Genomic DNA, 72,089 nt, shown 5'->3' on the forward strand with positions numbered 1-72,089 from the left:
GCCAGAGCCACAGCCCGCCAACGGAAATGGCCTGAGGGAGCCCGCGGAGGGACCGCACGCGGCTGAGCCCGCCAGAAACGTTTCGTTTCCCAGGCTACAGGCTCGCGGGTGCTTTAAGCACCGCGCAGCCCAGGCCCGCAAGCCATCTAGGGTAACAAACACGTCCGCCTACAGCCCATGGGCATGTCGCCGGCCGCCGTCCAGCGAAACAAACACACCTGCAGTGCCCATGCCTGCGGGTACAAAGGTGGACCAATGACTTTTTCGGCAGTAAGAAAAAGGAAAAGAAAAAAGGAAGTCGACAACGGGATTGGGAATCTGGTCAGGTGGTCGATCAGCTTTGGGCCATTTTAAGCTGCTGGCCTGTATGTGCCTCGCCGCAGCTGCAGTGCCTTGTGCCTGCCTCGACGCATACTGTATCTTCATCGGACATCGGATGAGCGCCACCGGCCGATATGATACTGCCAACTCACTCTGTATCTAAATAAATGTCGTTTTTTTATCGCAACTTTAATTAGATTTATAGAAAATACGTGTAATATTTATATCTTTAAATAAATTTATTATAAAAATAGATTTAACAATCTATCTAATAATATTAATTATATATCATAAATATTAATATTTTTAATATAAAATTAGTCAAAGTTATTTTTAAGAAACGAGAACGACAGTTATTTAGATACGAAGAGAGCAAGTCATAAGGCAGCTAGATAGCCAAAGGAGCATACGACGGTAACACGCTACTATATATATGAGCCTTTATATATATATAGGCCGTAGATAGCCCTTTATTTCTTCTGCAGTTTAATTTGTGGCTTGAAGATACATGGATCACTGAGGAGAGCTAGCTGGAGAAGGAAGCGGCCGGGTCCCAACATATCGATCGGTTTGGGTGACAGATTCCGGTCTTCCGACGAGACCGCCGATCTCAACAGTGGAGGTCTTCTTCGAGCGAAACCCGGCTCGATCCTCCGTCCGGGTCCGAAGCATTGCTGTGTCAAGCAAAACAGGCCGAGTACAAGTGTCGACACGTCTACATACATACAAGTGTCAAGTGGCTTGTAAGTACGCACGAAGTACAGGGGCCCCCTCAAAAAAAAAGGCAGCCGGAGGTCTACAGCCAGCCGGACCAGAATGAAGCGTGAGAGGCACAACAGCTGGAGCCTGGACAAGGCGCCGCACCACAGGTAGGCCGCAGCCCCTCCGGCTCCGCTGATCCCCACCGAAATGGAAACGAATGCCCCCATCCATCAGTCCCGTGGTGTATTCCGTCGATCGATCAGCACCGCACCATAGGACTGCAGGGAGGGATGATCAGAGGAAGGCTACGGGTGTCCCCGCTTTGGGGCATGTCATTCATGTCTCTGTAATCTGGTGGCCTGTATCTTCATTCTTAAGGATGAGCCGCCACCGGCTGATATATACTGCGCAAGCCATAGGGTAGCTTAAAGGATTATACGGCGGTAGCAACACGCTACTGTCGCCATGTTTGTTTTGGTTGGTTTGGCTTATAAGTCATGGCTAAAAGTACTGTTGACTGGTTTAGCGTGAGAGAAAAATACTGTTCGTTGGCTGATTGGCTTATAAACCAAATACGACCCAACGAACATATTGTATAGCTTTAGCTAGCTACGTGTGTGTATATATATATATATATATATATATATATATATATATATATATATATATATATATATATATATATATATATATATATATATATAGGCCGTAGGTAGGCCTTTTTCTTGAGTAGTTTAATTTGCACTTAGCTAGAGAAGGAAGCGGCCGGATCCCGGTTTGAGTGACAGATTCCGATCCCGGTTTGAGCGGCACTGACAGAGCCAAGGGGACCATGGCCCCACTAACCATACAAACTTTTTTATATATATAATATATATAATGAATAATCTATGATTATATTAAAAGAGTATAATAAAGAAAATCTTCTTATATTGTTTATTGATATCTCTTTGACAACAAAATCACAAAAAATATAATTAGAATAAAATAATTTGATTTGTCTAAATTTGTTTCCCTGCCATATTAGGATATATCTATTAAACTTTTTGGTTTCCTAAAATACTTATGTTTCATTATACTTCAGATTTTTTTGAACGCGTATTTAACTAGCAATAACAATTCGGTGACAATCCCTTTTTATCGTGAATCGCAGTAAATGTAGACACTCACGTACATGCACAACTGCACATATGCACACTCCTATGATCAAACACACATATTACTCCACTATGAGCACTTTCGAAATACTAAGCTAGTAGATTTCAAGATTTATATGAGTAATCACATGTGCCACGTTGTCGATAGACACGGTTACCTACCATGGATATGAGCACTTTCAAAATGCTAAGATGGTAGATTTCAATATTCATGAGTCATCACATGTGCCCCACTGTCGATAGACACGGTCGTCTAATACGTGAAGAATAGCGAGCATATGGTTAAATCGTCGAATACTAGAATAAATCTAGAAAATAGGAGCTAAACCTCGAGACAAAAAACTAAATAAATAAGCTACATCTAATTCTCATATTTTGAAATTCTTCGACCGCCCCCTTGTGCATAATTCCTGGCTCCGCCACTCGGTGGCGGCTCCCCCTCCACGCCTCCGCCGGCAAAGCGCCCCCACGCAGGGGCGAAGCCACGTTAATCTTGCCTGGTGCCCATGAACCAGGGTAAAAAAAAAGTTACCACTAACTACATAAATTTTCACAATGTATTACTACCAAATTAATGTACATCTCCTTAGTGCACCACCATGAATTTAGAGTTGGCTTCGCCCCTGCCCCCACGCACTAGAGGACATCCACGGTGGCGAAGCACACCAGAGCGAACAGGGCGGCGGCTGCTATGGCCGCCGCTGCCAGCTGCGCGGCCTCGAGGAATACCGTATGTTGATCTTGCATTCTGAGATGAGAGGCAGATCTATGGCTTGGGAGTTCGCTGATTTTATACAGGTTCATTCCTCTCAGTGCAGAAGTTTTTCCTGATACCTTACTAGGAATGATTCTGCTACACTAAGCATAGCTGATTCTACAAAAGAACCTTCTTTGTTTCTAATGGTCAACATTTAAGCTGTGTTCACACTTCGACAAGTGTATAGTGTATGTACTGTACAAGGCTGCTAGGGGAGGGTTTTGTTGATTCCCAATTGATATTTTGTCTTTCACTATGTTCAATAGTCAATGTAAGTATCAAAGATCAGTGTAGAATATATACAATATGCATCAAATGATGGTATTGAAAAATATAATTGTCGTCAGTTGTCACTAATGTGGGACATCCAAGACTTGAGAACCAAAGTTACTCAAGAAAGCACCACCAATTATGTTCGCCATGTTGTTCTTTGGCGTTGTGCCTTCATGAGAATGTTCCCTGAAGGTATAAATTGAATGGCGATGCTAACAGTCCATGTACATATAAATTAGTTCCTTACCATGCATTCAGTCAATATTGCATTAGATGGCACTGTACTGGTTCTAAATTGATGAATGGTTTTTTTATTTGCCAATGACGCATTAGATGCCACTGTATGACAAGGCTAATTGGTGTTCATCGGAGAACAATGCTGTGTTCTGTGACCTATGCGTCGAAGAGATAAAAGCAGGGAACAGGAGCAATGGTTTGATGACCCGTAGAGCATATACAAACATAGCTCAGAACTTCTATTTACAAACTGGGTTAAAACATTCAAAAACTCAGCTTAAAAACAGATGGGATCGACTAAAAGGTCTGTTTACCTTTTGGATATGGCTCAACAAACAAACCGGACTTGGCCGAAAAAATGGAACAGTGGTGGCCAGTGACAAGTTCTGGAAAGAGGACACCCAGGTACCTGTGCCTAAATAAGACCAAACTTCTTGTCCACCATAAAGTTTGCATATGCATTTGTTGATTGACATACACTCTCTTTTTTCCTAGAAACATTCTGAATGGAAGAAGCTCAAAAGTGGCCCCCAAGAGTGCCTAGATCAGCTAGAGATAATGTTTGAGAATGTTGTAGTGAATGGTTCCTCCTCATGCATTCCTGGACAATACACTGACGACGCAGATAATGAAGGTTTTGAACCTGATGCCGATGGACATGATGAGAGTCCTATGAGTGTTGATATCAGGAAGAGATCTGGTAGTACTGGTACTTGTGCAACTAGTCCGGTGAAGAAAACAAAGAGCCCAATGGTCAAGATTATGAAGAATATATGGGCAAGCAACCTTCCTAAAATTCATTTTCTTGTTATCTCATAAATTTACAACCAGGCTAGTATAATAATCCTTAAATTATCATACTTAAATTACAGCCTGGTTATCTCAGATATTTTCTCCCCTTGATTCTTGTAGATTGCAATTTGTTTCATTCAGAAATCAAACTGCGTGCTCAGATGTTTTATGGTTGCATTGTTGTATTGGATGGGTGCCTAATTTACGTCGTTGCCTGTTAACAATGGTGATAAATGCTTCTAGCAAAATGAATATGTTATCTTTCATTTTTCAGTGATATGCATGTTTACCAAATCGATATGGACACTGGTACTGCTAGATAAATGTGTAACTGTTTCAGGAATCCATCCTTGTCAGATCACTATCATCCATATGAGACGAGACTCATGAACTTCTTAGGATCATATTAGTGCCTGATTTACCATGCCTGCTCTGGTCACTGTCCATTACTGACTGAGCAGTGAGCACAGGTTATGTTGTCTATCTGACGGTGAAACTCTCTTTGGTGTTCAGGTTGTCAGGATTCAATTGCAAAGTCTTTTTTTGTTCTTACTAATAAAGCTACTACCACTGCTTCCATATCCTAATGCACACACCTCATTAGGCTTAGGCTCCTCTAAACTTTCCTTGCTATTGTCAGCCATAATGGGTGCCAACTGCCAAGGTTAGGTGTTGACGTGCCATTGATTGTCATGTGGCCATGTGGGGCAGCCGGGGGTTGCATGGTAACCAGAAGGCGCCAGCAGCAATCAAGGAGCAGATGGCGCCAGCAGCAATCAAGGAGCAGCATGCAGATTTATGAACTGAGGCACATGGTCGTAGCAGAATTCTAGCTTTTTTTAACTTAGAATTCTAGCTTATATTAGTTATGTATAGATTACATGTATTATGTATCCCTCTAGCTCTCTATTTTGTTTCTTCGGAATGTAGGGGCATGTCTTTAGGCTGTACATGTACGTCAATACTTTGTTGGTACTAGTCACAAAAAAATATACTTTGTTGGTACCTTGTTCAATAATTTTTTATATTCACTAGCTCCTAGATATGCTTGAGATCTTGCTGTTCAATAGTGCTCATATACGCTATTATACAATTGTGATCCTGATGCATTTTGCCATCTTTTGTCTCTATGAAAGCTTTCATTGTCCACTGCTAAGATTAGGTAATATAGCTGCAAAGTCTTGGAAGATGGTGTCTCGGATTTAGTTTGTTCTCACATTCTTTATCATTTTTTTTACTTATATATAGAGGTTATTCACCTCATTTAGTATTTACTCCCCCGTTCCAAAATAAATGACGCTATGGGAAGCATTCTAGTCAAACTTTCTCAAACTAGGTTTATAAAAAATATTAGCAACATTTACATCTCCAAATAAGTTTATTATAAAAATATACTCAATGATCTTTATCTAATGATACTAATTATAAATCATAAATATTAATATTTTCTTTTAAATGTTCAGTCAAAGTTAAAAACATTTGACTTCTCAAGGAGTGAGAATGACATTTATTTTGGGACCGATGGAGTATTTGTTTTGCTCTGTTAAATTGTATTAGTAGTATTGTATTAGTCTCAATCTACTATTTCTAGGTATAGCATCATTTTTTTGACCTTTTGTATTACTTTGTTTGGACTATTGTATGTACTATTTGGAAGGGCTTCTAGGGGCTCCAACTCCTCAACTCGTGTATTGTTCATGTATTGTTCATGGTACTATTTATCAAAGCCGTTTTTCTCTCTTCTCCGACTGGGAGCCGGAAGAAGCCACTTTTTTTTTACAAAATGAACGTAGAACCAGGGGAAGCCATGCTTTGTTCATTTATTCTCTGTTCTTGGCCTTTGGGGCCCTTGTGCTGCTTCCTTCACTATCCATTTCTTATTTATATAATAATTCTACCACAGTAGGAGTTTCCCTTACTATTTTCGCTCAAAAAAGGGATCATACATGTTCCAAAACTCGGATAAAGATAAATTAGATATGGATCGCCAACAGAAGTCTGCGCAGACAGTAATATCGGCGAGGCTGGTAGCAGAAACCAACACCAACCACGCAATCAAGGACTAGCTGCTAGCGGCCTAGCCACTGTTGCCGCATGAGCTTCTCATGTCAGCTCTCCTACAGGGCACAGGTTACACAGCCACACCCTCCAGGCCAGCAGGCCTCAAGGAAACGGGACAAATGGTCGTGCCAAATCTCACTATCCAATTCTATATAAAGACATGATAATGAAAAAGAACGACCATTCAAAACTATAACTCGGATTGGCATTGATGTTTTTCTTACAAGTTACATCGGTACATCACGCCCACATATGAAACAACATATACCTGACCAATGGCTACATTTAAGCTTTTTCTCCTGCCAAGCACCCCAAGAGATGAACGAACGAGGAACTTCATGATTCTTGGCTGGGAGGCAATCCTGATTTGTTGCTCAACCGGAGGTCCAGCTTTATGTTCATGGCAGCCAGCTCAGCAGCCAGGTACCTGAACACATACGGCATCGCCACGGTCTCCATCCCCTTGCTTGTTTTGCAGGCCTGGCATGCAAAGTTCTTTGGCGGTCTCACAGTGGAGAGCCCAAGCATCTCGTGCTTGGCTTTCTTCTGGGTATCGGATCTGATCATTGTCGCAGTCAGCAGGCTCCCACAGAAGGAGCACACATCTGCGATGTGGTAGTCCGAGCAGGAGTGGAGCCTGTCATGCAAGAGGTAGGAAGACCCATGGGCAAGGAGGGCATCACGCTCCATCTCGCCGAATCGGATCCCTCCACCATGCTTCCTTCCTCCTATGGGTTGTCTTGTTATCTGGTCTATACGACCAGTAGTGCGGACCTGAATACATAAAGTAGCGTTAGTATTCAGTGAGAATCCCAAATTCCAAAGAGTAATGCTGGTATAAAGAGAGCGAAATTACACTTTCCAATTCACTTGTCAGGTACAGTTATTGGGCTTAATTTTTCCATGGTCAGTCTAATAAATAGATGGGGGCAAACCATTAAGGATTAACTATCCACAGTTCTACAATCCAGCATCCAGTACCGAAGAAAAGAGAGAAAAACTAGCTAAAGTACTTTGGAGAAAACTCATAGCCTCGTTCTTTTTTAAAAGAATTAAAAAGGGTTAACTGGATGGATATAGGGTGCACGAAAATATTGATGTAGGACCTGTTTCATATAGAACAAAAAACAATCACCTGGAATTTATCTGAGACCATATGACGAAGACGCTGGTAATAAACAGGTCCGATGAAAATCTCACAGTCCATCTCAGTGCCAAAAACTCCACTATAAAGGACCTCTTTTCCATGATAATTAAACCCATAAGATGCAAGCATGGGACCCAATTCGTCCACAATTGAATTAGGCTTGCGGGGATCCTTGTCCTGTTTGAGTGAGTTTGCAAAAGGTGTTGCATCAATGAACTTTCCATGTAGACTTCCAGCCTGTGAGGACAAAAACCAAGATATCTTTAGACAGAACGGCAGTGCTATAGGAGACAAAAAACAATTTATTCATAAGCATAGAACTTTTAGGACAACTTGTCTAGAAAGCATGTCAATGTCCTCCAAAGGTGAAAAGGGACAGTTTTCAAAGCGAATAAAGTGCAACCATCGACCACTAGAAAATAAATAGTACTGTCCTAAATTTGTGCTATTTAGATTTTCAGGAGCGCATAAGTGATAAGCCTGAAAGAAATATTTTTTTCAAGAAACTATAAGATCAAAGAAAAAGCTACATTCCAGCTAGAATAGAATAATGTTCAAATCAGCCAGTCTTAAGATGCCAACAGCTCCAGAAATGTCAACATGCCAACAAATTTGCATTAATGAAAAGGGAAAAAGAATGATTACAGTGTTAAATTTCATTAGTGTCAAATTAACTTCATTCCGGCTGTTCTCTGAAACAGATTACAGTGTTAAACAATGATTATGGCTTAGAACCTGTGAGAGAAGATATTTGTACCTTGGCTGCCATAGACTCTAAAAGCATTGCTATAGTCATTCTTGAAGGAAATGCATGAGGATTAATGATTAGATCTGGTCTCATGCCAGTATTTGCAGAGAATGGCATGTCAATGTCAGGCCACAACTGAGAGCAAACACCCTTCTGCCCATGTCGGCTGCTGAACTTGTCACCGATTATAGGGTTTCTCACACGACGTAAACGAATGTTCGCCTGCAAAAAGATCAAGTAGTGAAACACATGATAAGATCACGAAAACAAATTCGTAACGGTTGGAATCAGAAATACTAGCATTTCTAAAACTCACTGCACAAAATGCTATTTGAGTTCAAGACAAAATGCAAAGGGTGTTATGTGATTTTAAGAAATATATAGAGGATCCACAACACCTGTGTGATTGCTCTAATAATTTTCAGCCAATTGAAATTCTACTGAAGGTTACTTGAATGTAGGCTTACCTTCTGCAGGCCACGTTTTGAGCCTGCCCCATTGACAGCAACATAGTCAATAAATGCTGGTTCTGTGCCTTTTAGTCTGACAGGCCTTATCACGCCTGTAAGGCTATTATGGACACTATAGTACTGCTCGTTTGGATGTACAGCCTGTCCATGAAAATACATGTTATAGGAATTCAATAGCTGTTCTTGCACGAGAAAATAGCTTCTAATATAAAACGAACACATAGCTACCTGTCCAAGTCGAGGAAGACCATCTGAATCAATTGCAGTCCTTGTGTCCCTGGATAATACACTCTTTGCAAAGGTTTCTGGAACATTATCTCTGCTTTTTGTTGATAGGTCAATGCATTCAGTCTGCAGAAAGTATTCACAAGAAAAGGATTATTTTAAATGCTTTGAAAACTGAAGGGCTGAGAAATATTTGTTCCAAATTACACATTTATCCAAGCTTCCTATTGGAACATCTTTCTAATGCACATCTTGAAGGAACTCTATACCAAATAATCCAATTCCAATACAGTATATAGAGTAATTAAATAGAGTACACTGACATTTTCTTGCAAATATTTTTTTAAGAAAAAGAATAAAAATAGGGTGCCACGTGCTCTTGTTTTGATGTGAACAGATATCTTTTGATGTTCAAACTACAATATAATACAACAGACCCGATGCCCTCAAATTCGAAAAACACAGGTATTGTATTGTTGCATATGAAGGGCGGGCCTGGTGCAAGCGGTAGAGTCTTACCGCCTGTGACCGGAAGGTCCCGGGTTCGAGTCGCGGTCTCCTCGCATTGCACAGGCGAGGGTAAGGCTTGCCACTAACACCCAGACCCCGCACAGAGCGGGAGCTCTCTGCACTGGGTACGCCCTTTTTTATTGTATTGTTGCATACCATCTTATGCTCATAGAAAATACTCCCTCCTACCACAAGCAATGTATGCATGGGCACCATGAGTATCTATCTATTCCACAATGAGGATTGCCCTCTCGTCTTCAAAAGAATGTGAAGTTAAAGAGTAGCTTTTGATGGGCAAAAAAAATGCACATAGAGCAATTAAGGTAGGTTTGCATGTTTCAAGGGGTGGACACCAAATTGTGTGTCGATGTAATGTTTTTCTTCATTGAGTTTGGTTTCCTTGGTCTGTGCACAATGGTGGGCATGGACATGTTGTGAAACCAAAGGAGTACTGAGACTTACATTTACGATTTTGAACTCATTTATACAAATCATGACAAAGAGCAATATTATTCAAGACTGTAATTTTTTCAGCTAATCACACCAAACAACAATTCAGCCAACATCACTGATATCATGAAAGAAAATTTGGAAAGAAGAAAATAAAATAGCAGCGTGCAAATTCTAAGGCAGTAAGGCACTATGCCTTGGATTGCACCCATGACACCACTGGATTTGAATGAAATAGTTCTAAACCTATGTGCACGTAGCTTACATATCAGACCACAAGTAGTTATAATATATTAAAGAAACATAACTTGCCTGGTAAATATGTCCACGGAACATTCCACGATCAACAGCTGATTTATTCAAAATCATGGCATCCTCCATGTCATAACTATGTCACAGGTGTGATTTTCATCATATCAAGCAATTTTTTTTTAAAAAAAAAGTTCATATAAAATAAGTTCATATAAATCGAAAGGCTTACCCTGTGTATGCTAGCACTGCAACAATAGCATTCGTTCCAGATGGAAATTCATCCATATAATATTTGTTATATGTACCTGTCCGAACAATTGGTGTCTGAGGGGTCTACAGAGAGCATCAAAGACAGTAGAGAAGGTTAGCAGTACTTTCCAGCAATCAGTGTTATGACTTTTTTGGAGATTAAACCATATTTTGTTATTTTCAGAAAATACAAAACCACCTTTCAAACTAGCTAGATGGCCAAATTTGTCCTGTTTACATAATACAATGGTCAATGATATCAAGTTTTCAAGTTGGATTGCCAAAATCAGACTCCAGTGATAGTTCCATCGTCAAAAAATAGGCTTTACTCCCAAAAAGATACAGGTCAGATCTTGTTTCCGAATTCAGACGAGCTTGATGTGGTACACCCAAATTATGGTTTAACCTGAAGTGCTAGTCATAAATAAATCCTACCAACTTGGAAAAGGTTTGACGTCACATTTCCTTAAAACTATTGCATAATATCATGATTAACTGTAGATTATGCAAAAAAAACACAGATTTATAGATTCTGGCAGATTAATTAGGTATAGCTGGCCCCAACACATTGCAAAGTATTCTCCCTACACTGGAATTCTAATCAGGCAGAGATTACCAACTAGTGATAACTTAGAACTATCTGTTAACCCTAGCTACAATACCACTACCAAAAATATAAGTGTTTGTTCAAGTGTTTCAAATTGTTACTTCCTCGAGAAACATGCAGGTCTATATGCTATCAGGAAAACAATCTACATGTCCCAATAAAACAATTTTAAACAACCAAACAGTATAGCTCTTCTGTTCTACAAAAAACAAACCTGCAGATGGAATGCCTTTACATCAGTACGGAATTTTAGAGCTTGTCCGCAAAAACCCATGGTTTGCTTTGCCATCTGCGTACAAGGAGGATGACTAGGTTAGTCCAAAAAGGAAAGCATGATCAACCAGTCAACTATAAGGACAAGATCTGAGTACCAACCTGGCATTGGTACATGTTCCTAGGACTTTGGTTGTGATCAGACCAAGGTGTCAAATTGGCAACTACACTGAGAATAGCTGTAGGGTGGATCTCTTCATGAGTTGCAGGAAATTTTTCTTGTCTCCCACCATCCCCACCATCAGGACACCGTATCTCCATAAATGCCTAATTTGGAGTTCAAAATAAATTATTGTGCTATTGGTAAGAAGTTATAAGGAATAAGGAGTTGATCAAAAGCAACCTGTTCAAATGGTCCAATGAGCTCAATACTTTGCTTTCCATCAGATAGAATGAAAAGATTTCTGACAGGTCGAACAAATCTAGCTGGATTTGTAAAAAGGTACAGGCCAGGAAAAGCTCCACTAAAACTAAGTGGGACATAACCAACTTCCAGGTCTTCAGGAATCTAATAAAAAATTAAGCATGTTCCTGAGTTAGAACTCATAGCACAAATTTTCAAAAAATAAAGTCAAATGAACAAAAACATGATAACATAAGAGAACAGACCCCTGAGTGTGCCAGAAGTTTCAATGTACGAAGATAATTAACATGCTTTGTCAATCGTAGCAGAAGCAATAGTACCAAGAATGCACCCATCCAAATGGACATGGAGTACTTCTGGGGGACCAGTTCGCTCAATCTTTGGTAACACTGGGTTCATTCCAACATGAACCAACTCAGCAGAAAGCAACTTCTTCATTTCCCCAAAATTTTAACCACCCCTTCTGAGCTGTAGAACGATGAAATACCTGACACACCGAATATGACTGGAGCTAAGGAAATGATAGCTCACTATAAACTTTAGCTTGTACTGTACCCAAAAAAGACAAGCACACAAATATAAAAACATTTAGACAGAAGAATGCAGATGCAATACGCTGCCAAAGATGAAAGAGAAGCAAGAAATCAAGTATATAAAGGAGGCTGTGTTGTGTGTTCAGGGGGTGCTGTGCAGATTCAAATTCAAGAGAAATGACAAGATGAGAATATCTTACGGCATGTAAGAAGTCATATGATTCAGTAAACCACAAGGCTCTCCATCAGGTGTATGAACTGGACACAGGAAACCCCATGATCTACAAGGACATTTTCAGTACATGGTACAATGGATGCAAGCAAACAACAGCAGAATGGCCATTAAGAGGATAAACATACTCTGGGAGTAACTTTCTAACAGATGTTGTACGCATTTTAGCAAAAGCAGAGCCCCTATGAACAGAACGGAAGTGTGAGATATAACGATGAAAGTTGAGCCGTTCAGCTTGAATGGTCATCCCATCTCTCTGCAAATTTAACAGCAAAGCCATTATTAGTTCCAAATATTCTGCAGAAATAGTGTAAGCACCAGAAAGATCAGATGCGTATTGGAAACCATTACTGTAAACATTCAGCTTTACAAAAACAGGTAGCATTACTTGTAACACATGTCATGCTTCTCTAATCCCAAGAAAAAGAAGCAAATTCATCAATAAAGTTCAAGGGAAATGATGCATTAAAACTAAGCAGTACTTCTATGAATAAAGCAGGCATTGTAAGAGAGAAACCTGTGGAAGATCCAATCCTGATTGTGAATTCACTTTCCCAACCTTTATCATACTCTCGATAGCTCTACCGACAGATGTTGTATATTTAGTTAGAAATTTCCTTATCTCCAGTGCTACACAAATAACAGTATATTATTACTGATTGAATGTAAAACATGTGATATACCACAAAAAAAAGTTAACACTGATAGAGTGCAATGCACATCTCATCCAGAAGAACAGTGCAAAAGACTACAAACAGATAAAGAGTAAATAATTATGTGAGTGGATAAACTGATTATGTGAGCAAACAAATTGGAGACATGAACAATCTAATTGAACCACAGTATACCAAATTTAATTGGTCCATAAGACTTTGACCAGCTCAAAAGCAGGCATGTTACCTCATTATTCAGTGTTCAATTAGCTCAGTTTATGGCAATATTCAACAGCCAGAATATAACAAAAATATATAGAAAACTCAACGCCACACCCTTTTTCAGTCCCCGGGTTCAAATACAGCATGTATCGCCACTCAATACAAATGCTAGAAAATAAGTTTTATGCAAGAGGCATCAGGTGACAACTGTTACGGTATAATATTCAAGGGTATTAGCGTAATCTCCTAGTCTAGGGTTTCCCTCTGATGTCTCTCATGTACTCTATATATAGTACCCATTGGCCAGAATACAATTATCCAATTCAGTCATCATTACTCGTAACATAGTATCACAGCTCTAGAATTGTGATCCAATTCAGTTGCATCAGCGTCAATCCAAGTCCATCCATCTAAAGTTGGTCAAAACCATGTGTGTCCACAAATTCATTGTCTGACAGCCAATTTCATCATTTTGCTTATGGTTATCTGAGTCGCGTTGATTTAGCTAATCATCGTCGTCGTTGATGCGACTATGCCCTCTTGGTCCTTTTCGTAGCCGTTTTGCAACATATCGTGGTCAATGGCAGTTTATTTGTCGTCATCACCGTACTGTCCTGCTGCTTGCAGTCATGCAGCAGTGATCTGTATATTCTTTCTTTGGCTTGATTTGACACATCTCTCTATTCTGGTCGTGTTCAAAGTATCCAAAGCAACTATTGTTTGTGAAGATTTGAGGTATTTGCTGAAGTACAGGTTGTGAAAGCAGTACCCTCTCGTGGATAAGGTCATTTTGTACATGGACACTATTCAAGAGTTGCACGCTCCAACGACGTCTTCGATTTTGGATTTTGGATGTACTAGTTTTACTTTTTTTCAAGTCTAGTGCATAGTATCAACCATGAACTCTCCAAATGCAGCGATATTGCATTCGCGTTGCATTTGAGATAGGGTATTAAGGTCTCTAAGGTATAATAATCAAGGGTATTAGTGTAATCTCCTAGTCTACGGTTTCCCTCTCGTGTTCCTATATACTCATTGGGCCTCAATACAATCATCCAATTCAGTCCTCATTTCGTAAGAAAAAGGATAAAGAATGAGATAGGCTTTAAATTCTCATATTACCAAGTGGTCATGTAAAGTTGTAAACAGGGTCATTTTTGCATCCTCGCATAATATTGCATTGAACTCTCCTTTTTCCGAGGACCCAAAGCCAAATATAGGGCTTACTAGTTATTTATATTATTCATCCTCACGTCACCACATCCACAGCAGATCTTACAACAAATATTATGCAGCTGAATCTAGAACCACAAAACTAATGGAGATACTGTAACAACCCAAAAATCCATACACTAAAAATACCAACCACAAAATTTTTCTCAAAAACTCTCATGTGATGATGAGTGTCATGCAAAGAAACCCAACCTAAGAGATGCATTAGGTCTAACCCCAACACATGAGCATGGCATGTCATTTGTTATCATGTTTATTTAAATGCTGACAAAAGAAACATAACATACAATGTTAACTAAAATGGTGATTTGGATTTTCATCTGTTTTATGAAATGCCTAACAACTCCTTTAAAGAAATACACCATAAAGTAATTAATACTCAAACCAGAGAATAAAGGTTTAAGGAGAAAACTAATTCTAATTTTTGTATAACAAAACTACACCTATTTTGTTATACAAAAATAGATAAATAAATTCCTAATATATATATATATATATAAATGATATGGGCATCAAATCTAAAAGGTACACCAATTTGGAATTCAAATTTCAAACCAAATTTGAATTCAAACAAAGGAGAAGAAAAAAGAAAAACAAAAGGAAGAAAAAAGAGTGGAACCAGCCTCGCAGCCCAAGTGACCGGTCAGCCCAGCCTGCTTCTTTTCCCCAGCCAGCCCAACTCGCTCACCCGGCTTTGCTGGCCCACGCAGCCGCAAGCAGGCCTGGCCTGACCGCGCCAGCCCAACGCGCCAGCACGCCAACTCGCGCGGCCAGCCTAGCTTGCGGCCCAGCGCGACGCCCACACCCGTGCGCCTCCCCGCCTTCGCTTGCAGCCTGTCGGGTACCTTAGAACGGGGTACCCCGAGCGAACATCAAAAGGGTCGCTAAAAGTCCCATCAAAAAATAAAGCTAGAAGGTAAGCCGTGGACCCCTCACCCGCCACGTCCGAGCTCACCAGGCCCTCCGCCTCGCCTCGAGCCTCACGCAGGAGGTCCCGGCGTCCTGACGCAATCTCCGCCTCGCGCGAGGCCCTCCACGGGAGGCCTCGGCAGGGAACACGATTTCCGCCTCGCGCGAGGCTCTCCACGAAAGGCCTCGGCAAGGAGTCCGATCTCCGTCTCGCGCGAGGCCTCATTCTCCATGTGGCTCGAGGCCAGTTCGTCCGCAGCCCGTCGCCCCCCGCCTCGACCAACCCTCCCGACAGCGCGTCATGTCTCATTAATACTTCAACCACTCCCGCAATCTCAGTCGGACGATGGCTCGACGCCACAGAATGGTCGACGGGACCCGAGGTCGCATCAGCGCCATACCGGCTGGGACAGGGCACGGCGGGGATTACCGGCCACTGTATTCTGACGCTGTGCCCACGATCAGCGCCCACACTACACTGTGTCCCGCGATCCCCGCCTCAAAGACAGCATCGCACGGACAACGTGGCCCGGGTCATCACCGCCTCCAAGCCGGCGCACCAGATCAGCCGCCCACTCGGGGCCTCGGCACTGTGCACCAAGGTCTCGGCTATCTTGGGGTTCGTGCCCGCCGAGACCCCCCACTGCGGTGCAGCCTCGGCACCGACTAAGCCTCGGCCTCGCGCACAGTCCGTCCACAGTGGCTTGCACGTCCACCGCCACACCCACTCCGAGGCAGTCCCGGGGCTCCCACGACGCACAGGATCGGATGGGACTAGCACGCCGCCCCAGTGCTCCAAGGACGGACCACTCCGACGACTACGCCGCCACAGGAACAGGCCACAGGGCTCGGACATACCGCCCCTGTTGGCACGACGCCGCATAGTTAACACATGTACTGTCCTTGTCCTCCCTTCAACTATAAAAGGAGAGGACTTGGGCCGCTTAGGGGGGGACGGGGGGAGAAGAACACCTTGTAACACACACACACGCACACATCCCAGCTGCCTGAGAGCAACGTCTCAAGCGGCCCACACGATACCTTGCCGAGACCTGGGACTAGCTCCCTCTCTCCCTAGCTTGTAACCCCCTACTACAAGCACTTCGGTGCAAGGAATACAAGATCGATCTCTCAGACTGGACGTAGGGCATCGATTGCCTGAACCAGTATAAACCTTATGTCTCTTTGCATCACCATCCGGGATTAGGGGCACGCAGTTCAAATTCACTGGTTGGTTGAGGACCCCCCGGTCCGAAACACCGACAGTTGGCGCGTCAGGTAGGGGCCTCTGCGTGTCAGTTTCGTCACCCCAGCAGGTTCCGGATGGCAGATCCCGTACGACCATTGCGTCTCGGCACGGTGGTTTGGTTCGGGAGCCTAGAGTTCATGTCTCTAGGGCATGAGTACGACATGGTACTCCTCACTCCTCGAGCCCCACCAACCGACGATGAAGTCACGCACCGGCAGCCCAGGCGCAGGCGGCGCCCGGGCGGCCGCTCTCCGCCGCGCTCGCCAGGCACGACGCGAGCAAGACCACCCCGACGCTACGCGAATCCAGGACGGCACGCTGCTCGCCGCCGATATCCTACGACCAGCTGTTGGCACAGGGTCCCTAGCTGGGGACCTGTCTAGCCTCAGCTTGGACAAAGGAAAATCGCCAATGGCACACGGCGATGCCCAGTCATCAAGCTCCGCTCCACCACTCCCTGAGGAGCCGATCCCGGCGGAGCAGAGTCTGGCGACGGCACCATCCCCATACCCTTTTGGGTTGAGAAATGCCGCCACCTCTTACGCCTACGTTTACACTGCCGCTCACGAGGATCCCTCAGAACGTCGCCAGCGCTTCGCTCTCGACCTGAGCACCCACGCCGACTCCTCGGAGGAGGATGAGGCATGGCCCGGAGTGGATTTCTCCGGACTCCACGACCCTGGGGCTATGCGCCAGTTCTTGGCCGCAAGCGACTACTGCTTCGGCCACTCCGACTCCGACGACGAGGGTACCTACGACCCCACTCGCGAATGTTTTCACGTCGGGCTCGGGATGCCGAGGGCGGGTGAAGAGGACGAGGGGGCAGGTAGCCGTTCCCCGCTTCGCCCAGGTACAGGCGCCGCCACACCTCCACGCATTGTCCTGCCGGCCGCACGAAACGAGATCCCCGCCCTTGAGCGACCTCAACGCCCAGACCTGGAACAACTCCGTGAGCTCCAGGCCAAGGTCGAACAAGACCAACTTCTTCTGCAGCAGCTTCGAGACTCTCTCGAATAGGAACAGCGAGGTCGCGGCGAAGGCGGAGGAGCCCGACGGAGGGCCCGCGATGTGCATCACCGCATCCATGACGACGAAGGGAGTGAGCAACCCCCAGTCTTCAATCGCGCTAGCCAGAACGTCGCGGCTGCGGCAATGCTGGTCCGCGCAATGCCCGAGCCTTCTACCACGGAGGGATGGCGGGTCCGCGGCGAGCTCCGGGATCTCCTAGAGACCGCCGCGGTTCAGCAGGCCGAGAGTTCCGCCTCCCGACGGCACGGGGGCGTCTCGAACCTGCCCGCGGCACCGCCTCGGCAGGACAGGGAAGCCCCGGCTCGTTCTGAGCCCGCTCGAGCGCCGATAGCCCACAGGGTCCCCGTGCTTCTGGACCGCCTCGGCAATCGACGCGAGGTGCAGGGAGACCATGAGGTGGTCAGCAGGCGACGACGCCACGACAACAAGGGGCCCGCTCGGGGCTACCACCCACACCGAGGCGGTCGCTACGACAGCGAGGAGGACCGTAGTCCTTCTCCTGAACCGCCAGGGCCCTCGGGTCTTCAGCAGGGCCATCCGCGCTGCCCTTTTCCCGGCCCGGTTTCGGCAACCAGCCAATCTCGCGAAATATAGCGGCGAGACCAACCCCGAACTCTGGCTTGCCGATTACCGCCTGGCCTGCCAGCTAGGTGGCGCGGACGATGACCTGCTCATCATCCGCAACCTCCCCTTGCTCTTGTCAGACTCAAGCGCGAGCCTGGCTCGAGCACCTTCCTCCCTCACAAATCCACGACTGGCGCGACTTGGTTAGGATCTTCGTCGGGAACTTCCAAGGCACATACGTGCGCCCTGGAACTCTTGGGACCTTAAAAGCTGTCGCCAGAAGCCGGACGAGTCTCTCCGAGACTTCATCCGGCGCTTCTCCAAACAGTGCACCGAGTTGCCCAGCGTCGGCGACTCGGAGATCGTCCAGGCTTTCCTCTCCGGCACCACCTGCCGAGACCTGGTTCGAGAGTTAGGTCGGAACGTACCACGCTCCGCTGCTGCGCTCCTCGACATCGCCACCAACTTCGCCTCGGGTGAGGAGGCTGTCGGAGCCATCTTCCCCGACAGCGACACCAAGGGAAAGCGGAGGGACGAGGCCCCCGAGGCCTCAGGCCTCCCACCTCCCCAAGAGAAAGAAAAAGGGGCGTCTAGGGGAAGCAGGAGGTCCTGGAGGCCGATCTGGTCAGGGCCGCAGAACGCAAGAATCCCCGAGGGCCCCAGAGGCCCTAGGCCTTTCGACGACATGCTCAAGAAACCATGCCCTTACCACCAAGGTCCGGTCAAGCACGCCCTCGAGGATTGCTCCATGCTGCGACGTTACTACGCCAGGCTCGGGCTCCCCGACGACGACTCCAAGCAGAAGGGCGCCGGCGACCGGGACGAGGACAAGGACGACGGGTTCCCCGAGGTACGCAACGCCTTCATGATCTTCGGTGGACCCTCGGCGTGCCTTACGGCGCGGCAGCGCAAGAGGGAACGCCGAGAAGTCTTCTCGATCAAGGTGGCCACCCCCCAGTACCTCGACTGGTCTCGGGAGGCGATCACCTTCGATCGAGATGACCACCCTGACCATGTTCCGAATCCCGGGCAGTACCCACTGGTTGTCGACCCGATCATCGGCAACACCCGACTCTCCAAGGTGTTGATGGACGGAGGCAGCGGCCTCAACATCCTCTACGTCAATACCCTGGAGCTCTTGGAGATCGACCGGTCGAGGCTCCAAGGCGACGTCGCCCCCTTCCACGGCATCGTGCCAGGGAAGCGCACGCGACCCATCGGGCGCATCGACCTTCCCGTCTGCTTCGGCACTCCCTCCAACTACCGCAAGGAAGTCCTTACCTTCGAGGTAGTCGGGTTCGGGGGAGCCTACCACGCCATCCTGGGGCGGCCGTGCTACGCCAAGTTCATGGCAGTCCCCAACTATACCTACCTCAAGCTCAAGATGCCAGGCCCTAGCGGTATCATCACTGATTGAGTCCACGTACGAACATGCATACGACTGCGACGTTGAGTGCATCGAGTACGCCGAGGCTCTTGCGGAGGCCGAGACCCTCATCGCCCACCTCGACCAACTCAGTGGCGAGGCGCCTGACTCCAAGCGTCGCGCGGGGGCGTTCGAGCCCGCGGAAGCCATCAAACTCGTCCCGGTCGACCCCGCCTGCCCCGACGACCGAGCGCTGAGGATCAGCGCCACCCTCGACATCAAATAGGAAGCCGTGCTCGTCGACTTTCTCCGTGCAAACGCCGACATATTCGCATGGAGTCCCTCGGACATGCCGGGCATACCGAGGGAGGTCGCCGAGCACGCCCTGGACATCCGGGCCGGATCTAGGACCGGCGAGGCAACGCCTGCGCCGCTTCGACGAGGAAAAGCGTAGGGCCATCGGTGAGGAGATACAGAAACTCTTGGCGGCCGGATTCATCAAAGAAGTGTCCCACCCAGAGTGGTTGGCTAACCCCGTGTTAGTCAAGAAGAAAAATGGGAAATGGAGGATGTGCGTAGACTACACCGGTTTGAACAAAGCCTGTCCAAAAGTCCCCTTCCATTACCCCGAATCGATCAAATCGTTGATTCCACTGCAGGGTGCGAGACCCTGTCTTTCCTTGATGCGTATTCTGGTTACCATCAAATCAAGATGAAAGAGTCAGACCAGCTCGCGACTTCTTTCATCACACCATTCGGCATGTACTGCTACGTGACTATGCCTTTCGGCCTCAGAAACGCAGGTGCCACGTACCAGCGGTGCATGACCCAGGTCTTTGGCGACAACATTGGGCGGACCGTCGAGGCCTACGTAGACGACATCGTGGTCAAGACCAGAAAGGCCGAGGATCTCGTCGACGACTTGAGGATAACCTTCAAATGCCTTAGAGAGAAGGGCATCAAGCTCAATCCCGAGAAGTGTGTGTTCGGGGTCCCCCGAGGCATGCTCTTGGGGTTCATAGTCTCGGAACGCGGCATCGAAGCCAACCCAGAGAAGGTCTCAGGCCATAACCAGCATGGGACCAATCAGAGACCTCAAGGGAGTACAGAGGGTCATGGGATGCCTTGCGGCCCTGAGCCGCTTCATCTCGCGCCTCGGCGAAAAAGGTTTGCCTCTGTACCGACTCTTGAGAAAATCCGAGCGTTTTTCTTGGACCCCCGAGGCCGAAGAAGCCCTCGACAGACTCAAGAGGCTGCTCACAAATCCTCCCGTCCTGGTACCCCCGGCCAGGGACGAGGCCCTCTTACTCTACGTCGCCGCAACGACCCAAGTGGTCAGCGCTGCCGTAGTGGTAGAGAGGCAGGAAGAGGGGCATGCTCTACCCACCCAACGTCCTGTTTATTTCATCAGCGAGGTGCTCTCCGAGACCAAAGCACGCTACCCTCACATCCAGAAGCTGGTCTACGCCGTGGTCCTGGCCCGGCGCAAATTGCGTCACTACTTCGAGTCTCACCCAGTGACTGTGGTATCATCTTTCCCCCTGGGCGAGATAGTTCATAACCGGGAGGCCTCGGGCAGGATAGCCAAGTGGGCCGTCGAGCTTATGGGGGAAACCTTGACTTTTGCGCCTCGAAAAGCGATCAAGTCTCAGGTCTTGGCCGATTTCGTGGCTGAGTGGACAGACACCCAACTGCCACCTGCTCAAATTCAGACGGAGTGCTGGACCCTGTACTTCGACGGATCCCTGATGAAGACCGGGGCAGGCGCGGGTCTGCTCTTCATTTCGCCCCTCGGAGTACACATGCGCTACATGGTGCGGCTCCACTTCGCCGCCTCCAACAACGTGGCCGAGTACGAGGCCCTCATCAACGGCTTGCAAGTCGCCATCGAACTTGGGGCACGGCGCCTCGACGTCCGAGGCGATTCGAGGCTCGTCATAGATCAAGTGATGAAGGAGTCAAATTGCCTCGACCCCAAAATGGAGGCTTACTGCAAGTTGGTACGACGCCTAGAAGACAAGTTCGACGGTCTCGAACTAAATCACGTCGCACGGAAGTACAACGAGGCCGCCGACGAGCTGGCAAAGATGGCCTCGGCACGGGCCCCGGTCCCCCCGAACGTCTTCGCCAGAGACCTCCACAAGCCTTCCATTGACTACACCTCGACGACAGAGGAGGGCCCACCTGTGGAACCCACGGCAAAGCTCGACGCCCCCTCTGCTGCCGAGACCCCCTCGACCGAGCCCGAGGTCATGGAAGTCAACACCGAGCCTCCGCAGACTGATCAGGACGCGGATTGGCGAATCCCGTTCCTCGATTGGCTTGATCGGGGGGAGCTTCCTGGCGACAGAACCGAAGCACGACGGCTTGCGCGCCGAGCCAAGACCTACGCCCTCTACAATGACGAATTGTACAGGCGAAGTCCCTCAGGTGTCCTCCAACGATGTATCACTACCGAGGCGGGCCGAGCCCTGCTTTGGGACTTGCACGCAGGCGCCTGCGGGCACCATGCGGCGCCTCGGACGCTCGTGGGGAACGCTTTCCGCCAAGGGTTCTACTGGCCGACGGCGGTCGCCGACGCTACCAAGCTAGTACGCTCCTGCGAAGGATGCCAGTACTATGCTCGGCAGACACATCTCCCGGCCCTGGCCCTGCAAACCATCCCCATCACATGGCCGTTCGCCGTGTGGGGGCTCGACATGGTCGGGCCTCTGCAGAAGGCCCCCGGGGGCTACACCCATCTACTGGTATCAATCGACAAGTTCTCCAAATGGATCGAGGCTCGTCCGATCAATCGAATCAAATCCGAGCAGGCGGTGCTGTTCTTCACTGACATTATCCACAGATTTGGGGTCCCCAACACCATCATCACCGACAACGGGACACAGTTCACCGGCAAAAAGTTCCTGACGTTTTGCGACGACCACCACATCCGTGTGGCCTGGTCGGCCGTAGGACACCCAAGGACCAACGGCCAAGTAGAGCGTGCCAACGGCATGATCCTACAAGGCCTCAAGCCAAGGATTCACAACCGGTTGAAAAAGTTTGGCAAGAAATGGCTCGCCGAACTCCCGTCGGTCATCTGGAGCCTGAGGAACACTCCAAGCCGAGCCACGGGGTTCACGCCTTTCTTCCTGGTCTATGGGGCCGAGGCCATCCTCCCCACCGACTTGGAATATGGTTCCCCGAGGCTACAAGCCTATAACGAACAAAGTAACCGCACCACCCGAGAGGACGCCCTTGATCAACTGGAGGAAGCCCGAGACGTCGCGCTACTACACTCGGCCAAATACCAGCAGAGCCTACGGCGCTATCAGGCCCGACGCGTCCGAGGCCGAGACTTGAAGGTAGGCGACCTGGTGTTGAGGCTAGCACAGAGCAACAAGGGCCGCCACAAGCTGACCCCGCCATGGGAAGGACCGTACATCATCGCCCAAGTACTGAAGCCCGGGACCTACAAGCTGGCCAACGAGAAGGGCGAAGTCTTCACCAACGCTTGGAACATAGAACAGCTACGTCGCTTTTATCCCTAAATTTCCAAGCATTGTATATGTCGTTTCTCGAAATACAATTAAAAAGCGTTCTTTAGTTGGTCTAATTTTTCGAGAAACCCCCCGAGCCCATCGTAGGTCTCGGCAATACAGTAACACGGCAAGGGAGACTCGGCTCTGCCTCGGCAGAACCAAGCCTCCCTCGGGGGCTAGATGGGGGACTCCCCCCTAGGTCCCACGCACCATTCTTCAGTTGTTTTTCGCAAAAATTCCTACGCCAAGACTCTAGCAGGCTCTGACGAATCAGTTGTAAAAACTCCTCGGACCAAGGTCTGTTTCCTAAGCAAGAGGCCGGTAGAGTCCGCGAGACGGCCTACGCCTCCGGGCTACGGCACTCCCTCACTACCTCTCGCCCAAGGGACGGCTTAGGCCCCAAGGGGGTGTTTTGCAAACGAAATCTGATCAGGAGCAACAGAGGGCAGAGGCTCGGAAACATAAGAAAAACAACTAAGAAACACAAATACTTCAGAAATAAAGGCCTCGACGGCCACAAGCGTTACGATACAAAAATAACTCCTACTCTATTTTTACATAGCCCCGGGGCCCAGATCAAGGCTCAGGGCCTTCAAGCACCGGCAGATGGTAGGGGAGGAACCACCTCCTCTTCGAAGAGCGTCGCCAGCGCCGTGCCAGGGCCTTCCGCCGCCTCCATCAGCTTCGTGACCGCCGCGTCAGCCTCCTCGTCATCATCAGGCAGGACATACCCATCACTGATGGCCGGGAGGTCGACGCCGACGTAGTGAGAAGAGATGACGGCCAGCGCGCGCTTGACACCCGTGTGCAGCGCTCCTCGGAGCCGCTCGCGCATCTGGTTGCTCAGCGCGATCAAACGGCTCCCCAGGGAGCTGCCTGACTGAACCCCTTCAACCTCCAAGGCCTCGCAGGCGGAAAGGGCAGCACGCTTTCAGCGCCTCGTGCTCCCCGATCTCGGTCTCGAGCACCGTCTGCACCGCGCTGGAAGCCTCGGCGGCCCGAGTGATCCTCCGCCTCTGACTCTGCACCTGGAAAATGGAATGAGGTCGAGCGAGGGAAAAAACAACCTAAGTTAGGGGCTGGAAGCCCACGGAACTCACCCTTGGCCTTCTGCTCCCAGCGTCGGGTCTCGACCTGACAGGCCTCGGCTTTCTCCTTCCAGCGCAGGGCCTCGGCCCTGGAAGCCTCGGCCTCCTCCTTCAAGCGCTGGGCCTCGACCCGAGAAGCCTCGGCCGCCCTGGAAGCTTCACTCCCCAGCTCTGCGTCACACAAGGGAGTTAGGGAGCGAACATAAGGAAAAGAAAACAAAATGAGGGGACTAAACTCACCCTCGACCGTCCCCCTCCAAACCACAGCCTCGGTCGCGAGGCCTCAGCTGCAGCAAGGGCCTCATCCAAGGCACCTTTCGTCAGCTGGTGCGCCCTCTGTTCCGCCCCCAGCTGCCCCGCGAGAGCCGCGGCCGAGGCCGTAGCTTCAACGGCTCGGCCCCTGAAGGCATCCCGATCTCTGACCGCGCGGGTGAGCTCCTCCTCCAACTCCTTCACCCGCGCCGCCAGAGGGGCGAGCTGCGTCTGGGCCATGGCCGCCTCGACCTTCGCGTCAGGCACAACGAAGGCGGAGGTCCTCTACCTCCGCGCTCCGCGCCGACAGGAGCTCGTTGGCGCCGGCAAGAAGGCCCTTCTGCCGCTGAAGCTGGTCCCAGACGCCCCTCTCCCGCCGGAGAAAGACCGACTTCCCAAGGGACCGGGTCTCGAGCTCCTGGGGAAGCAGAACAGGGTCATTGATTGCAACAAAACCAGAAAAGGACAACGTCGCGCGAGAAAGGAAAACGCGAACCTGGGCGACTCCGGGCAGTTCGTCGGCCACCACGGACAGGGCCGTCCGTAGCGACCGCTCCGCCAGCTAGGCGGTATTGCTCGAAGGTGCCCCAGCGCCCGCCCTCGGCTGCGTCCTCAAGGGCGAACAGAGGCTCCCCCTCAGGGTCGTCCCGGCTTCGCCACAGTACTCGCGGGTGATCCCACCCGCGAGGCTCGGGTCGCGCCCGCACGAGGGCCGAGCTTCCCTCGTCCAAGACCGGCGCCGGCTGTTCCACGGCATCGGCATCCTCGGCGTCGACCACCTCCCGCGCCCGGAAGTATCGTTGGAGGAGATCGGATAGACCTCCGCCTCCCGGGCGCTCTCTCGCAACAACGGCGGCCCCTGAACCAAGGGCGCCACCGAGGCCTCCGCCGCCTTCATCCCCGCCTCCTGGACAGACGGCCTCGCCGCCAGTACGACGGCCTCGACGGTCTCGGGGGCTCCAACCTCCGCCATCGTGGCCTCGGAGGACGTAGAAACACCGACCGCGGCCACTGCGGTCTCGGCGGTCTTGGGCGCCCTGTCCTCCGTCGCCTCAGCCTCGGAGACCCCGGGGGCCACGGCAACCAAGGGCACGCCGGCCCCATCCAACTCGTGAGCCTCGCCCCCGCGGGGCGGAAGCGCTCCCTCCCTCGTCTGTGTAGGGGTCGCCTTGGCAGCCCCTCCTTGGGCGGCCCGGCTCCTTCGGGTCGACCCTCACCGACGCCGCGCCGCGTTGGATAGCGGCTTGGCCTCCGCCACCCAGTGGGCGGAGGAGCCGGGGCTCGCCTTGAGCGCCTTAAGGGGCGCCAAGGGGAGCTCAGTCCGCAGGCCGCTTCCGACTAAGGAAAAATAACCTACAGGGTCAGCGCGAGACCAAAAAAGCGAACGGAAGGCACTATGACCCTACCAAAAATACACTTACCTTGAACGGGGCGGCAACCGCTTCGCCACGGCAAACCTCGTCCGCAACGGCGGAGGCGGCGGCAGAGGCGTCGCCTCCGTATCCATCGGCGCCGGTCGGTCCTCGATGGACCCCGGCGCCCCTTCGGTCCTCTGCAGGGGCGGTGGCGTCGCCTCCACCACCGCTTGTTCCACCACGGCCGCCGAGCCCACGTGGCTGACGGCACGTTTGCCCAACACCCGCGCCTCGGGCGTGTCGGCCTCGGCCCCGGAGCCGGCAACCGCCGACCCCGGGTCCGCTTCTCCTCCTCCTCCCGGGAGTGCCGGGCTGCTTGCCAACGCCCCGGGCACCACCTCCACTACGTCAGGAAGGTGGTCCAGGGGACCTCGCCCCACCTCGCCCCCGTCATCCCCGTCCGAGGCCTCCGTCGACAGCGACGTCGACGGGGATTCCTCCAACGGGAGACCATCCTTCCGTTGTTGACGGCGGCGCTTATCCAGCTCCTCGCGCGCGAGGAGTTGCTTCGTGCGCTTCGCCGCCTTGGCGTCTTTCCGCTTTTTCTGCCGTCGGCGTGCGCGCGGTTGATCGCCCGCCGCCTCGCGTCCTCGGGAACGGGCGGCGGAGAGGAGCGCACGTCCCTCATCCCCTGCAGGAACGACGGACGCGCATAAGGAAACAAGGGGTAAGGGGAGATTGAGGAGGCTCGGAGGCTACAGCGGCACATCGACTTACCAGCGAAGAGGAACCCCCGCGACGGCCGCATCGCGATAGGGGTCAAGTTGCCGCCCCTCAGCTTCGCCTCTACCGTCTCCCCCACCCGACGAAGAATTTCCTCGTCGGAAAGGGCAGAGGAGGACATCCGGGTGCCCTCAATGGGCTCACCCGGCTTCATCTCGAACAGCCGCCGCCGCCGAGCCATCAGCGGCAGCACCCTCCGGCGGTGGAAGGCGGCCACGACCACAGCCACGGTGAGACCGTGGCCCCGCAGCCTCGCCAGCCCCTCCAGAAGCGGCTGCAGCTTGGGCTGGTCGTCCTTCGGGACGCCGTACTTCCATCTCTCCGGGCAACTCCCCACAATCCGCCCAGTGTAGGGGGGAAGTCCTCCGTCGTCGTTGCGAAGGTAGAACCAACTCGTGTACCACCGGCGATTGGAGGACGCGAGTTGGGCCGGGATGTAGAGGTGCAGGCGGTCCTGACGCACTTGGAGAGTGCAGCCGCCGGCCCTCGTCGCCTTCCTCTTACCCGACGTGCCCGTCGGCTTGGTAGTAGTGCCCCGCCCGGAATAGGTGGAGCCACAACTCCCAATGGGGAGCAATCCCCAAATACCCCTCGCAGACGGCAACAAAGATAGCCGCCTGAGCGATGGAGTTGGGATTGAAGTTGTGGAGCTCCACGCCGTAGTAGTGCGGGAGCGCCCGCATGAACCGATCCGCCGGGACGCCGAGGCCGCGCTCGTGAAAGGAGACGAAGCTCACGACGTAGCCGTCGCGAGGCCTCGGCTCTGGCTCGCCGTACGGAGCAATCCACTCTGGCCTGGTGGGGTCTGTCACCGGGCGAAGGAGTCCACCGTCGACAAGCGACTGAAGCATCTCCTCGGTGACGTCCGACGGGTCCCAGGGGTCCGCCTCGACAACGACGATGTCGCCGGCCATGGGTGCGATGGAGGAATCGGGTGCGGCGGTGAGTTTTTTCTCTCTCTCCCACGCTCTCGCTTTTTTCTCGCTTTCTCCCTAGGCTCGCTCTTCTCTCCTCTTCTTCCCGGCACCCGCTGCTCTAGCGACGGCTCGACGGAGGCAGTGCTAATGCAGGCAAGGTAAGACGAGGAGGGGCGAGACTCTTCGGGTATTTATGCAGGGAGGAGGCGAAACGAACGGGCGATGAAATCGGGGAGGTTTCCCCCCGATCCGGCGCAGTTAACCACGAGCCGATTTCGCCGGCCCACGCGCCCACGTCTCCCGCATTAAATGCGAGGACAGTTACGTCCCATCCACCACGTCACGCTCGGCCACTACGGCAGCAGGCGTCGTTTCGCCTCCCCATGAAACCGCCTCAAAAGGCGCGCCACCCGTTGCCGAGCCAATAGGGAAGATATTCCCCGCGGCCTATTCCTTTCGTATGAAGGAACCAGGCTCTGAGCCTATTACGATCCAGGGGTTCGAAGGCTGGGCCCCAAAGGGTTTCGACAGCCGCCCCAGGATAACAGAGTCAGGGACGACCGCGGGCGAGCCTATACGGGGCCGAGGCCCAAGCAAGCGAAACGCTTGGGACGCCCAAAGTCGTGTCCGAGACCGGCAGGAAAGTCTCCGAATGGGATCCCACCGTAGGGAGGCACCGAGCCACCGAGGCCCAGCGAACGGCCTCGGCACCCACTAGAGAAATCCTCTGGTACTCTTGGAGTGTGTCTCTGGACCGCTAGCCGTCCCCTAGCGAACGGGGTTCGGGCCTCCACTCGGACTACCCGATAACAGCTCACCGGAAGTGCCACCGCTCGTGCCCATCGAGGGTAGCGAGGCACATTCCACCCCTCCTTCCGAGCGAAAAGGAAGCGTGAGGGTCGCACAAAAAGTCAGGGGAACCCCCGACGGCCTTCTCGCTCTATGCAGAGGCTAAGGGGCTCTTCCTGCAACCTTGCCGAGACCCAGCGACCCCGGCTCGCACTCAAAGGGGCTCGGCAAAACAAACCCTCCTTCCGAGCGAAAAGGAAGCGTGAGGGTCGTACAAAAAGACAGGGGAGCTCCTGACGGCCCTCTCACCCTGTGCAGAGGCTAGGGGGCTCTTCCTGCAAATACGCCGAGACCCCACAACCCGGGCTCGCGCCCAAAGGGGCCTCGGCAAACAAACCCTCACGCGCGAGGGGCGTATAAAAAGCCAGGGGAACTCCCGACGGCCCTCTCGCTCCACGCAGAGGCTAGGGGCTCTTCCTGCAACCTTGCCGAGACCAGAATGGGCTCGGCAAACAAACCCTCCGTCCGAACGAAAAGGATATGTGAGGGTCGGATGAAAAAGTCAGGGGACCCCCGACCGCCCTCTTGCTCCTAGGCGGAGGCTCGGGGGCTCCTCTTGCACCCAAGACCAAGACAAACGGTCCAAGCCCACGCTAGAGGTTTCATTACAAAACACGATAAAGGGCACCGAGCCCGTTACGGTCCAGGGGTTCGAAGGCTGGGCCTCCAAGAGGTTTCGACAGCCGCCCCAGGGCAACAGAGTCAGGGACGACTTCGGGGCGAGCCTACGAATGGCCGAGGCCCGAGCGAACAGTCGCTCGGGGCGTCCTAAGTCGTGTCCGAGACCGGCAGGGAAGTCTCCGAATGGGATCCCACCGTAGGGAGGCACCGAGCCACCGAGGCCCAGCGAACGGCCTCGGCACCCACTAGAGAAACCCTCTGGTACTCTTGGAGTGCGTCTCTGGACCACTAGCCGTCCCCTAGCGAACGGGGTACTGGGCCTCCACTCGGACTCACCCGATAACAGCTCACCGGAAGTGTCCACGCTCGTGCCCATCGAGGGTAGCCTGGCACATTCCACCCCTCCTTCCGAGCGAAAAGGAAGCGTGAGGGTCGTACCCAAAGTCAGGGGGACCCCTGACGAACCTCTCGCTCCGTGCGGAGGCTAGAGGGCTTTTCCTGCAGCCTCGCCGAGACCCCCGCAACCCGAACTTGCGCTTATGGGCTCGGCAAATGCGATAAAAACTACTCGCTCAAACGCGAAAATGAAAAAAGCCCCTGGAGGAGTAACTCCACTCCTCCAGGGCCTCGGGGGCTACACCCGGCGGGTGCGCTCGCGCGCACCCACCGGAACCTCAAGAAACAAAACCCAATTCCTACGGGAGCGGGTATAAACCAAGCCTCGGCAAACCCTCAGGGAGAGTGCACGCACTCCCCCGGAGGCTCGGGGGCTACTGTCGGGTACCTTAGAACGGGGTACCCCGAGCGAACATCAAAGGGGTCGCTTAAGTCCCATCAAAAAACAAAGCTAGAAGGTAAGCCGTGGGACCCCTCACCGCCACGTCCGAGCCCACCAGGCCCTCCGCCTCGCCTCGAGCCTCGCGTAGGAGGTCTCGGCGTCCTGACGCAATCTCCGCCTCACGCGAGGGCTCTCCATGGAAGGCCTCGGCAGGGAACACGATCTCCGCCTCATGCGAGGCTCTCCACGGAAGGCCTCGGCAAGGAGTCCGATCTCCGTCTCGCGCGAGGCTCCGCTCTCGTCTCGCGCGAGGCCTCATTCTCCGTATCGCGCGAGGCCAGCTTATCCATAGTCCGTCGCCCCCCGCCTCGGCCGGTCCTCCCGACAGCACGTCATGTCTCATTAATACTTCAACCACTCCCGCAATCTCAGCCGGACGATGGCTTGACGCTACAGAATGGCCGACGGGACCCGAGATCGCTATCAGCGCCATACCGGCTGGGACAGGGCACGGCGGGGATTACCGGCCACTGTGTTCTGACACTGTGCCCACGATCAGCGCCACACTGGACTGTGTCCCGCGATCCCCGCCTCGAAAACAACATCGCACGGACAACTTGGCCCGGGTCATCACCGCCTCCAAGCCGGCGCACCAGATCAGCCGCCCACTCGGGGCCTCGGCACTGTGCACCAAGGTCTCGGCTATCTCGGGGTTTGTGCCCGCCGAGACCCCCCACTGCGGTGCAGCCTCGGCACCGACCAAGCCTCGGCCTCGCGCACAGTCCGTCCACAGCGGCTTGCACGTCCACCGCCGCACCCACTCCGAGGCAGTCCCAGGGGCTCCCACGACGCACAGGATCGGATGGGACTAGCACGCCGCCCCAGTGCTCCAAGGACGGACCACTCCGACGACCACGCCGCCACAGGAACAGGCCACAGGGCTCGGACATGCCGCCCCTGTTGGCACGACGCCGCATAGTTAACACATGTACTGTCCTTGTCCTCCCTTCAACTATAAAAGGAGAGGACTTGGGCCACTTAGAGGACGGGAAGAGAAGAACACCTTGTAACACACACGCACACATCCCAGCCGCCTGAGAGCAACGTCTCAAGCGGCCCACACGACACCTTGCCGAGACCTGGGACTAGCTCCCTCTCTCCCTAGCTTGTAACCCCCTACTACAAGCACTTCGGTGCAAGGAATACAAGATCGATCTCTCAGACTGGACGTAGGGCATCGATTGCCTGAACCAGTATAAACCTTGTGTCTCTTTGCATCACCATCCGGGATTAGAGGCACGCAGTTCAAATTCACTGGTTGGTTGAGGACCCCCGGTCCGAAACACCTACACAGCCGCTGCCACACGGGCCCCGCACGTCAGCCACACGACAGCCACAGTGTCGTCTTCCTCCCCCGACCGCTCACGCCTCCGACCAAGCCCCGACAGCCCTGGCAAGAGCGGGCCAGGGGGTCACGCCCGGGGCATGGCCCTGTCTCCTTGGCGCCGCGCCCACGCAACCTCCGCGCCAACCACCCCAGCCAGCGATGCCGTTCGATGCCAACGGCGCATCACCAGTCGTCCGCCATTGGAGCTTGGAGTTCGGCTATAAAGCCCTGGCCCGGGTGCCCTAGAGCTCTCCCATCGCCCCGCCGCCACTTGGTGGCCGTCCACTGCGCACTCGAGCCAAGAGAGAAGAGGGATAGAGGGAGGAGTGCCCGACGCTGCCGGTGTCGCCGGAGCAGAGGACGTCGCCCCGATCAAGCACGTCGACGCTGCGCTGCACTGCACTGCACTGCGCTGCTTCCGGAGCTACACGGCCGTAGCTCGCCACTGCGTCACCATCCAATCTTCCACGACACCAAAGGTGAGCCCCCGGTTCTTCCCCTGCTCGCCGCCGGAGTTTGCTACCCCGGCCATGGCGCTCCACACCGTGAGTGCGTAGGCCAAGGCCGTCCCCGGCCTCTGGGTACACAAGCACGGCCCACTCACGCGCACACCCGCGACCATCTCCTAGCCACTGGACACCATCGCTGTGCACGCGCTCGCAACGCCGCCGTCATGGCGTGGCCACCGCTGGCGCACCTAGCCGCCTCGCCGGACTAGGACGCAGCCATAGAGGAACACCGTGACGCCCGGAGGACTGCCGCGTAGACCGAGACCCCAATAGCCGGCCGCAGCGCCCTGGCCACGAGCACCGGACCTCGGCCGGAGCTCCGCCGTGCACCGCCACCACGGCCAGCCAACTAGAGCCGTCCAGCCACCTTGCTAGCTTCACTAGGGCACCCGCCATGGTAAGGCCGAGCTGTTGCCCACCTTAGTTGAACACCCGCGCCGCTGGAAGGGGCTCGCCGACGAGCACCGCCACGCCGAGCCGCCGTTCGCCGTGGCCAGAGACCTAGGAAGCTTTGGCCGACACTTTGACCCCACCGTCGCAGTCGCCATGGCGTGGGGGAGCTTTTCCCCTCCTCAATTGGGCACCAGCGCCGCTGGCAAGGCTCGCCGGGCGCTCGCCGCCGGCGGGAGCACGCCGGGGAGGAAACAGAGGATTCTTCCTCGCCGGTCACCAGCGCATGAACCCGGTGCTCGTAGACCATGCCCGAGGAAAGAGAGGTAGACTTGGTCCACCATGCACCCTGCCTTAGGTCCATAGACCAGCGCCTCTTGGACCACCGTGAGCCACGCTCACGCCCACAGCCGTAGACCACAGCCCAGTGGAGGCCCAAGGTTGTGACATGGCTGCGTCACAGCCTGCCATGTGTCCGGGTCAGCCCGGCCCAGACCGGCCCAACCCGAGCCCACCAGAGCCCGTTTGAGACCCAGTCCGAGTTGACCGTTGACCTGGCCCCACATGTCAGTGGCACAGACACCCTGGACCCACATGTCAGATGGTGACGTTACGCGGGACCCACACGTCAGAAGCTTATACTACATTGACGCGTGGTGGAAACTGATGTTATCTGGACTATGGGGAGAGTGCTGCGTGTGTGACTTGGGTGTGTGGAGGGTGAGGGTTGTGTCGACCAAGTTGGAGTATACGACGAGCCTGGGGCAAGTCATGCCGTGTGGTGCTACCTGGGCACCCCTGGAATGGATACCTGTGGTGGGTAAATGGTATATGAGGTGGCCCTGGGTGTGAACCTGTGATGGGAGGAGCCCGGGGTGGAGGTGCTATGGTGGCACGGTAAATGGAAACCCTGATGAAGACATTCTGGCTTGGTCAACCCTAAGGACTTACTAGTACTCAGATTCATCGGGAAGCCTTACGTACCACTCGCCCTATATGGTGCGGGACGGCCGGACTACTTGGTAGGATATTGCCACTACCGCTAGGTTGATAGCGGACAGTGTAAGGAGGTATGGGGCGCGAAGGATTTCCCCCACACCCTTCGGAGACTTCATGGAGACCTTGTGGACCCGGCTCATGACTCACAGTTTCAGCCTACCCCAGACTGGACTTGGGGTGTACCAGGGCTGAATGGTAGAGTGGCATTATCCTAGGCTGCCAAGCGGCCGAAATCAGCCCAGTTGACGACGGTCAGCGAGGAAGGCGGATCTTGTGGTTATGTAAAACCTCTGCAGAGTGTATGGTTGATCGATCGATACATATGCCGACTTGTCGGCTATGGACCTTTCCTGGGTTTCGCTTAAACTAGATAGTGAGATGAGTCCTTCTTTTCTCCCCCTATGAGAGAGTGTCGGTCGTAGCCAGGGGCTACGGGCCTTGAGACAGTGCCGAGAGGGAGTTGGCCTGTCGACTGAGCGATGGTATGGTTATGGTGATGGTGTGGTGATGGTGGTATATCGATCTCAGGATCGAAACCTGGCTCTGAAATGGGAATGGGGTGGAATGTGTGTGGGAATGGTGTTAAAACTTGACTATACTTTTATATACTTGATATGCTAAATACATAGGAAACCCCAGCCTTATAGGTTCCTTTTGACTATATCCAACTTGCATCCAATTTCCACAAAGCAATGCTCATAGGGTTGGGAGTGGCCAGTACAAATCGTACTGATAAATTTTGGCACACAGGTTCTGCTGAGGAGTATAGCTCCGAGGAGTTTGACGGTCGAGGGATTCGTTCCTACGCTCAAGTTTTGCGATCTTATCTTCAAGCTGTTCTGAATGAATGCTACTTTTGATTTCGCCAATGCGGCGATGTAATAATTTATGTAATTCCGCACTACTTGAACTCTGATATTATCGTTGTATGGATGTGATATTCGACTGGAATTTGGGTAATATGATCTACAACGGTCTTATTACACTTCGACGTTGTGGATTTCCCTTCGCGGAAATCGGGGTCGTTTCAGATACAGCTACAAACACTATTATCAGTAGTTTTGGTTCACTCTGACCCCACCCCACGCGTCTTCACAAAATATAAGGTGTGGCTTGACTCGGTACAGTCTCCAACACTGGACTTTTACAATTAATATCCCTTGTATTACAGAATTCGCAATCATAAGATCAATACCATATGAAAGTGCTGAATCCAGTTAGACTAAAGTTGTCATATGTGCAAATTCTTAGGTTAAATGATGATAAAAGATTTTGAAAGTCAAATCGCAAAAAGTATGTGTGCCTTATAAAAAGAAACAGGCGTAGAATTATCATCGTCATTCTAATGCAGAGAAACCACTCCTAAATTCAACCGTTTTGCCTTAAGAACACAGTGCCAGTGTACAAAAGCTAAAGTTTTTGGCATAAAAACATTAATACAATAACTCACCATTACCGAGGTCAAAACCTTTGTTCTTTGCAGCCTCTTCAATGATTAAACGCTTAGACTTTCTTAGCCAATCCTGAAGCCTATCCTACAGATATCACCAAGAAATATAAATGATTAAAAAAGCAACACTAGAGGTTAAGAATCAAGTTTTGCACTAAAAGAATCACAGCTCAAGTATAAAACAATGAAACAACAGCAAGCATCAAATAAACAGGGGGAAAGTCTGACAGTGAGGCAAAAGTGCCACTTAAGTATACATCATTCAGCTTCATGTGTCCCTTCTCAAGCTTCATTTTCAACCACCTTAACCACTCTTTTTTACCCAAATTATCTTATTACAAATCTTAGGCAATGTAATAAGAGGATAAAATATAAAGGAGACAACAAGGTGTACAAGGCTGGAACCATGAAAGAAATCACTTCAGTTGGTGAAGGTTCTACACCTTCACTGAGAGGCAGCTGGCTCGAGATGGCAGGGTATGTGGTAAAGCTGAGCACAAAATGCTGAACCATTGGTCATCCTTGGCGCCTAAAACTAACGAGGGGTAACCGCTCCAGGCAGTTTTATAACGAAGATCTTGTAACCAGAGTTGACAACTACCAACTATTCACTGGAACTTGGGAAATGTAGCAAAGGTGGAGACAAAAAAAAAAGGTGAAACGGTCATTTAAAAGCTGTACTACTTTACAATGCAAGGAACTTTTACATTACAGGGGCATTTTTGCAGTGTTGCTGAGATTTTTTTTTTAAAAAAAAAACCATGAAAGGCACCAGAGAGCAACCTTCAGAAAAATTGTGATTAAGTGCCCAGGCAATAGAGCCTCCTGGTATTGTAGTGCGTCAGCATTGTCAGGTGAAGCAGTTTGATCTACGAGAGCATAAAGTTTCTGCAGCATAAATCTAAACCAGAAAATGAAATAAGAAACACATGATGAGAGGTTAAGAGGGAAAAATGTTCACAAAAGATAATGACATAAAATGGAAACTCACATCAATAGATTAAATTTATCATGGTTGTTTTCCAAGTGCACAAAAATATAGTCCTTTAGAACCGCTTCAGCAACCTAAACAATGTAGAACAGCCAAAGTGAAGCATGGTCCAAATTTCAGTAGTACGTCAACGTAAACACAGAGGAAACATTAAACACTACAGTTTCATAGTCATCTTTTTCAAATCCTTCCATCACAGATCGGAAGTATTGCCCTGCATTTGGAAGATAAAAGTCAATGTCAGGGCATAACAGGTCTTCAAGGCATCTTAAGCACAGAAAAAAAATTTAAGCTCAGAACGTACCAATATGCACCAAACACTGTGTGCGAGTGAAAAGGGACTGATTTCTGACTTCGTCAAGAACTATTTGTGCCCTTTCACCAATTAGTTGAGTACTGACAACTCCCTTTCCTTTTCCATGTTTATCACTGTAGCAGCAAGTCAAGCTTGTAAAGATTTCCCGGTCACTTGCATCAATAAGGGCCTGTGATTGATAATTCATCATCAAGTAAATGCAATGCTGAAGCTACATTAACAATACTTTTAATCTAAACTAAAATATTGCAAATGTAGAAGCATAATGAATTACATACTATGCGACATGTCAAACACAAGTCCACAAAGTGCATGATACCTACTTAAATGGAAAGACCCTGAGTCTAACAGAAGATGAGGATAGAGATAGAAACACACTAAATTACATAAATAATTTCTATTAAACCAGCAGATTGATAACCATAGAGCACAGGACAAAATAAGCTTGTGGATTGTATATTTAGTTAAACAAAGTTCAACTGCCAAAAAATGGAATGCATCAACAGAGAACCCAAGGTCTCTTTATTGATTATACAATGCACCAAGCATACAACATTAGCAGGGTGCATCTGATGAAAAGGTTGTCAATGCTACAAGGCTTTTATAAAAAGAACTCAACCACTGGGGGGGACGACGCCCCCTGAGCATTGCAATAAGAAACTGTACCAGGATTCAAACATGGACCAGCAAGGTGAGACCCCCAAGCACACTGCTCTAACCGGTATAACTCGCGATAAGCCAGTATGCTACATAGCTTTTATCCATGCAGCACATGTCATTGCACACACAATGCTCAATGAATGTCTATGGACCATATTGCTGGTTTGAAATGATAAGCATTCTTAAGGAAATGGCAATAGATTATACCTTGAGAACAATCCCAACAGGAAGCAGAAACTCTCTGCCACCCAACCTATTCAACACACATTCAAAAGGTCAAATTGATCCAAAAGAGTTACTCGTTGTTCACTCACTGTTTACCAGCACAGAACTTACCAAAACCCAAGCCTTGCACTTCCATTTTGGAGGTAATACAACTTTATTGACACACTGGACTGGTCACGTTGGACACATCTGTCAAAAGATTAAAAAAAAAGCAAGAGTATGGCAAAACACACAACATTAGCTTTGATGTTAAAGTCATAACTAGTAGTCAATGCTCAAAATAGAATATTTGATGTTTTACAGAGGTTCTTAGCAATCAACAAGGCTGGGTATGCAATACTTGTAACTTTCATGAGATTGATAAACAGTTTAGTTTCAGGCCACAGATACATTTGAAAGAACAGGAAAGCTCAGTAAAACAAGATTCTTTGAGAATAAGAAAATATAGAGGAAAAGGGCAATGACTCAGTCACTAAAAACAAGATATTGTCCAATGTTGTCTCCTCCTGTGCAGCACTTGCGTATGTGAGACACGCTCAAAAAATACTAGAAAAGAGAAGGATCTGGCATCACAAATATTCAGATCTGGTCACTGTGAAAATGTTTCTTTAATTTTACCTAGTTTCATGTACATTATCTTGTAATATCGTAGCACAGCTTGTCTTTTAGAAATACAAATAGTTTCTTTATTGTACCTGTCTTAACTAAAATATATTTCAAAATTAGCAAAAAAGAAGTTATTATGGCTAATTATGTTTTGTTAGGTACACATTCAGCATTCAAAAAACTTAAAAGGATTTGCAGAGACAATCAAATTGGACAGCAATATAAGTAGGAACTATGTGAAAACATGAAATGAACTTGGAGGCAAAATAGAGATAGCATCACTGCAATCGAATATTGCTTGAATGACAAAATAAGCTACACCCAAGATTAAACTATATGATATTCAACTAATATGCCTCATCTGTTAGTGTGCTACCTTATGACCACTGCTTTGTCAGTGTATCCAGCACCACGTTTAAGAAAAGAACTGCGTACCAATCCCATAGGCTGGAAAAAGAACCAACTCGTCATCAGAATGATGCTATATAGTTTAAAGCACTGGCCTTGCGAGTTGTAAAATAACGCTCCAAGCAAAGCCAAATCTGTCTTACATAGTTACGCTTTTGTAAAATAAGAATACGCACAAGTCTCTCCATCCCGCCGCATATGAAGTACCTAAAAAGAATTTCAGAACTGTGTGAGAATTATTCCAGTAACATATGGAATATTGTCAACAAAGTTGTCCACAGACTACAGTGGAAGTATGACAAGTCATGACAAAGATACATTTTGAAGTATTGGTATAGTACAAAAATGAGAACACAAGGGAAAGTGGACAACATAAGGTCCACACTTTATTAGGGCGTACCAAGTGCAGAGAGCTCCCGTTCTGTGCAGGGGTCTGGGGAAGGGTGTCAGTGGCAAGCCTTACCCTCGCCTGTGCAATGCGAGGAGACCGCGACTCGAACCCGGGACCTTCCGGTCACAGGCGGTAAGACTCTACCGCTTGCACCAGGCCCGCCCTTCAAGGTCCACACTTTATTAGAATTCAAAATTTACATTTAGCAATACAGTAAGTTCAAAAAGAAAAGGCATACCACATTTGCACTGTGCACCCTTGGGTCAGACCAAATAAATGCTTCAAAAACTATATTGTTTTTATCACAAAATGAGACAATCCACAAAATAAATGCTTCAAAAACTATATTGTTTTTATCACAAAATGTGACAATCCATATCAAATATGGTATAGTTCAGACTTTCAGTTCAGTGTATTGCCTTTGGAAGAACACGATTACACGAAGACAGACAAGAACATGATAGATAATTTCATTACTTTGAACGGTCCCAAAAGCAATTGAAGTATTTTTCCTAACTATACAAAGTAGTCCTTTTCCCCAGGGACAAATTCAGAGCTCAATGCAGCAAATCTGATCATAAACTCCACCATCCACATATGCAAAAGAACAAGAAAAAAAGGAAGTGTGATCCTAATGAGAATCACAAAAGTATGATAGTCTCCTAATGAGAATCACAAAAGTATGATAGTCTCGAAAATAGCAAGTTAAGCAGACAAATACAGTGGAAGAGTTACAGATAATTGTTGTGCACTATTTCCCATACAAAGTACTTAAACAATATTAGCACATTAATAAATTACAGCAAAAGTACGCTAGTAAGGTCAGTTGAATGCACATGAAACATACTCACCCGCCCATTTCAGTTGCCTCTTCACCATGGAAAACTAATTTATGGGGATCAGCACCTCTCAGATGACACAGTTTTGACTGGAATTGCAAGAGCATAAAGTCAGGGAGAATAATCAATTGTTATATGCGAGGATGAACCAGAATAACTTGTGAACCATTACTAAATATAATGGCCTGGAGACCTAGAGTGGAGTGAGAAGAGAACTGCACATTCCATGTGGCTTCCTATGGAACCGAGAAACCATCTTAAAAGAACAAGAAACAACAGAAGTCCCTACCCCCACCGTCATCCACTGAAGAAAGAAACTTTACTTATCAACCCATTTTTAAAAATAGAGGTATTTTTGTTGTTCCATGCTTTGCGGAGTTGGAAACCATGCTATCATTCAATATTTCCATGGGGAAAATAATGATATATGCAACTGTCTTTTGTGAGAATTCCGAGAATCCAAATATATCCAAACACTATTTATGATTGCCTTAATTAATTCGACGTCCCATACAAGCACCAGACCAGGAACAATGCATATTGATCTTATTTCAAACAAGGAGATTGAAGAGCCTTGTTGTGTTGCATTACAATACAGCAAAACGTTCATAGTCAAGTGGATAATTGAAACATAATTGTTTTTTTTCCATTTTTGTTGAGAATCCTTGATATAAAATGCTGCCAAGAACTATGCCCTCTCAACACTTTACATTTTGACATTATGGAAGCAGATGTATATATCGTATTGATGTCCACGCCACATTAATCCCCAGGCATTTGGACCATCAAAAACAAATTAATGTTGAAGCAAGCTCCTGTGCCTGTGAGCAGAATTGAAGTTAGGGATGTGTCCAACTTATATGTAGTTTTGATATCCTTATAAATAAGGGGTGAAAATGATATGCTAAGATTTGACTCAAAAACCACTTCCATAATGCTATAATTTTACTAGGTTCCATAACAATACATTACAACCTAAGAAAACTGTCAAAGATTAGTTATGAAGACATCACAAAATGTTCAAAACGACACCCTTTTGTGCCTAGATGGGTCAATCACTAAGATGGCAGCAAAAGACAACCAAAGCGCTAAAATAAAGGGCATGCTTGGTTTCTGAGCAAGCACTCACCTCACCTTGCTTGGCAAGGCCAGGTGTTTGATAGTGCTCATACATCTCACCTTGCCTAGCAGTCTTACCCGGATGAGCAAGGTTTTCCTTGCCCACGCGGCAAGGTCCGTTGCCGTTGGCTTGAGTCGTCACATGTTCTTGTTTTGCTCTCCAAATAAGATTTATGGATTGGAAAACTGAACCACAGATGTCTCCAAAATTGAGTTCTATTGCTGCAAATTGAATCCAGGTACATCCAAAATCGATTTCAGATTCCTGAAAATTCCAGAAAGTTCCTCGTCGTTCCTTCTGACTTATCCTCTTACCGGCGTGCTTGCCGCACATCAGTCCTGCCGCAGAAGCGAGAATCTCTCAATCCAGCCCCAAATCTGTTCCCACCGTCCCAAATTGGCCTCTTGTTTCTAGATTCGAGTTCCTACTAGCCTGAATCATGTTCTTCCATGCGATTCAGACATGGAACCGAGCCTAATACCACTGTACAAGGCGTGAGCTGCTTCTTGGTGGATGCGTATGCCCATTTATCCAATGCTCGCAATTCGAGTTGTGGCTCTTCCATGCTCACATACTAGCGCTTGGTTCGTTTTCTGGATTTGTCTAATCAAAGGTTGAAGAAAAGGAGGAAAGGGGAAAGGGAGGAAAGGAAACAAGCAAGGTTGACAACCAAACATAAGGACCTTTCTGGCTTCGCCTTGCTCAGCAAAGTTGGGCAAAGCTTACCTGCCCAGCCTGTGCTAGCAAAGGATCCAAGCAGACCCAAACTCACTTGTTAGCCTAGCCTCTACACCTACAAACTCGACCAAAAGCATAGCATCACAAAATTATTTTAAGCAAAGTGTCTACAGGAGTAGAAAAGAAAGGTAACAACCATCAACATAATAGGCAAATGGCCAAAATTGAAGGTATGCCTGATTTGTGCCCCTTCATTATACTGAAAGCAGACATCGACTTTAAATTCCCCGTGATATGTAATTCTTGCTTGCCTGCACTGCTCCAACCAAAAGAAAATGGGGAGGGATCAGACTAGCAAATACCTGTCTAAATTTTTCAAGAGACGACCAGTAAAAAGGTAACAAAAGAGTATGTTTCTGGTAAAACAGAAAAATAAAAAAATTCCAATGTCTAAGATAATTCTATACAAAAACTTAACAAACCTCCTGGGGGTAGAGGGGTAGTACACCCGACCGGGCATCCCTCATCGGCGAGAGCACATGACCCTTTTCCAAGATTAGTAAACATAATAGTTAAGAGGAACAAAAGAAAGAAAACAAAAGGGAAAAAAGAATTTGTTTCATGTAAGTTTTGCCGTTATAACATTCCTTGCAAACTGTACTCAATTTGTCTCAATGCAATACAGAAAAGGTCAAACAAAAATCCAGTAAAGTACACTGAGCCATTGAGACTAAGTTTAACTTTTAAAACAATTCCAGTACATTTTAATTTCACTTGGACATGAATCATTTCAGGGGAAATTAGCAGTAGGCAATAGCAACCAAATAAATAGGTAAAATTGCAATCCGCTGCTGTGTCGTGCTATGTCTACTGACTAGTAATAGCAATTTAAATTGAGACACTGTTAGCTCTCAAACACTTGCAGCAATTGCCCAAAACATCAAACTTCACAGGATAACTGCACTGACGAACAACACAATTGCACACACACACAAAAAAAAAGCGAATTTGAAGCATGAAGGATATTTTTTAGTGTGTTGTTGGAGTTGGGATCCCTGATCACCATGGGGCGGATGGATTGAATCATCTCGTCGAGCCCCTTATCGAGGAAGTAATCAAAGGATTCCACGTGCGGCCGGAATAGCTCCCGCAACGCCGAGTAGTCGCCTTCCTTGGCCACCGGCCGGCGACGGCGACTTATTCGCCTTGCTCATGGCTGGAGAGATGGCTAATATCCCGGAAAGGGCTCCTGTGCGGCAGCGGCGGCGCTTGTTTCCGGCGGGAAGGGTAAAACCCTAGAGAGGGGGCGGCGGAGGAGGGGTTTAAGGCTGCAGAGTGAGAAAGGAGCCTGCAGCCTGCTTATCAGCTGTTTGCTAGTTAGTATCGTGCTGGTTCGCGAAGAAGTGCCGCTGGCTGGTTTGTGCGAGAGAAAAATAATATTTCGGTTGGAAATTTATGATCGTTTACGACAAGTCACAGCCAAACGAATAGGCTGATATCTCTACTATACGAAATACGAAATCAAGGCCAAGGTTCGGGCGGTGGATATGGCCACGTCGCCCGCTAACGCGTAAGTCGTTGGATCTAGCGACGAAGCAATGTGATTACGGGTCGATTCGGACCTCCATTCAGTTTCGCTGCGGACCCAAAACATCTGAACCTTCTCGCGTGTCGGCTCGTCCTCCCGTGCTCCCTTCCAGTCCCGAGTCCCGACGCTCCTCCCGTAGCCCCGCGCCGCCGCTCCCGTCCCCACCGAGCGCCGCCCCCGTACCCGTCCTCGCCCCTCTCCCAGCCCCTGTCCAAGCCGCGCTGCCAGGCGCCACCCCCACCGCCGTTCGCCGCCCACTCCCCAATCTGAGGCCGCGCCGCCGCTCGCCACGAGCGTTAGAGCGGCGCGAAGACGATGGCCACGCCCCCACGCTTGGACATGGCCGCTGGCGCGAAGTCGAGCGCGACTCCGCCGCCTGGGCACGGCCGTGGTACTAGAGGAGAGCGGCGCGAAGACATGGGCCGCGGCCCTTGCGCTGGAGGAGTGGAGGAGACGGCATCGAGTTCTCACCTACGTTCACTGCTGCAACCGATCCACACTCGTCTCGCACCGCTCGCATCCACTTGATCCAACCGCTGGACCTGAAGGAAATTATTCCACGACGTCCGTGACGAACTGGCGGCGGTCGCTCCTCGCCTTGCCGATGCTCCTGGCGTCCCGTCCCCTCCCCTTCCCGCGCATGTCTCCGGCTGCTAGTTGATACATGCAGGCAACGAAGGGCGTGCCACACTGCGAGGTACGTCTCCTGCTACCCACCTCTGTCTATTCAAATTTCAAAGCATATATGTACAACAAGTGTTCGATGCTTTGCCTCTATGAGATGATTGTTGAGTTTGAACCTGAAATATATGTGCAGATAGATGACTGCTATTCTGTTAGTCACCTACCGATAGACTATTGTCGTGACGGTACTTGATGCCATCTACGAGGACCTGGACGACTTTCGCCATGGTCTACTGAATCCATGCCGCTGTCTGGTCCACCTCCAGTGCATACTGATGCATTACATTAAGATTATTTAAAATTTGGAAATTTGGAATGGGACAAACTATTGGTTTGTAGGCTTTGATATATGCTATCATTGTTTTGTTTGTGGGATGGCAGACTGAATTTTCTTTGGACAAAGGCATATGAAAGTACATACATAAAACATTCTGCAATTTAGTTGCTCAGGAACATATTTACAGCACAGTCTATGGAAATTCAGATTATTTAGCTATTGTTGGGTTATCGTGCCATATGACATGGAAAATACATGTGTAGGTAACTAGGTTCTTTGTTTTGTTTTTGCCCTTGAGATGGGATTGCATCGTCCTTTGTCAATTCAAAATAAAAAAAATAAAAGAGATCGTCTTGATTTATACAAAGTCTGAGCTCTCCAAATATTTAGTAAAGATTTGATTATTGAGGTATCTGATGGCTTTGCAGTTCATTTGAATTCAACATCCTTTCTTAGTAGAAGGCCAATGATAAATAAGCATTTCTCAAACAAATATGCTTTGTTTATGATAAGTGAGAACTTGCACACAGACAACCTTTTTTGATTGAATGTTTCTCGGAGTTATTTCTATTTTGCTTTTTCATAAACCAAATTTCTGATGAAAGGAAATATTCATATATTCACACTGCTTTTTCTAGATCTATATTATTGATTACTCTATGACAAATTTTGTGAACTTCATTCCATTATGTCTTATGCTTAGACACTTTTGGCTTTTTAAAAGCTCAAGAGCACAAGGCGCCTAAATTCAGAGTTGACAAATGCATGTGCAGATCCTATTGTTTTGTTACATGCTGTCAGTAGTCGAGTGCAGTGTTTCCCTCCAGGCCACAGGTTTCTTTTCTTTGGATTTTAGCAAATAGCAAAAACAAGCCTCCTACTATCTCAGGGTTGCCTCTACAGCTTAAATGCCAACTCCCTAATACTTTGTTACATTTCTTCTTAACTCTTAAGGCTGATGACGCCTATGTACAGACCACTGCACCCACTAAACTCAGTAATAAAATCTCTCATTAAAACATTGATATTTGTTCATCAAACATAAGGGTTCCCTTACAGATCTAATGATATTGGAAAAACAACCGTAGGATTTATACCCTTACATCAAAAATTTGATCAGTTAACAACTCAACATCTAAAGCTGTTGAACCCTGGCCGGGGCCACAACTGAATTAGATCACGAACATGACCTGATTATCCAAGTTGAGGTCCAAGAAAACTGTTATATTGGACAAATGCATTTATCATAAAACAACAGAACATGACATTATCAGACAGTATCTACTGTGAACAAAAGTACCCCTATGTATCTCTTGCTTTTATTTCTACCAGTCTTATCATTGTGATCTCCACACTAAGCATGCCTTTTTCTTTCCTTTTTAATTTTAAATTATCCCTGCTATATTGAGTCTTTACCAATCACTCGAGACGGGTCAACAACTAGCCGTAAATCATCATAGTGACTGGATCAGTATTTGGAATTTGAAATTCTAGAGCATGGTGAATTTTTTTTTTTACTTATTCAGATGCACTTCTGTTCCTGCTTTATAAACACCGATAGTAAACCTCTCCTTTATGTCAGCACCATAACACAAAATGAGACCTAGCTCTAAATGAGACCTCTGTTTATGTAGAAGTTTCCTGCATTTTAGTTGCTCCCTGTGCTCCATGTTTTAACTGTCTTCCCTATCTAAATTTGACCAGATGTGTATACTGAAAAATACAATTTTCAAGGATACTAAATAGGCTCCATTGTTCAGTTCTTTTTTAGTATACGTTATTTACATGATTGTACTTAGCTCCCATGTTTTGCCATACTCTAATAGCTTCTTCTATAGAAGTCAACAACAACTTCCACTAGGGTTAAGATACTAGATCAGGAGGGACACTATAGTGGTTGCACGCATATGCTGGTGGTGGCATGTGACGGAAGGCTGGAAGTTCCAGTTTGTGCCGAAGCAACCTCAACTCTTCGAACATTTGAGGTCTGCATATGCTTAAGTGTGACATGCTTGAGCAAGCATCATTTTGTTATAAACTAACCTTCAACTGTTTGAGATATGGGTTGCAGATATGAGATGCATATAGAACTGCTGTTACCTTTTGTTGTAGATCTATTATCCAAATATACTTCCCATTATCTTGTACAAATATATTTTTTCAGACAATTAAAAATTATATATTGCCTCTTTTTGTGAGGACTGTTGTTGAAAATTAAGACTCGATGACAAATTTTGAGTCTGGCTCTGCCACATCATTATATCCTGTGGTACAATATGTGTACATCAACCTTCAATATGGCCATGACGTATTCAGATTCACAAATGTGCATTCGCATATTTGAAAGTATAGTCATCAAAATTTTCATCATTAGCTTATGCTCTTCCATGTGCTTGCACGGATATGCTTTCTGCAGCAGCATCACTAAAACTGAACAAGAATTGCTCCAGGGTTCTCTGAAACATTTCTTACCTTAGCAGATAAGATTAATGTGCATTTGAGCCTTCTAAAAAAACTATATGCAACTCTTGATTCTTATCGTCCTCACGTATCTCCCTGTCTCTAATGATTCACGTGATTATTATTGTATGAGTGTTTAAGTCTGCTTGCACCTATGTACTAAGCCATATCCCGTGTATAACACTCAGAAGTTGTGAACATTTAAGCATGGTCCCTTTTCTCCGACCAATTGATGATTTGTTAAAGACATACTTAGTCAGTGTAGCATGGTCGTCCTTTGTCTCCACAATAACACTGCTTCTGCTACCTCATGGTATTTCTTGGTTTAATACAACTAGCAAAAAAAACGTGCTAACATCTGTGCAAAATACTCACTCCGTCCCAAAATATCTGTCGTTTTCGCTTTCCGAGAAACAACTTTGACAAAATATATATTAAAAACATTAATATTTATGGTACATAACTGGTATTATTGGAAAGATCTTTGAATCTAGTTTTTTTAATAAATTTATTTGGAGATACAAATGTTGTACGTATTTTGTATAAATCGAGTCAAACTTGTGGCACGGAAACAAAAAACGACAGATAATTTAGGGACAGAGAGAGTATGAACCTACGTTGTACACGACGATTAGTACCTATTTCATGACAATCCCTTGAGAGGCAAACACAAATTAAACATGGGTCCAATCCACTGTGTGCATGTTGGCGCGGCAACCCTGCGCCCCTTTTTTTAGTGTTTTTGTTCGTAAACTGGTCCACATACAACGGCAGAGTGTCAGAATACCGACCCAACTCAACTTAGAGTGTCAGAATACCGACCCAGCCCAAAGTTGGTGAAAATAATATACTTTTGTTTTGCAAGAGGAAAATTGAGGCAACATCTGAGCCGTTCCTTGAAGATCCAAGGTCCGAAGGTGGTTAGCATGTATTATATTAATTAATACCTTGTTTGGATTCTATGGTCTAAAGTTTAGTTATTAAATTAAACTTTAAACTATTTTAGCTTTTGAGACTCCAACTAAAAGACCTAAAGTTTAGACAACTACATATTAGTTTTAGACCACATAAATGAGTTAAAATGGCTTTTTAGTTACATAACTTTTACTAAGAGCCCATTTGGAGGGGCTTCTTCTGGCTCCGGCTCCGACACTGTAGCACAGAGCCGGAGAAGCTCGGAATCGTGGCTCCACCGGCTCCTCCTTTTCTCTGTTCATTTTCTGCCTAGAAATACAAAATGGCTCCGTGCTATAGTACTGCTGCAGTGATTTCACGGAGGAGCCGGAGGCCCTGGGAGCTATGCCAAACACAGCCTAAGTATATCTAGATATAACTTATGTCTACATACATAATAAAAACTATGTATCTAGACAGTCAAGGGGACTCCAAATTTGGAAGAATTGATGGATGTAAGAACATGAACATGATTTTACTTATATATGCTTATTTTTTAAATCCCGTAGCAACGTGTCGGATATACTTTTAGTATGTATAAAAAAAATTGTTGGCTCCTTTGTACCGTGCTCATGCACGATTGTTGAGAAGTACTCCCTCTAACAATTGTAAGTACTTTTATTTTTTTAGTTACATAGCTTTTACTAAGTATATCTAGATATACAACAAAAACTATGTATCTAGGTAGTTAAAGAGACTCAAAATTTGGAATAGAGGCGGTAGTGTTTATGTATTCCATTTCATGCGGGTCTAGTTTTGAGGTATTCCCTCCGTTCCAAATTATAAGTCATTACAAGAATCTTGGAGAATTAAACTATCTTAAGTTTGACCAAAATTATAGAGGAAAACACAAAGATTTATGACATCAAATAGGTATATACTTGTCGGGTACCATAAAAAGGGGTCCCCTAAGCAAGAGTCGAAAAGATCGCTTAGACCTTGTAAAAAATCGAAACTAAGAAACAACCACCGGCAAACCCCCACCTTATCCGAGGCTCGGCTGAACCGCCCGGCCCACCTCGATCAATATCCGAGCTCACCCGAAGCAGGCTCGGCCCAGAGCGAAACCACAAGGCCTCGGACGAGGTACCGATTCTCCGACTCGCTCGAGACCCCGCCAGTCAGGCCTTGGACGAGGTACCGATTCTCCGACTCGCCCGAGGCCCCGCCCGTAAGGCCTCGGACGAGGTACCGATTCTCCGACTCGCCCGAGGCCCCGCCCGTAACGCCTCGGACGAGGTACTGATTCTCCGCCTCGCCCGAGGCCCCACGCCACGAGGCCTCGGACGAGGACATCACATCCAACCACTCTCGCGACGTCAGCCGAACGACGGCTCGATACAGCGGAGTGGCCGACGAGATGGGAGTCACATCGACGCCACACCGTCCGGGACAAGACGGGGCGGGGGTTACCGGTCGCTGTGCTCGGCGTTGGGCCCACGACCGACACCTATGCTGCACTGTGCTACCTAACCCCACCTAATCCAAGGACAGCGCGACGTGGAGAGTCAAGTCTAGGTCTCTGTAGCCTCAAAATCAGCGTACAAGACCAACTGCTCCCTCCGAGCCTCGGCTATCCGCTTTTGAGCCCCTATAGCCTCGGGACTCGCGCCCGTCGAGCCCCCCACGATGGTTCAGCCTCTACACCGACTGGGCCTTGGCTCCCCGCGTCGGTCAAACATACAACGACCAGCACGTCTCCAACAGAAGAAGGCGCGCATGTCATCACAGGAGCTCCCATGTCGCACAGGATCAGGCGTGATGGCCGCGTCGCTCTAGTGCACTGAGGACAAGGCCGCTTCACCGACCATGCCGCCACAGTGACAAGCTACAGGGCTCGTACATGTCGCCTCTACTCACAAAACGCCACGTAGCAAATTCATGTACCGCCCCCTGTGCCTCCCTTCGACTATAAAAGGGAGTGACCGAGGCCGCTTCTAGGGGATCGGGGAGAGAGACAGACACCACGCATTCAAGCAACGCATAACGCTCTGTAACACACACTCTTCCTCACTGCACGAGATCAACATCTCAAGCAACCCACGCCAGCTCCATGCAGAGACCTAGGACAAGCTCCCTCTCTCGCCCAGCTTGTAAGCCTCTACTACTGAGCACCTCGGTGCAAGGAATACAAGATCGCTCCCTCAGACTAGGACGTAGGGCACCTATTGCCTGAACCAGTATAAACCTTGTGTCTCTTTGCATCACCATCCGGGATTAAGGGCACGTAGTACACTTTCACTAGTTGGTTGAGGAACTGTCGGTCCAAAACATCGACAGTTGGCGCTGCCAGGTAGGGAAGATACCTGCATGTCAGCTTAATCATCCCAACAAGTTCTGGATGGTAGACCCCATGCAACCACTACGTCTCAGTCACGGTGATCTAGTTCGGGAGCCTAGAGTTCATGTCTCTAGGATGTGAGTACGATATGGTATTCCTCATACCTAGAGCCCCACCAACCGATGATGACATCACGCACCAGTAGCCTAGGCGTAGGCGACGCCCGGGCCACCGCTCTCATCACGCTCGCTAGGCACGACGCGGGCAGGACCACCCCGACATCACGCAAGCTCAGGGTGACGCACCGCGCTCTGCCAGTATCTCATACCTGGCCGTTGGTATAGAGTCCCTAGCTGGGGACCTATCTAGCTTAAGCCTGGGCAAGAGAAAGACATTGATGGCGCGCAGCGATGCCCCGTCATCAAGCTCTGCCCCGCCACCTCCTGAGGAGTCGACTCTAGTGGAGCGGAGCCCTGGTGATGGTACCATCCCCGTACCCCTTCAGGTTGGGCAATACCGCCGCCGCCTACGCTTCCGCTCACGTGGAGCCCCTAGGATGCCACCAACGTTTCGCCCTCGACCTCATCGCCATAACCTTGACCCACACACACACTGACTCCTCAGAGGAGGACGAGGCATGGGCCGAAGCAGACTTCTCCGGGCTTTGCGACCCTAAAGCCATGTGTCGCTTCATGGCCACAAGCGACTACTGCTTTGGCTACTTGACTCTGATGATGAAGACACTTACGATCCCACTCGTGAGTGCTTCAACATCGAGCTCGGGATGCCGAGAGCGAGCGATGAGGATGAAGGGGCAGGCAATCGCTCCCCTGCCCCGTGAGGGGGTAGGCGACGCCACACCTCCACGCGTCGAGCCCCCGACAGGCGCGGAACAAGAACCCCGCCCATGAGGAACTTCGATGCCTTGACTTGGAGCAGCTCCGTGAGCTTCAAGGCTAAGGTCAAACAAGATCGACTCCTTCTGCAGCAGCTCTGAGACACTCTCGAGCGAGAGCAGTGGGGTCATGGTGATGGTGGAGCAGCCTAGCGGAGGGCTCGCGACGTCAACCACCGCATCAACAATGATGAAGGGGGCGAGCAACCCCCTATCTTCAATCGCGCTAGCCAGAACATCGTGACAGCGGCGATGCTACTCTAGACAATGCCTAAGCCCTCTACCTCGGAGGGACGATGGGCCCACGATGAGCTCCAAGACCTCAAGGGAGTGCAGAGGGTTATGGGATGCCTTATGGCCCTAAGTCGCTTCATCTCGCGCCTTGGCGAAAAAGGCTTGCCTCTGTACCGCCTCTTGAGAAAATCCGAACGCTTTTCCTAGACCCCCAAGGCCGAAGAAGCCCTCACCAAGCTCAAGGCACTGCTCTCCAATCCTCCCATCCTGGTGCCGCCGACCAAGGGCGAGGCCCTCTTGCTCTACGTCGCCGCAATGACCCAAGTGGTCAGCATGGCCGTAGTGGTCGAGAGACAGGAAGAGGGGCATGCTTTACCCGTCCAATGACCTGTTTACTTCATCAGCGAGGTGCTCTCCAAGACTAAGACATGCTACCCCCACATCCAGAAGCTGATCTACGCCATAGTCTTGGCTCAATGCAAGCTGCATCACTACTTTGAGTCCCACCCGGTGACCATGGTGTCGTCTTTCCCTCTGGGAGAGATAATCTAGAACCAGGAGGCCTCGGGTAGAATAGCCAAGTGGGCCAGTGGAACTCATGGGGGAAGTCCCTGTCTTTTGCGCCTCATAAAGTAATCAAATCCTAGGTCTTGGCCAATTTTGTGGCTGAGTGGACCGACACCCAACTGCCACCTGCTCAAATTCAGGCGGAATGCTGGACCATGTACTTTGATGGGTCCCTGATGAAGACCGGGGTAGGCGTGGGTCTGCTCTTCATCTCACCCCTTAGAGTGCACATGCGCTACATGATCCGTCTCTACTTCGCTGCCTCCAACAACGTAGCTGAGTACGAAGCCCTCGTCAACGGCTTGCAGATCACCATCGAACTTGGAGTACGGTGTCTCGACATACGGGGTGATTCGCAACTCGTCGTCGATCAAGTGATGAAGGAGTCAAACTACCATGACCCCAAAATGGAGGCATACTACAAGTTGGTACGTCACCTAGAAGACAAGTTCGATGGCCTTGAACTCAACCATATTCTGTGAAAATTCAATGAGGCCATGGACGAACTGGCCAAGATGGTGTCGGCACGGGCCCCTGGTCCCCCCGAACATCTTCACTAGAGACCTCCACAAGCCTTCCATCGACTATGCTTCAGTGGTAGAAGAGGGCCCACCTAGTCAAGCCCACCGTAGGGCTCGAGGCCCCCTTCTATCACCGAGACCCCTGCAGCCGAGCTCGAGGCCATGGAAATCAACACGGAGCTTCCCGAGGTCGACTAGGGCATGGACTAGCGAGTCCTGTTCCTTGATTGCCTTATTTGGGGAGAACTTCCTATAGAAAGGACCAAAGCCCGACTGCTTGCGTGATGAGCCAAAACTTACATTCTTAGCAACAACGAGTTGTACAGGCGAAGCCCATCTGAACGTCCTCCAACGGTGCATCACCTCCGAGGCAGGCCAAGCCCTACTTTGGGACTTGCATGCGAGGGGCCTGCGGGCACCATGCAGCGCCTCGAACGCTCGTCGGAAACGCCTTCCACCAAGGGTTCTACTGGCCAACGGCGGTTGCTGATGCCATCCAAGCTGGTACGCTCCTACGAGGGATGCCAGTACTATGCGTGGCAGATGCACCTTCTAGCCCAAGCCCTCCAAACCATCCCCATTACATGGCCATTCACTGTGTGGGGGACTAGACATGGTTGGGCCTCTACAGAAGGCCCCCGAGGGCTATACCCATTTACTGGTAGCGATCGACAAGTCTCCAAGTGGATCGAGGCTCGTCCGATCACTCGAATCAAATCAAAGCAAGCGGTGCTGTTCTTCACCGATATCATCCATAGGTTCAGGGGTTCCAAACACCATCATCACTGATAATGAGACATAATTCACCAGCCACAAGTTCCTGATGTTCTACGACTGACCACCACATCCGTGTGGTCTGGTCGGCCGTAGGACACCCTAGGACAAACGGCCAAGTAGAACGTGCCAACGGCATGATCCTATAGGGCCTCAAGCTAAGAATATACAACCGGTTGAAGAAAATTAGCAAAACATGGCTTGCCGAACTCCCGTCAGTCATCTAGAGCCTAAGGAACACTCTGAGCCGAGCCACGGGGTTCACACCGTTCTTCCTAGTCTATGGAGCCGAGGCCATCCTCCCCACTGACTTGGAGTATGGTTCCCCGAGGCTACAGGCCTACAACGAGCAAAGCAACCACACTGCCCGTGAAGACACCCTCGACCAACTAGAGGAAGCCCAAGACGTTGCCCTGCTACATTCGGCCAAGTACTAGCAAACCCTACGATGCTATCAAGCCCAGCGCATTCGAAGCCAAGACCTAAAAGTGGGCGACCTGGTGCTGAGACTGAGGTAGAGCAACAAGGGCTGCCACAAGCTGACCCCACCATGGGAAGGGCCGTACATCATCGCCCAAGTGCTAAAGCCCGAGACCTACAAGCTAGCCAACTGAGAAGGGCCAAATCCTCACCAACGCTTGGAACATAGAACAGCTACGTCGCTTCTACCCTTAAATTTCCAAGCATTGTACACATTGTCTCTCGAAATACATTAAAGAAGCAGTTCTTTAGTTGTTCTAATTTTTCGAGAAACCCTGCCCCCCATCAGTGGGGGAGCGACGTTACGATAACGCTATAAGGGAGACTCAGCTCTACCTCTGCAGAGGTGCCCACCGCAGGGCCCAAACAAGACCCGGCTCTGCCTCTATAGAACCGAGCCTCCCTCGAGGGCTAGAAGGGAGGACCCCCCTAAGTCCCAGACACTGTTTTTAGTCATTTTTCGAAATCGTTTTTCAAAAAAAATTCTACGCCAAACTCTCTCACGTGCTCTGACAAATCGATTGTAAAAAACCTAAGGACCGAAAGTCTGTCTCATGGGCCAAAAGGCCAGCCGAGTCATGAGATGGCCTACGCCTCTAGGCTACGGACAACTCCCTCACCATCTTTTGCCCGAAGGGCAGCTTAGGCTCCGAGGAAGTTTTTTGCAAGAGATATGTTCAAAGATGAGACAGAGGGACAGAGGCTCAGAAATACAATAAAAACGATTAAAATACATATACACATAAGTACTTTAAAAAGGCCTCGACAGCCACAAGCGTCATGATACAATGATGTAAAGTCCTAATCTATTTACATGGCCCCTTTGGCCTAGGTCAAAACTCTGGGCCACCAATGTCGGCGGTCGGCGTAGGAGGAACCACCTCCTCTTTGAACAAACTGGCCAGCGCCATGCCAGGGGCCTCAGCCGCCTCCACTAGCTTCATGACCTCCTCTTCAGCCTTCTCTTCATCCTTGGCCACGACGTAACTGAAACGACCTGATTTCCACTAGAGTCGAAGTGTAATAAGACCATTGTAGATCATATTACCCAAATTTTCAGTCGAGGATCACATCCATACAACGTAATATCAGAGTACAAGTAGTGCGGAATTACATAAATTATTACATTGCCACATTGACAAAATCAAAAGTAGCATTCATTCAGAATAGCTTGGAGATAAGATCGCCAAAACTCGAGCGTAGGAACGAACCCCTCAACCAGTCAAACTCCGTAGAGCTATACTCCTTAGCAGAACCTATGTGCCAAAATTTATCAGTACAATTTATATTGGCCACTCCCACCCTATGAGCTATGCTTTGTGGAAATTGGATACAAGTTGGATATAATCAAAAGGAACCTATAAGGCTGGGGTTTCCTATGTATTAGCATATCAAGTATATAATAGTATAGTTAGGTTTTAAACACCATTCCCACACCCATTCCACCCCATTTCTGTCCAGAGCCAGGTTTTGATCCAGGGATCGATATACCACCATCTCCATATCATCACCATACCATCGCTCAGTCGACAGGCCAACTCCCTCTCAGCACTAGTCTCATGGCTCATAGCCCTTGGCTACGACCGAACACTCTCTCATAGGGGAAGAAGAGAAGGACTCATCTCGCTATCTAGTTTAAGCGAAATCTAGAAAAGGTCCATAGCCGACTAGTCGGCATATGTATCGATCGATCAACCATACACTCTGTAGAGGTTTTACATAACCACAAGATCTGCCTTCTTCATTGACCGTCGTCAACTGGGCTAATTCTGGCTGCTTGCTAGCCTAGGATAATGCCACTCTACCATTCAGCCCTGGTACACCCCAAGTTTAGTCTAGGGTGGCTGAAACTGTGAGTCATGAGTCAGGTCCACAAGGTCTCCATGAAGTCTCGGAAGGGTGTGGGGGGAAATCCTCCGTGCCCCGTACCTCCTTACATTGTCCGCTATCAACCTAGCAGTAGTGGCAATATCCTACCAAGTAGTCCGACCGTCCCGCACCATATAGGGATGAATGGTACGTAAGGCTTCCCGGTGAATCTGAGTACTAATAAGTCCTTAGGGATGACTAAGCCAGAATGTCTTCATTAGGGTTTCCATTTACTATGCCACCATAGCACCTCCACCCTAGGGCTCCTCCCATCATAGGTTCACACCCAGGACCACCTCAAATACCATTTACCCACCATAGGTATCCATTCTAGGGGTGCCCAGATAGCACCTCACGGCAAGACTTGCCCCAGGCTTGTCGTATACTCCAACTTGGTCGACACAACCCTCACCCTCCACACACCCAAGTCACACACACAACACTCTCCCCATAGTCCAGGTAACTCCAGTTTCCACCACGCATCAATATGGTATATATAAGCGCAGTAGAAATAATAAGCAGTGAAATATAGCAGCAAGCGTGTGACTTAGCCTAACAGCAGGGTGAGCAAGGGTAAGGTTGTGTCAAGGTAAAGGCCATCAAGTAAGCATACTACCATGCAAGTCCTATCATAATGTGAATATAACATTAAAGTAAAGCAATAGCAGTTCTATTTTAGCCATGTGTAATAGGTGCTACGAGATTGGGTGGGATGTGGCACCTTTAGTGAGGTCGTCTTCGTACTCCTCATGGTACTCTCGGTCCTCGGCCGTCTAGTTCTCCTCTGAGTCTGCAAATGATCGCATTATAGTCGTGTTAGCGATGTCTATAGAATAGCACAAAAAGCAATTCAAAAGAGCCAAATGCACCCAAACATGGGTTCATTGCGTAGAGCTTAATTTTAGATGAATTTTGGTCCTGGTCTTGTATTTTTCTAAGTTCGTATGAATTAGTTATGAATTTCTGAAGTTTTAATCATTCCCGGAAATGGAAAAGGCTAAATTAATATCATGCTGACACATGTCACACTCCTGTTGGTTCACATGACATGCTGACATCAGCATGACGTCATTGTGATGTCATCATCTCAGTTCTGGTACTGACAGGTGGGGTCCCGCTAACGTCGTCATGATGCCAGCATGACGTCATCTACGTCATTAGCTACTGATAGGTGGGACCAGGGGCTCTTGGATCACTGACATGTGGCCCCGGTCAATGGTCAACATTGACCGATCAATGGTCAATACAGGCCAGGCCTCGACTAGGCTGGTTGGGCCTAGGATTTGGGCTAGGCTTGGCCCATCACATGGCGTGCACTGGTGCGGCCACATCGTCTTACTAGGCCACTAACGGGCCGTGGTCCACGGGCGTAGGTGAGGCATGGCTCATGGTGAACCCGCCTTTGTTGGTCCATAGACCGTAGAGCCGGTCTATGAAGGACTTGGTCCACTTACTCCTTCCTAGGGTTTGGTTCACAAGCACGACGTGGTCGTGGTCGAAGCTCGGCAGAGCTACTCAGGACGTGGTCAGCGTGGTCGTGGTCAGAGCTCGGCAAAGCTGCTCGAGACGTGGTCGACGTGGTCATGGTCGGCGCTCGGCGGAGCTGCTCGGGACGTGGTCGATGTGGTCATGGTCAATGCTCGGCGGAGCTACTCGGGACGTGGTCGATGAGGGGAAAATCCCCTCCTCTTCCCCAACGGGGCTCCTACTGGCGGTGAGGTCATCCGGCGAGCTCTTGCGGCAGCGCTAACGTTCGATTAGGGTAGGCAATAGCTTCCCCATGCCATGGCGACTATGACGGTGGGGTCAGGGCGACGGCTAGGGCTTCCTAGGGTTTCGACCATAATGAACGACAGCGTGGGTTCATCGGTGTGCATGGACAGGGCTGCAGTGGTAGCGAGAGCCTAGTTCGGAGGAGCGTGTGAGCTCTATGGAGCTTCTACAACCACGGTGGGCATGTCGAAGGAGCTCTTGGTGCTCCCTAGTGGCTCCAGGCCACTGGTGGTGGGGGCAAAATAGAGGCGGTGGCGCTCTGACGAGGTGCGGTGCGGCAACGCAGGGCTCTAGTGGGTTTCTTCCTCGGCTAAGGTGAGTGCGGTGTGTCTCTCATCATGGCAGAGCTAGTCAGGGTGTCAATGTCGCCTTTACCATGACGTAGAAGACATGGTGGTCTCACCATGGTTGTGCTCTCAGCCATGGTGAGCATGCCCGTGCATGTGCGCTTCTGTTCCGATGTACAACGTCATGGCTGGGGTCCTCGATTTGGCTGATGGCAGCATGCACAGCGCGTCTCGGGTCTCGGCAAGCATGGCCATGGTGGTCTCCCTAGCTAACCAGTTGGGCTAGGTTGGAGCTCAAAGCTTCAGCAAGGTTTCGATCATGGCAGTGCACGTTCCATTTGGCTAGGGAGGTGGTCTTAGCAAGATGGCTCACCGCGGGGAGCTCGAAGGCAATGGTGGTGGTGCGGTGTCGACGGTGTAGCAGAGCCGAGCCGTGACAGAGGTACTCACCGTCTTCCACGCCGGTGGCTCCTCCCTTCTTGCTCCGACAGTGGCGTCCTTCTTCACGCCTCTCCTTCTCCTCCTTGCTTCTCCCTCCTCCCTCTCTCTCTCGGCTTGACGCTGTGTGGTGCTGTGCTGCCAGCGGTGGCGGCAAACGGGCTAAGGGTTAGGGCTCATGGACATTGGCTTTTATAGCCGAGCTCCAAGGGCTCCAATGGCGGACGACGATCGAGCGGTGGTGATAAGTGCGGCGCATCCGACGGCTCGCATGCGGTAGCATAAGCATCAGCGCAAGGGGGAACAAGGTCATGTGATTTGCATGACCCTGGGCCCACGCCTGCTCTACGGTCGGCTCCCGGTCGCATGGTGGAGGGAGCGTGGGGAGGACAATGATGCTGTAGCTGGGCGGCTAACAGAGGGGGCCTGTTTGTTAGCTTGTCCTGATGCGGCGACGTGCGGTGCGTGATGTCTGATGGGCAGGTCTGGCTCGTCAATGGCTTGTGCGCGCGTAGGTGGCAGGGTGCTACTGGGCCGGCTTCATGGGCTGCGTGCACGAGTGGGAGGACAGGTGGGCTCGACCGGGCTGGCTCGCAAGGCCGAGCAGGCCTAGGCTGATGCTGCTCCCTCTTCTTTTCTTTCTCTTTTTCTTATTCTTTTTCTATTTTGTTTTCCTTTCTCTTTTATTTGTTGCTAATTATTGCATAATAAATTAATTATAAGTGGTCACTTTTATTTGCACAACAGAAGAAAAAGGCAACTCAATTGTTTAGAATTAAAAAGCATGCAAGAATGTATGTGTTAGGGATTTTAAACTCACACATATACAACAAGTGACATGCTATGCTTATGAGTTTATTTAGTTGGATTATGACTAATGCAACACTTAGGGTTAGCTCCTACAAATGTCACTCATCATCATATGGGGTTTTGAAGAAAAAATTTTGTAGTTGGGATTTTTGGTGTGTGGATTTTTGGGTTGTTACAGTCCTACCCCCTTAATAGAATCTCGTCCCCGAGATTAAAGCATAACGTACTCTTCGAAGAGATAAGGATATTGTAGCCAGAGGTTAGACTCTTTCTCCCATGTTGCTTCTCTCTCAGTATGATTGCTCCATTGGATCTTGTACATAGGAATAGTTTTGCTTCGGGTCTCTTTGGTATCTCTACCTAGAATCTTGATAGGATGCTCTTTATACTCAAGAGTGTTCTGAATGTCAAGTGTATCAGTCAGGATCACTTCATCGGGCACTCTCAAACACTTGCGTAGCTGGGATACATGAAATACAGGATGTACACCCGCCAATTCCTTAGGTAGCTCAAGTTTGTAAGCGAGTTTTCCAATCCTCTTGCAAATCTTGTATGGGCCAACAAATCTAGGGGCAAGCTTTCCTTTCACATAGAATCTGATAGTTCCATGTAGCGGGGATACCTTGAGATAGACAAAATCTCCCACATTGAACTCAAGTTCTCTTCTTCTTTTGTTAGCATAGCTCTTGTATCGACTTTGGGCAATTCTCAAATTCTCCTTTACTTGAGCAACTCCTTCTTTGGCATCTTGAATCTTAACTGAGTTAAAGAACGATCTTTCCTCCGGTTGAGACCACATCAAAGGTGTCTTACAAGGTCTGCCATACAAAGCTTCAAATGGCGACATCTTGATGCTGGCTTGGTAGTTGTTGTTGTAAGAGAACTCTGCATAGGGTAGGCATTTCTTCCAATCAGAGCCATAAGTCAGTATACTAGCATGGAGCATGTCTTCTAAGATCTGATTCACTTGTTCAGTTTGTCCATCTATCTATGGGTGATAAGCGGTACTGAAATCAAGTTTGGTTCCGATGGACTTGTGTAGAGCTTCCTAGAATCGGGACATAAACTGAGGACCATGATCAGATACAATACTAGAGGGAGTTCCATACAGTCTAAGGATATGCTCAACATATAGATCTACAAACTTTTTGGCATCGGTCTTGGTCTTAACTGGTACAAAGTGAGCAATCTTGGTCAAACAATCAATAATCACCCAGATAGAATCATTGCCTTTCTATGAACGGGGCAATCCAACTATGAAATCCATGGATATGCTCTCCCATTTCCACTCGGGAACGTCAAGAGGCTTTAACAATCCTGCAGGCCTTTGATGTTCAGCCTTGACTCTATTACAGGTGTTACATCATGCCACATATCTCGCAATGTCTGTCTTCATGCCTTTCCACCAAAAGTGTTTCTTCAAGTCTTGATACATCTTTGAACCTTTAGGGTGAATACAGTACTTAGAATCATGAGCTTCTGATAGAATTTCCTCTCATAGTGCTGGATCAGAAGGTACATAGATTCTATCCTTGAACCAGATGGTTCCTTATTCATCTTCATGGTGGTTGGTCTTGTAGCCTAGTTTCATCAGACCATGGAGATATTCGATCTCTTCACAATTTTTCTGAGCTTGACGAATGCGATCTGTGAGATCATACTGTATGTGGAGCTCATTCAACAAGCCATGCGGTAGCATCTCAAGTTGGAAATCATCAATCTCTTCCTTGAGTTTAGGTGGTATGGATTCAGTGATCAAAGTGTGATAGTAACTCTTGCGACTGAGAGCATCTGTGACTACATTAGCTTTTCCTGGATAATAGTGAATTTCTAGGTCATAGTCTTTAATCAACTCCAGCCAATGGCATTGCCTCATATTCAAATCTTCTTGAGTGAAAAAGTACTTCAAGCTCTTGTGATCGGTGTAGATATCACACTTGTTGCCTATCAAGTAGTGTCTCTAGATCTTCAAGGCATGCACAACTGCTGCTAACTCAAGATCATGAGTAGGGTAATGGTTCTCATGTTCTTTCAACTGTCGAGAAGCATAAGCTATCACTCTTCCACCTTGCATCAACACACAGCCAAGTCCTTGACGAGATGCATCATAGTAGACCACGAAATCTTTACTAATATCAGGCAATGCTAGCACATGAGTTGTGGTAAGCTTCTATTTTAATTCCTGGAAGCTTTGCTCGCACTCAGGCATCCATTCAAACTCCTTAGTCTTCTTCAGAAGGTTGGTCATTGGACGGGCTATCTTGGAAAAGTTTTCAATGAATCGGCGATAATATCCAGCCAATCCCAAGAAACTTCTGACTTCAGTCACGTTACGAGGTTGATCCCATTCTTTCATAGCTTCAATCTTAGCTGGGTCAACTGTGACACCTTCAGCTGATAGTACATGGCCTAGGAAGGCAACTTTCTGCAGGCAAAACTCGCATTTGCTAAACATTGTGTAGAGCTAATGTTAGACTAATTTCTCAAGCACAGTTCTCAGATGATGTTCATGTTCTTCGGTGGTGGGTGAATAAACAAGGATGTCATCAATGAATACTACCACAAACTTATCCAGTTCATCCATGAAAACCTTATTCATCAAGTTCATGAAGTATGCAGGAGCATTCATGAGTCCAAAGGACACCATAGTGAACTCAAACTGCCCATACCTAGTCACAAAAGCTGTCTTCGGGATGTCACTCTCTCGAATCTTTATCTGATGATAGCCAGATCTGAGATCAATCTTGGAGAAATACTTGGCACCTCGAAGCTGATCAAGTAAATCATCAATCCTTGGTAGGGGGTACTTGTTCTTGATGGTGACTGCGTTCAAGTTCCGGTAATCAATGCACATTCTCATTGAGCCATCCTTCTTCTTAACAAATAGAATAGGGGATCCCTAGGGTGAAGCACTGGGTCTAATATACCCCTTCGAGATGAGCTCATCAAGCTATTTCTTGAGCTCGGCTAGTTTGTCAACTGACATGCGATAGGGTCTCTTGGCAATGGGTCCTGTCCCTGACAAAAGATTAATGATGAACTCTACATCACGGTCTGGTGGCATACCTGGTAATTCTTCAGGGAATACATTGGGATAGTCTCTGACCACAGGCACATCATGAACTGTCTTCTCTTCTTTTTGTGATTCTGAACTGGCTTTAAGGGCACATAGGATAGAAGTGGACCTTCTAGACTGAGGTTCACACCTAATAACTTGGCCTGATGGGTGGGTCACTTGGACGTATCTAGGTGAACATCATATAATACCTCAGTGAATGGTTAGCCAATCCATACCTAAGATGACATCTAGGTTCGTGGAAGGTAACAAGGTTAGGTTGGCTTTAAAGATAAGACCCTCAATGGTAAGACTCACTCCCTTATAGATGTGGGTGCACTTTAGGTCTCCTAAAGGTGAGCTAGTGATGATAGGCTTTCTACAGTGGGGTTATAGGCAAGTCATGCTCTCATGCAAACTTGGATGATATGTAAGAACAAGTTGCTCCAGAGTCAAATAAAACTGATGTAGTATTGCCATTAACTAAAAACATACCATACACAACATCAGGGGCAGCCTGTGCTTCCTCGACGTCTATATGGTTGAGACGTCCATGAGTAGCAGATTCCTTGAACTGTGACTTCTGAGCGGCTGAGTTCTGAGGGCACTCAGTGGCTTTGTGACCCGATTGGCCACAAGCGAAGCAGGTGAAAGGCGCACCACCTATAGGGGTTGGCGTGGGTGCCTTCTAGTTTCTAGTGCTTGGTGCAAAGCAGTTCTATGCTGGACGTTCATTCACTGAGCGGGGACTGGTTGAAACGGTCCTGAGCATAACGGTTCCGGGTGTAGCAATCCTAAACAAGGGCAGGAGTATCTGGTGGTGTAGCCTCCACCACCCCTACTCGATCTAGGGTTGTCATCCCTCTTGTGGAGAGAGCGTTCCCTAGGATGGTGCATCTCTGTGGAACCTCTTACGATCACGGCCACTGGAAGGACTCCTCAGGCTTATGCTTCCTCTCCCTATACTCCTCTCCTAGCTTCAGCATGGTCCTTCTCGATCTGGATGCAGTGATCCACCAGAGCACGCAGCGTGCTACTCTCAATACCGTCAAACTTTAGCTTGATATGCGGGTTAAGTCCCTTGCGGTAATAGTACAGCTTCTCCTTATCAGAGTTCACAACATAGGAAGGTGCATAGCGTAGAAGGTTGGTGAAATGAGTGGTGTACTCAGTCACCCTATCCTTTCCCATCTTGATGTTGCGGAACTCCTCAGCTTTGGCCTCCATGATACCCTTGGGAATGTGATACTCAGTGAATGCTTCAGTGAACTCATCCCATGAGATGTTGGTAGGGTCCTCATGGGAATCACTGAAACTGTCCCACCAGGTGCATGTGCACCTGTGAGCTAGTGTGCGGTAGCTCCAACACACTCATCGTCGATGAAGGTGGTGAGGTTGAGCTTCTTTTCCACCTCCTTGAGCCAGTCATCAGCTACAAGCAGGTTAGGGTCAGTGCAATCATAGGTAGGTGGCCTCAACTTTAGAAATCCCTCCTAGCTTCCTTTGGAAGTCATTCTGCTGACCTCCCTGGCGATGGTTTGCTCCATCTACAAGAGCTGTAAGAAGCTAGGTCTGTTGCGCCATCACCTCTGCTAGGTTTGGTGGTGGTGGTGGCGGAATGTTCTCCTCAATAAGTGGCGGGGTATTCTCCTAGGTTGAAGGGTATCCCTCCACGTCCATGGCCATGGCCATGGCCACGGTTGTTGCCACCATGCCCCCCATTTGGTTCGACTGGTTCAGGGGTGGGCGCACGTCCATGGTTCATTAGGCTGATCAGATCAGCTGGTTCGGCATCTATAGCATGGATCATAGGAATTTTAGTGTTTGTGCCCTAAGTGCTTATAATTCAGTATGATTACATGATTTTGACTGATTTAAAGAAAAACATTTATACTATCCTACACTCATTACAAAGAAGCAATAAGATCCATAAGATGTAATAAGATCCAAAACATTCATTACATGGGTTTTATTACATAGCTTCATCTCTAGTAACTACTCTTGGAGACTCGCGAGAATTGTACTATGCATAGTGTCTCATATTACATCTCATAAGGGGTATATCATGGGGTACAACTTATGGAAGCCACTGACATGACTCATGACCACAGTAGGGTCATCTACTCTAACTTGTACACTACAGCTAGGATACGACTATTCTCAATCTCGATCTCCTCGTCAGACTTGTGAAGTTAGGACACGTACTTCAAGGCCTCAGCGAGCTCCTCAGTAGGCTTGGCTCTAGGTAGGGTAGGGCAGGCAGTCTAGGTTGAGGCGAGTTGGGGCTAACTCAAACTCCTATCCTAGGCTTCATCTTGCTGCGAATCTCCTTGGGTAGCTGATCCCACATACCCTTCATCCCCCTGAGGCGCTTCTTGTTAGACTTCTGCTAAGCCTGCCAAGTCCTCTCACACTTGTTCTGTAGGTACTCGTTCTGCTTGAGTGCCTCGATCAAGTGACCCTGGTTACTGAATGGCCTTCTTCTTGAACTCCTCTAGCTCCTAAGTCATGGTCTTGTTCTGAGATTCGATTTTTCAGCATATCAATCCCCTTGGACCTCTCTCTGTCTCCTTTGTGGTTCAACTCGGCCTTCTTGTCATTCAACTCTCTCTGCGAACTCTAAGACCTTGCTATCGAGGTAGCAGTTCCTGTTGCCTAGGTCGGCGGCTTTGTCCTATAAGTCAGCGACCTCGGCTCTATGGACTTCTTCACGATGGTTAAGCTCATCCTATAGCTTGGCAACTATCTCAAGTAGACTAGCTCGCTCTAGTGCTCCCTGCGAGCCTCACTCCTGGTACTCCCGCAAAAGGGCCTGGTCCTGACATCTCCTCTGCTCAAGCTAGGGTCACGTACCTATCCTACTCTAGTAGGTGGATAGCCAAGACGCAAAGGCATCTATCCTCCTCGGCAAAGATAACTCTGCCTGGCTGCGAAACTCTACTCACTAGGGGTAAGGCTGAGGTCGAGGGCCTCGGGAAGTAGACAAAACTCTATCATCTTTAGGTGCTCATAGTGGTCTCTCATCACTCTGCGAAATGCCTTGTGTGAGACTAGCTCACAGTCCCTCCTCAACTGTGTCCTCTATAGTCAACTAGGTGAAAGCTAGGACAGAAGGTAAGGTAGTGCTAGATGGAAACTCGACTGATGTGACAATCGGTCCTTCGATTCCTCCTTCCTGAGCTGACTTCCCGGTGCAGGTGACCTTGACAAGCTCGTCAGGGACTCCTAACGTGACGAGAACTTGGCAGAGGGTTTGTGCAAATCCCCTGAGCTCACATAGGTCGAAGGTAAGCTTGGCGTGGTCCAGAGGTAGCGGTCCTAGAGGCGGCCATTCGACATTTGTCATCTGCATGTTTTAAGGAATTAGGTATTAGCAGGTCAATAAATAGATAAGCCTTGTATAAAAGTAAATGCAGGGTTGGTATATAACCGAAAAAAGGGATGCTCACGTCCAATTCTATCATCTATTTCTGAGGTTTTCATCCTAGGGTCAAGTATGGCTCTAATACCAACTGAAACGACTAGATTTCCACAGAGTTGAAGTGTAATAAGACCGTTATAGATCATATTACCCAAATTCCAATCGAGGATCACATCCATACAACGTAATATCAGAGTACAAGTAGTGCAGAATTACATAAATTATTACATCGCCGCATTGGCGGAATCAAAAGTAGCATTCATTCAGAATAGCTTGGAGATAAGATCATCAAAACTTGAGCATAGGAACGAACCCCTCAACCATCAAACTCCTCAGAGCTATACTCCTTAGTAGAACCTATGTGTCAAAATTTATCAGTATGATTTGTACTAGCCACTCCCACCCTATGAGCTATGCTTTGTGGAAATTGGATCCAAGTTAGATATAATCAAAAGGAACCTATAAGGCTAGGGTTTCCTATGTATTAGCATATCAAGTATATAATAGTATAGTCATGTTTTAAACACCATTCCCACACCCATTCCACCCCATTTCTGTCCAGAGCCAGGTTTTGATCCAGGGATTGATATACCACCATCTCCATATCATCACCATACCATCGCTCAGTCGATAGGCCAACTCCCTCTCGGCACTGTCTCATGGCCCGTAGCCCCTGGCTACGACCGACACTCTCTCACAGGGGAAGAAGAGAAGGACTCATCTCGCTATCTAGTTTAAGCGAAATCCAGGAAAGGTCCATAGCCGACTAGTTGGCACACGTATCGATCGATCAACCATACACTCTGCATAGGTTTTACATAACCACAAAATCTGCCTTCTTCATTGACCGTCGTCAACTGGGCTGATTCCGGCCGCTTGCTAGCCTAGGATAATGCCACTCTACCATTCAGCCCTGGTACACCCCAAGTTTAGTCTGGGGTGGCTGAAACTGTGAGTCATGAGCTAGGTCCACAAGGTCTCCATGAAGTCTCGGAAGGGTGTGGGGGGAAATCCTCCATGCCCCATACCTCCTTACACTATCTGCTATCAACCTAGCAGTAGTGGCAATATCCTACCAAGTAGTCCGACCGTCCCGCACCATATAGGGTGAGTGGTACGTAAGGCTTCTCGGTGAATCTGAGTACTAGTAAGTCCTTAGGGATGACTAAGCCAGAATGTCTTCATTAGGGTTTCCATTTACTGTGCCACCATAGCACCTCCACCCCGGGCTCCTCCCATCATAGGTTCACACCCAGGACCACCTCAAATACCATTTACCCACCATAGGTATCCATTCTAGGGGTGCCTAGATAGCACCTCATGGCAAGACTTGCCCCAGGCTCATCGTATACTCCAACTTGGTCGACACAACCCTCACCCTCCACACACCCAAGTCACACATGCAGCACTCTCCCCATAGTCTAGATAACTCCAGTTTCCACCACGCATCAATATGGTATATATAAGCATAATAGAAATAATAAGCAGTGAAATATAGCAGCAAGCGTGTGACTTAGCCTAACAGTAGGGTGAGCAGGGGTAAGGTTGTGTCAAGGTAAAGGCCATCAAGTAAGCATACTACCATGCAAGTCCTATCATAATGTGAATATAACATTAAAGTAAAGCAATAGCAGTTCTATTTTAGCCATGCGTAATAGGTGCTACAAGATTGGGTGAGATGTGGCACCTTTAGTGAGGTCATCTCCGTACTCCTCATGGTACTCTCAGTCCTCGTCCATCTGGTTCTCCTCTGAGTCTGCAAACGATCGCATTATAGTCATGTTAGCTATGTCTATAGAATAGCACAAAAAGCAATTCAAAAGAGCCAAATGCACTCAAACATGGGTTCATTGCATAGAGCTTGATTTTAGATGAATTTTGGTCCTGGTCTTGTATTTTTCTATGTTCGTATGAATTAGTTATGAATTTCTGAAGTTTCAATCATTCCTGGAAATGGAAAAGGCTAAATTAATATCATGCTGACACGTGTCACGCTCCTGTTGGTTCACGTGGCATGCTGACATCAGCATGACATCATCATGACATCATTGTCTCAGTTCTGGTACTGACAGGTGGGGTCCCGCTGATGTCATCATGATGCCAGCATGATGTCATCTACTGTCATCAGCTACTGATAGGTGGGCCCAGAGGGCTCTTGGATCACTGACATGTGGCCCCGGTCAATGATCAACATTGATCGGTCAATGGTCAATACAGGCCAGGCCTTGAGTGGGCTGGTTGGGCCTAGATTTGGGACCAGGCTTGGCCCGTCACAGTGGCGCGCTGCTGGTGCGGCCACAGTCGTCTTACTAGGGCCACTAACAGGCCGTGGTCCATGGGTGTAGGTGAGGCATGGCTCATGGTGAACTCGCCTTGCGTTGGTCCATAGACCATAGAGCTAGTCTATGAAGGACTTGGTCCACTTACTCCTTCCTAGGGTTTGGTTCATGAGCACGACGTGGTCATGGTCGGAGTTAGGCAGAGCTACTCAGGACATGGTCGGTGTGGTCAGTGGTCGGAGCTCGGCGGAGCTTCTCGGGACGTGGTCGACGTGGTCGTGGTCGGCGCTCGGTGGAGCTACTCAGGACGTGGTCGACGTGGTCATGGTCGGCTGCTCAACGGAGCTACTCAGGGACGTGGTTGACTGTGGTCGACAAGGGGAAAATCCCCTCCTCTTCCCTAACAAGGCTCCTACGGGCGGTGAGGTCACCGGCGAGCTCCCACGGCGGACGCTAGCATCCGATTAGGGTAGGCAATAGCTTCCCCATGCCATGGCGACTACGACGGTGGGGTTAGGGCGATGGCTAGGGCTTCCTAGGGTTCTGGCCATGGTGAACGGCAGCGTGGGTTCGTCGGTGTGCATGGACAGGGCTGCAGTGTAGCGAGAGCCCAGTTGGAGGAGTGTGTGAGCTCTACGGTGCTTCTACAACCACGGTGGGCATGTTGAAGGAGCTCCTAGTGCTCCCAGTGGCTCCAGCCACGGTGGTGGGGGCAAAACAGAGGTGGTGGTACTCTGATGAGGTGCGATGCGGCAACGTAGGGCTCCAACGGGCTTCTTCCTCAGCTAAGGTGAGCGCGGTGTGTCTCTCATCATGGTGGAGCTAGTCGGGTTGTCAATGTCACCTTTACCACGACGTAGAAGATGCGGTGGTCTCACCATGGTTGTGCTCTCGGCCATGGTGAGCATGCCCATGCATGTGCGCTCATGTTCCAATGTACAATGTCATGGCTGGAGTCCTCCATTTGGCTGATGGCAGCGCGCATGGCACGTCCTAGGTCTCGGCAAGCGTGGCCATGGTGGTCTCCCTAGCTAACCAGTTGGGCTAGACTGGAGCTTGAAGCTTCAGCAAGGTTTCGATCATGGCGGTGCATGTTCCATTTGGCTAGGGAGGTGGTCTCAGCAAGATGGCTCACCGCGGGGAGCTTGAAGGCGATGGTGGTGGTGCGGTGTCGACGGTGTAGCAGAGCTAAGCCGGGACAAAGGTACTCGCTGTCTTCCGCGTTGGCGGCTCCTCCCTTCTTGCTCTGGTAGCGGCATCCTTCTCCGCGCCTCTCCTTCTCCTCCTTGCTTCTCCCTCCTCCCTCTCCCTCGGCTTGACACTGTGTGGTGCTGTGCCACCAGCAACGGTGGCGAACGGGCTGAGGGTTAGGGCTCACAGACATTGCCTTTTATAGCCAAGCTCCAAGGGCTCCAGTGGCGGACGGTGATCAGGCGGTGGTGATACGTGCGGCACATCCGATAGCTCGCATGTGGTAGCGTAAGCGCAACGCAAGGGGGAACAAGGTCATGTGATTTGCGTGACCCTGGGCTCACAGCCTGCTTCCGCGGTCGGCTCCCTGGTCGCATGGTGGACGGAGCATGGGGAGGACGACGATGTTGTAGCTAGGCGACTGACAGACGGGGCCCATTTGTTAGCTTGTCCTGATGCGGTGGCGTGCGGTGCGTGACGTCTAACGGGTGGGTCCGGCTCATCAGCAGCGTGTGCGCGTATGGGTGGCAGGGTGCTGCTAGGCCAGCTTCATGGGTCGCGTGCGCTGAGTGGGAGGGCAGGCGGGCTCGACTAGGCTGGCTTGCAAGGCCAAGCAGGCCTAGGCTGCTGCTGCTCCCTCTTCTTTCCTTTCTCTTTTTCTTTTTCTTTTTCTATTTTGTTTTCCTTTCTCTTTTATTTGTTGCCAATTATTGCATAATAAATTAATTATAAGTGGTCACTTTTATTTGCACAACAGAAGAAAAAGGCAACTCAATTGTTTAGAATTAAAAAGCTTGCAAGAATGTATGTGTTAGGGATTTTAAACTCACACATATACAACAAGCGACATGCTATGCTTATGAGTTTGTTTAGTTGGATTATGACTAATGCAACACTTAGGGTTAGCTTCTACAAATGTCACTCATCATCACATGGGGTTTTGAAGAAAAAAATTTGTAGTTGGGATTTTTGGTGTGTGGATTTTTGGGTTGTTACAGTAACTGTCGCTGACGGCCTCGAGGTCGATGTCGGCATAGTGCGAGGAGACGATGGCTAGGGCGCACTTGACGCCCATGTGCAGTGCCCCCCAGAGCCACTCGCGGACTTAGCCGCTCAATGCGATTAAGCAGGCTCCCGAGGGAGCTACCCGACTTGACCCCCCAACCTCCAAGGCCTCGCAGGCGGTATGGGCGGCGCTCTGTAGCCCGTTGTGCTCCCGAATCTCGGCCTCAAGCACCCCCTGCACTTCAATGGAGGCCTCAGCTGCCTAGGAGACCTCCTTCTCCAACCCTACGCCAAGACAGGCGGGATAGGGTTAGGCACAAAAGAAAAACAAGCCGAATAGGGGCGCGAGCCTATGAGACTCACCTTCAGGCTTTCTCCTTCCAGTTTTGGACCTCAACCCGAGAGGCCTCTGCTGCCCTGGAAGCCTCCTTCTCCATGCTCTGCATCGCATCAGAGAGTTAGGAGTCGAATGCAAGAAAAACAAATAAAGCAAGGGGCGTGGCTCAATAGGACTCACCCTCAGCCTTTTCCTTCTAGGCTAAGGCCTCGACCCGGGAGGCCTCGGCCACCTTGAGGGCCTCCTGCCAAGGCACCTTTCATCAGCAGGTGCGTGCCCTGCTCCGCCCCCAGCTGCCTAGCGATTGCCTTAGCAGAGACCTCCACTTGTTCGGCTCAGGACCTGAAGGTGTCCCGCTCGCCGGCCACCCAGGTCAACTCCTCCTCTAGCTCCTTGATCTGCGTCGCCAAAGGGGCAGCCTGCTCCCGAGCTGTGGCCGCCTCAGCCTTCATGTCAGCACAGCAAAGGTGAAGGTCCCCCACCTCCGCGCTCTGCGCTGATAGAAGCTTGTTGGCACCAGCAAGTAGGTCCTTCTACTACCAGAGCTGGTCCCAGACATCCCTCTCCCACCGAAGGAACATCGACTTCCTGAGGGACCAGGCCTTGAGCTCCTAGATAGGTAGAATAAACGTCAAGCACTGTGAGAAAATTCAGGAAAAAGACGACACGGCATAAGGAAAGAAAGCGCGCACCTGGGCAATGCCAGGCAGATCGTCAGCTACGACAGATAGCGCTGTCCACAGCGACCGCTCCTCTAGCTGGCGGAATTGCTCAAAGGAGCCCTAGCGCCCCCCTCGGCCATGTCCTCGAGGGCAAACAGAGGTTCCCCCTTAGGGTCGTCCTAGCTCCTCCACAAGACACATGGGCTATCCCACCCACAGGGCTCGGGTTGTACCCAGATGAGGGCTGAGCTCCCCTCGCTAGAGGTCGGAGCTGGCTGCTCCATAGTGCTAGCCGCCTCGGCGTCCGCCACCTCCTTCCCCCGGGAAGTATCATCAGAGGAGATTGAATGAACCTCCACCTCCTGGGCGCTCTCCTGCGATGGTGGCGGGTCTTGGACTAGGGGTGGTACTGAAGCTTGCCCCACCTCTGTCTCCGCATCCTAGGATACCGGCTCCGCCGCACCCAAGTCAACCTCCGCCGCCTCGGCCTTGGTGGTCCTGGGAGCTCCAGCCTCCACCACCACGGCCTCGGAGGTCCTAGGGGCCTCGACCTCGCCCTCGGTGGCCTCAGCAACTAAAGGTGCCTCGGCTTCATCTGACTCGCGGGCCTCGGCCTCGCGGGGTGTTGGTGCCTCCTCCCTCGCTTGCTTCGTGGCCACCTCGGTAGCCTCTTCTTGGGCAATTGGCTCCTTCAGGTCGGCCCTTGCCGACGCCGTGCCACGCTGTATGGTGGCCTGCGCCTCCACCACCCATTGAGTGGTGGAGCTAGTGCTCACCTTGAGTGCCTTATGTGGTGCCAGGGCGGGCGCTTCCGCTTGACGCTTCTGGCTGAAGGCAAAGCACTCACAAGGTCATCAAACGACCAAGGAACGAGTGGGAGATGCTGCAAACTCCACTGACAAAACACTTACCTCGAATGGGGACATAATAGCTTCCATACTGTGTCCCTCGTCCTATGCAACGGTGGCAGTGATGGCTGTGGCATGGCCCCCGTGTCCACCGGTGCCGGCCGGCCCTCATTGGACTCCGACGCCCTCTCAACCCTCTGTGGAGGCTATTGGGTTGCCCCCGCTGTCGCCCATTCCACCTCCGCTGTCAAGCCCATCGGGCTGACGGCACGCTTCCCCAATGCTCGTGTCTTGGGCGTGTCGGCCTCGGCCCCGGGGCGGGCGATCACCAGCCCCGAGGCATCCTCTCCTTCTCCTCCTAGAGACACTGGGCCGCTCACCAATGCCCCAGGCATCGTCCCCCTGACGTCAGGGAGATGGTCCAGAGGACCCCATCCCACCTCACTCTCATCGTCATCGTTCAAAGAATCCATCAACGACGGTGACGAAGACAGCTCCACCAGGAGACCGTCGTGCCTCTACTGCCGGTGACGTTTCTCCAGCTCGTCGCGCTCGAGGCCCTTCCTCTTGCGCCTTGCCTCCTCGGCATCCTTCCACTCCTTTTATGCCTCAGCATGCACCCTATTCACCACCTACCGCTCTACGTCCTCAGGAATGGGCGGTGGGGAGGCTCGCACATCTCTCATCCCCTACACGAACAACAAATGCAAATAAGGGAATAGATCGAAAATGTAAGGAGCAAGGAGGCCTCGGGGGCCGCAGCGACGCATGACTCCCAGAGAGAGGTACCCCTGTGACGGGCACATTGGGAATGGGGTTAGACCACTGCTCCTTAGCCGCCCCTCCACCATCTCTCTCACCCGACGTAGAATCTCCTCATTAGAGAGGGCGACGGTGGACAACCGGACGCCATCAATCGGCTCATCCGGTGTCATCTCAAACAGGCGCTACCGCCGAGCCATCAGCGGCAGCACCCTCTAGCGGTGGAAGGCCGCCACGATCATAGTTGCCGTAAGGCTGCGGTTGTGTAGCCTCTCTAGGGCCCTTAGGAGCGGCAGCAGCTTGGGCTGATCAGCCAACGGGATGCCATACCTCCACCTCTTCGGCTAGCTCTCTACGACTCACCCGGTATAGGGGGAAGCCTGCCGTCGTCATTATGGAGGTAGAACCAGCTGTTGTACTAGCGATGGTTGGACGACACGAGCTGGGCTAGGATATAGAGGGGCTGCCGGTCTTGTTGCACTTGGAGAGTGCAGCCACCGGCCCTCAACGCCTTCTGTGTGCCCATCATGCCCGCTGGCTTGGTGGTGAGCCCCACCCGAAAGAGGTGGAGCCATAGCTCCTAGTGGGGGGCAATGCCTAGGTACCCCTCGCAGACGGCGACAAAGATGGCCGCCTGCGCGATGGAGTTGGGGTTGAAGTTGTGGAGCTCCATGCCGTAGTAATGCGGGAGCGCCCGCATGAACTGGTCCATCGGTAGGCCGAGATCGCACTCATGGAAGGCCACGAAGCTCATGATGTAGCCATCGCGTGGCCTCGGCTCCAGCTCGCCCCCTGGAGCAATCCACTCTGGTCTGGTGGGGTCGGTAACCGGGCGGAGGAGACCATCGTCGACAAGCGACTGCAGCATCACCGTGGACATGTCGGACAGGACCCCATGGATCTGCCTAGATGACAA

At 49.7% G+C, this 72,089-nt stretch overlaps 2 protein-coding genes across 2 annotated transcripts; one reads left to right on the top strand and one right to left on the bottom strand.

Moving 5' to 3' along the window:
* Positions 1–3,543: 3,543 nt before the first annotated feature.
* Positions 3,544–4,562, top strand: LOC136536600 (L10-interacting MYB domain-containing protein-like). The gene is made up of 4 exons (XM_066528840.1): positions 3,544–3,852; positions 3,943–4,156; positions 4,360–4,432; positions 4,514–4,562. The coding sequence occupies exons 1-4, from the start codon at positions 3,544–3,546 to the stop codon at positions 4,560–4,562; spliced, it is 645 nt and encodes a 214-aa protein (XP_066384937.1).
* Positions 4,563–6,202: 1,640 nt separating this feature from the next.
* LOC136536601 (DNA-directed RNA polymerase I subunit 2) lies at positions 6,203–42,951 on the bottom strand. The gene is given in 31 exon segments (XM_066528841.1): positions 6,203–7,074; positions 7,436–7,684; positions 8,205–8,417; positions 8,663–8,806; positions 8,894–9,016; positions 10,163–10,238; positions 10,332–10,435; positions 11,173–11,247; positions 11,334–11,498; positions 11,575–11,739; positions 11,841–11,882; positions 11,884–12,044; positions 12,047–12,082; positions 12,329–12,335; positions 12,337–12,409; positions 12,489–12,616; positions 12,878–12,990; positions 34,488–34,572; positions 35,271–35,388; positions 35,479–35,552; positions 35,640–35,692; positions 35,783–35,963; positions 36,662–36,707; positions 36,791–36,868; positions 37,662–37,732; positions 37,837–37,900; positions 38,936–39,012; positions 40,918–41,037; positions 41,204–41,280; positions 41,748–41,926; positions 42,887–42,951. Coding segments are annotated over 31 exon segments (3,600 nt in total). The 3' UTR covers positions 6,203–6,636.
* Between the last annotated feature and the right edge of the window lie 29,138 nt (positions 42,952–72,089).

This window comes from Miscanthus floridulus, chromosome 2 (genome assembly GCF_019320115.1).
Source record: "Miscanthus floridulus cultivar M001 chromosome 2, ASM1932011v1, whole genome shotgun sequence".
Taxonomy (NCBI): Eukaryota; Viridiplantae; Streptophyta; class Magnoliopsida; order Poales; family Poaceae; genus Miscanthus; species Miscanthus floridulus.

Bases quoted from the DNA above. Each gene is read 5' to 3' on its own strand.
- LOC136536600 (XM_066528840.1), top strand. From the start codon at position 3,544: ATGCCACTGTATGACAAGGCTAATTGGTGTTCATCGGAGAACAATGCT. The intron at 3,853-3,942 runs GTACCTGTGCCT...CTTTTTTCCTAG, and splicing joins TCTGGAAAGAGGACACCCAG to AAACATTCTGAATGGAAGAA. The intron at 4,433-4,513 runs GTGCCTAATTTA...TTCATTTTTCAG, and splicing joins TGCATTGTTGTATTGGATGG to TGATATGCATGTTTACCAAA.